Here is a 72,089-nt window from a genome sequence, read left to right on the forward strand (position 1 = left end):
GTAAAGCTCACTTATTCCCTCTCATCTATTTTGTTGTTGCTAACTAGCATGTATGTTGCTTTCCTCATTCTGTTTACTTCATTTTGCAATAGTACATGTAAGTTTTCCATTCTTCTCTGTATTCTTCATAATAATTTTTTCTTACGTTTCAGTAAATCTCATTATGTTCAGGTAACACAGTTTATTTAGTCTTTTCCTAATCAATGGGTATCTACTTTTCTACTCTAATAAGTACTATTATAAATAGTATTTATGGGACCTTTCTATTATAAGGATGAGGTTCCATTACTATCCCAATTAATGTAATCAAAGAAAGCTTGAACACCTAGAATGAGTCAATCAATCAAAAGCACAAACTAAGTGTGAATAAGTATTTAATTAATTTGAAAGGATTATAGTGTTATGGTTATTAGATGAAAGGCAGGAGACACCATGTCCTGAAAGCAAAACATGGTGTCTCCACTGTCAGGTTGAGTCACTACTTGATTGAGTCAATCAAGTTACTGCTCAGGGCTGACTCCTCAGTGGACTCAGTTGCTGCAGCTACTTGCAAGTCACTATGGTTTCCCATTGCTGGATCTTTGGTGACTCTTCCAATATTTTACAAAGCGGTAACCTAGAACATTCCACTTCCTATACTCCTAGAATCAAGAAAAATACAAACAGAAATGGAAGCAGCCCCATATTCTAAGCCACAGAGAGACTAGGTGGGGAGAATAGACAGCTACTGCCGTTATTACTACCTTTCCTACCTGGAGGTTTATAGTATTTCTTTTTGTTCCCCACTCACAAGCTTTGGAGGAAGAAGAAATATTCAAGCTTTTTTATGCACATTCAGTTCCTACTCAATAGCCAATTGAAAGACTTTTTGTCAAAATGGAGTAAACCAAAGGAAGCAGTTAAAGGATATCTACACTTGGTCTGAAGTGGGGAGGGAAAGGTCCCTTCATTATGCATTTCTGGGAAGTAGGCTCACCAAGCTTTGGCTTGAATATTGAAGACAGCTTACCAAGTTGGGAGTGTTCTAAGAACTGTAGTTAGTGCATGCCCAGCCCTTTTATACTTAGCATAATTCCAAATTGTTTCCCAGAATGATTGGACCAATTCACAGCTCCACAAACTATTAACCTGTCCTTCTAGTCAGTCAATCGACAAGCATTTATTGTGTGCTATCTTCTTTCCCATTAGAATGTAAATTCCTTGAAGGCAATAGTGAGCACTTCATCAATGCTATGACTGTCTGTCTATCTATTTTCTAGATACATATGCAGAATAGAGGGAAGGTACTATCAGAAGGGAAGGTACTAGCAGCTGGAAGAATAGGAAAGGTCTCTTCCAGAAGACAGGATTTGATCTAAGTCTTGAAGGAAATCAGAGAATCTGGGGCAGAAGTGAGGAGACAGAATTCCAAGTGTGGGGGACAGCCAATGCAAAAGCTTGAGCAAAGAAATGAAGTAACATATTGGAGGACCAACAAGAAGTGTAGATCTCCCAAAATGCAGTTCCTGGAGGGGAAGTAATATGTACAAAGACCTAAAAGAGAGAAAAGGGACAAGTTATGAAGCAATTTAAATGCCAAATAGAGAATATTATATTTGGTCCTAGAAAAAATAGGGAGTCGCTGGAATTTGTTGAGTAGGGAGGTCAAGATAATCAGATCTATTCATTTAGAAAAATCATTGTGGCAATTAAGTGGAGGATGGTTTGGAGTGAGAAGCTTGAGGTAGAAAGATCAATTAGAAAACTATTGCAATAGCCCAGGAAAGAGATAATAAGAGTCAGAATTAGGGTGGTAGCTATGTGAGTAAAGAGAAGTGGGGAGGGGTATAAAAGAAATGTTGTAGAAATAGAAATTATAAGATTTGGCAATGGATTGACTTTGTGAAATTAGTGGAAGTGAGGAATGAAGGATGACCCTCCAACATTGACTGTACAATTCTTTTGTCATCTTGCAATTTGCTAAATGTTTGGTAAAACCTGAGGTGTTTTTTTTAAAAGTTATTAATCTTGTTATTAGTGACTTGGAACAGGACTACAAGAGCTGGAAGAGATGTGCCCATTTTATGGAGTCCAACCTCCTTTTTTTATAGTTGGAAACATGAAAAGATAAAGTGGTACAATGTCACACAGGGAATTGGTAGTTTGAGTTGACCCAGATCTAAGACCTCCCAGTCCACAGAAGATAGAAAGAACTGAAACATTTTTGATCCCTTCTTCTCCATCCCTCTACCTAAAAATTCTAACTATGCAACTGATTTTGTTCCCTCTTGGTTCTCTTACTTTTTCCTTCATAGCTTTTGTATCTGTGTGCAAAGCACTATTTTTTTAAAGTTTCATTTTCTTCCACCAGGGGTCGGCTTTGTTTCTTTTTTCCTTACTAGTGTGGCTCCCTTGATTAGATTAACCATTCTTCATCAAAAAGAAGAGACCCCACTCCTAAGTATTTACTGAATCAAGGGCAATAGATGGGAGGCCCAGGTGAAATATTTGTTGGGGTCTTTGAGACACTCTCACGACATAAAGGAATACAGAATCTTTCTAAATGTTCCCTACTTGACCAAAAAAAAAAATCCCTTTTGTATAGGAGGGATTGTGTTTCTGAAGATAACTTTGTGCTAGAGTAGAATTTGAAGTTACAGGTGAAGGCTACAGAAAGGTAAGTTAGTAGAGGATGGAGGGAAGGAAGAGTTGAAAACAAAATTAAAATATTTTTGCACAAAAGAAAGATGGCTCTTAGGCTCTTGGCTACCTCCAGAACCTATGTTGCCCTCCTCAGCAAAGTGAACTCCTACCCCATAGGGTATCTGGAAGGGAAAGTCCCTTGAATAACAGATTATGGTTGTCAGTCTGGTAGGGAGTATCCTAACCTTCCCTCTTAACTGCAGAACAGTCTTCCTGGACCAGATCTCACACAAATGGAACACGGAGGTAGGGAATGGAAACTAGGAAGCTCTCAAGCTAACTAGCAAAACAACAATTGTCAGGAAAATGCCTAGTGCCCAGTACTGCACCATCTCCAACTCCCTCTGTTCAAATTGAAGAGGCATCAAACCTCACCTCAGACCCTCTCTCTCCAAGCCCACTTCTCTTCTCAGAAAGCCTTTCCATTTGTTTTTCTTCTTTCTCCTCTTCTGTGTTTCTTTTAAAAAAAAAAATGTAATCATCTGATTGCAAACTGAGTAAGTGTCCAGTTTTTAAGTCAATCCAAATTAAAACCCTTGTGGTTCGTGGGTTCCCTTTCTCCCCTTTTTAAATTGTTGTGTTTCAAAACAACATGGTGACTTTTGGACAAGATTTCTCTGTTTTTCCCCAGGCCACAATAGAGAAGCGATTAATACTGCTGGTGAAATGTTTAGATGTGTCAATTTCATACCTCAGGCTGGCTTGGACCAGCACTAAAACCCAGCTTTTTGCTATTTTTCACCGAGAAGATATTAATTAAAAGAAATACATGATTAAAAAGTAATGAGTTGAATCAAAATTATCTCAGCTCATTTTCTGATTATGTTAATTGTTAAAAACCCTTCAATCACGCCGTGGCAGTCAATGGGCTTTAATGTGAAATTAGTGGTCTCTTGATAACTTAAAGTCCAGAATAATCCTGGCAGTTTAGTCATCATTCCTAATAACAAGTATGTTGCTAAGAAGAGAAATTTTACATGATTTTACTACATTCAGCCCTTCCCCCCAAGTGTCATGAGACGAGAGGAAAAAAAAAGATTTTTGTCTGTTATGCACAACTTCTCTGTCTTCGCATACAGTTCCCACCTTTATCTTTATCTTAACCTTGCTCTGGTTGCAATCCTCTCCTCTCTGTCTCCAGCCTCGCCACTTCCCACCCCTATCATTCCAGTTGTTCCATTTACCAAGGAGTTAATTCTTTTGTTTATTTGACACTCCAGGCGGGGTGGGAGAGTTCTCTGGCCTCAGGGATCCTAACGCTGACTGTACAAAGCAGGTTTCTGGGTCCTTAGGTATAGGTCAGAGATTCCAAAGCCTTGAGAATGTCGCTTACGTTATAGAAGAGAATGTAAGGCCTAGAGTGCCGAAGGTGTTCTATTATTAGGAGACAGGTCTTCATTATTGAGAAAAAGGTCAGGAGAAAAGAGAGACCTAGCTCAATGAGCGTTTCTCTGGAGAAAGAAATATAATATTCTCCACTTTCTGTCATCTCATCCCTCACAAACTCTTGATTCAGGGGCGAGTGCTTTGGGGAGTATTGGTGGTAAGGCACAAAATAGCATTATTGGTTGATTTAGCTGTATTTGAATATACCAGCAATATGCATATCGGCTCCTTATTTTCCTGCAAATCTGTTTGCCCAGAAAATAAGCTGGAAAGCCTTCACATCCCTATGCACAAAAGGCAAGGTGGCTAACTCATTGCCCGATATGGGCTGGCCGGGAGTACGTACTGGGGCAGGGGTTGTTGCACCTCCTCAAGCTTTTTTGACTCTTTTTGATTTATTACAGTTACCTTATATTTTCTCCTCAGGAGCCCCTGATGCTGCAGGTTACACACACGCACGCGCGCACACACACACACACACACACACACACACACACACCTGCTTTGTAGAGCAGAGTGGGATAACTGTGTGTGCAAAAGGGCGTTGAGAGACTGTATAGACCTCTTAGTCTTTTAGACCTCGCACAACACTACCGTCTCATTGCCAAGACACCTAAAAAAGAAAAGCAAAGAAAAGAAATATCTTATACTGCCTTTTCGGCTGCCTTGACCCTGCATTCTGGGCCTTCCTGGAAAGAGGTCTCCAACCACTGGACCTCAACACTTATCCCTTTAAAATGGAAGCCAAGTGCTTTGGGGAAAAGTGCACCAAAAGAGATGTCTGGTTTCTCGGAGTCCACTGACCCATGCCTATCTCAGTAGGTTGAGTAAAGGGTAGAGAGCAGGAAAGCACATTAAGATGCTCTGACAGCTGGCTTAGGGTAGTGTTGTACCTGAGAGAACCCACAGAAATAATCAGACTGGTGGTAGAGGTCGGATCCTGAATGACATTTGTGACTCATTTATTTTATTGGTTAAAATCCTACTTGGGGCTGAAATATTCAATTCAAAGGGGCTTTTACTATACCATCACCCCATTACTCACGTCATCCATGTTTTTCCTCAGAAGGATTTAATGAGGAAAAAGTTGAAACTCATGCATTTGAGTGTTCTAAATACATCTGTGTTTAGGTATGTCTTTGAGTGTATGTTGGGAGGCTTGGAGTTAGGAAGGGGAAACATTTGGTGAGTGAACATCGGTGAGTGTATACCAGTGCATGTCTGTGTGCAACTGTTTCTTGCCCATCCGAAAATCTAATCTGTTGTGCCTGGAAACTTCAAAAATAGATATTTTTAAAAGACTCTAACACTAACACCTGATTGAAGAAGGTCCTATTGTGCCTTAATTTATTTTGTCTTGAGCCTTGCAATGAACGATTTCCTATTAAAAAGCATACATTTTTGCTCACCTCGAGCTCAAACCGAGTGAATCTGCCCCAGGGGAGGCATGATAGGAAAGGGGTATTTGAGGGTATTAGAGAGAAGTCCTGCCTTTAATTTTTCTTATTCATTTCTCTATTTGCATCCGCTGTTAAGCTGAAGATCATTTTAATAAATAACAATGAACAGGAATGGCATCTAGAGGGCTTGTCGGCAGCATTTAAAAGCCAATAGAGTTTATAATTCTACTCTATCATTTCTTATTGATTAGAGTAATCAAGATAAAAAGCTAGCCGGCTCGGGGAACTTCAGCAGCATATCATTAAAGATAAGAGTCAGTTAATTCTGGAGCAGGGGTAATGGTGGCTGAAATGAAGAGTTCATTTGCATGAGATGCTGAGCCCAGTAACAAGGGGACAAAAATCACTAATTAGGATTGCAGAGTGTCGCCATCTCTTCAAGCACCCTTTCAAGATCACGGATGAGGCAGAGATCCTACTTTTATGTAAATCTGGGGCAGGACATCGCGCTCACAATGTTGCTTTATAAGCAGCGATTATCGCACACACACCCCCACCCCCACCCTAATTCTCCCCAGCTTCTGCAGAATGCTACTCTCTCTCCTACCCCCACCCTGTCTAGGACTAGTTTTTGCCCCAGAGGGCCTTCAAAAGGAAGGAGAGGGAAGGCAGGCGAGCATGGAGGGGGTATTGGCCAGGGGTAGGGGTGGGTGACAAGGAGACAGATACATTCCTTTCCCTCCTCAACCAGGTCCCCATGTTACATGGGTAAGTGGGAGAATGTCAAGGACCCGACGTCGGGGAAAGGTGGGAGCAGTTCCCACTCCTTCCTTCTCTGGCAGGCAAGGAAAGACGCTGGAACCTGTGCCTTAGACATTTGAGTCTGTCTTTGCCTTGTTGTCTGACCCCGCTGCAGGAGGCCAGGTTGAGCAAACTCTAGGAGGATCAGAGACAGGATGGAGGACTGGAGAAGGAGGCATGGCAGGTCTTAGGTCCTCCCCACACCCCCGCCATTCCCCTAAATCCTCAGCTATTCTGCTAGCAGCTTCATCTTCCTCTTCCTAATCTGACCTACCTGAGCCTCTTGCATTGTAGAGGTGGGTCACAGATGTCCCAAGGGAGCCCCTGGACTGCGGGGAGTTGGAAGGAGAGGAGAAACTGTAAGGGACACACTAAGAAGGACCTTTTCCCTCTCTGTAGAAAAATCCATCAACGCCGAGGAGTACGGTGGAGAGTTGAGGTGTGCCTCAGACTTACAGGGTAACTGAGACTGCCTTGTTTTTCAGCAACTCTGCCTACCTAGAGCCGAGATGTCCTGGCCTTTGAGATCCGGGAGGCCAGAGATGATGGGATAAGGGTGTGTGTGAAGGGGAACCATGGGCCTTGAAGTGTGGGATGCAGAGGGGTCTTGGACCACATCTGGTTATTGAAGTGAGAAAGGGCTGGGGGGAGCAAGGGTGGAGACTTAAAACCAGCCACCTCTCCCCTGGTCCCTGTGGGAGAAGAGAAAAATAGGGTGAGGGACAAAAACCACAAGAGGAAAAAAGAATAGGTCCCTCAGAGAAAAGAGGATCCTGGATTCTGGCTGCAGTGTCCTATGCGTATGTGAAGGAAGCTGGTTGTCTGCCAGGCTCACTCACCCACCTGCTTGCCCACAGGCCCTTGGTTGGTATCGATCTAAAGTGCCTCTACCTCTCCCCCTGTCGGCTTCACCTTCATCCCTTGACTGCTCAAAGGCAATTCTCTTAACACCCGAGAAATCCCACTATTTTCATCTGAGCCATTTCCTTGGGCTGACTCTCCTTCCCACCTTATTCTCCCAATAAATCAAAAAGAGGAAAGGAAAGGAGCTGTGAACAAAAGTCAATTAACTTCTTATCGTCTACATTTTTTTTCAAAAGTGAGTAAATGCTTTAGGTCAAAAGACAAGAAAGAGTAAGTCATTTCCAGTGTAATAAAGCAATGTTAAATCCATCTTCACCTCTATCCTCTGCACCTCAAGGAATAGGACAAGAGTGTGGTAGCTTCCTACCCCTTTTCCCTCCCTAAATTTTAAGAAAATCACAAACATTAGTCCAGCTGGCCTGAAGAAAATCAGCCACCAGGGCAACGAATGCTGGGAATCCCTCCTCTCCGCCCTCCCCAGGAGTAGGGAGTACAGATTGGCAAAACCCTCTCCAGCCCCCCCACATCCCACCCCCACCCCCACCCCCCCAATCCTGCAAAGACTTCCTTCACCGCGGACCAAAGAAATCTCAACTTCCCCATCCCCACTCCCGCGACACTGTGCCTTTCGAAATGACTCTGCCCTTCTCTTGGCCGCTGTCTAAAAGAGTCCAGGCCCTAATTCAGATCATTGCAAGTGTCAGCGTGGGAAGGAGCGAGGTTTGCATACTCTCCAGAGACTCTCCGCTTCTCCTACTCTTTGGATTCCACTATGTTCTCAGCGCCTCCGGCCTCTCATACTGGCACTGTACAGTAGATTTAATTGGGAGAGAAATCAGGCTGAAGGGAGCAGGCACAAGGAAAAAGTGCAAATACACTGCCACAAAAGCACAAGCTCGCATGTACCAGGAGCCGACGAGTGCACACGTGTGCGGAAACATGTGTGCATACACTGACACACATCTCTGGGCTTCCTTGTTACGGTTCTTAAAAAAAAAGGCTACATACCAACAGCTCCAAGGGTGTAGATGCAAACACACACACACACACACACACACACACACACACACACACACAGGAACTTGTGGAAGGGGAAGGAGATGCGTACCAAGTGTACATTTCTCTAGCACAAACTCCCTATCCCTAGCTCTTTGGACTTTTTTGTCTGGATACGTGGCTTAGGACTGCTCCCCCTCCCCACCCTTCCTTGTTCTCCCCATACAGAATAAAGTCAGTCTGTATTTAATGGTTATGGCGGATGTGAGGGGGATTTGGCAAACGAAGAGGCCTTTTGCTCTCAAATATTGCTCCTTACGTCGTGTGAGTCTACCAACCCACCACGACCCCAGATTCTTGTGCGGGTGTCTGACTCGAATGACAAACGAGCCGATTTTTTCAGGACATAGCTGGGAAATGTAGTGAGTGATAATAGAGATTTCTCTTTCATTTTTTACGCTTGACTTGGTTATTGTTGCTTTTCTTTTCCCGTGATTCCTTCTGAGGATTAGCTCTGACTTCCCCACTATTGGCGGTCAAAGTGGCCCAAACTCTGGATGACAATTGATGGGGATCAAGGGATTGTCCATTCTGCGCCTGTAAGCACTGATTTGTGCCAGAGAAACTCATCAAGTACAGGCGAAGAATAAAAAGCATTCGGGGGTAAATGTATTCATTGAGAAGGGTTCTCCCAAATTGCTTCTAAGTTTTTTTAATGAAAAGTAACGATTGCAGCAATCAGCGGCTTTTTGACGGATTACAAATCTGGATGGAGCTGTGGCGCTGCATTTAAAAGTGCCCCCGCCTTAGCATGGGGGCAGCTGGCTCACAAAAGTAGGGGGAATAGGGTCAGTTCGCAAAATACAAAGCTGCGGTTTGAGGCATGTAGGAGTAATGAAAGGTGCATTAATTTATTAACGTGCGCACACAGGGAAAGTGAAAGAACGGTCCAGTGTACGAGAAAATCATTAACTCCCTACCCCAGGCACACACCCAAAGTTTCCATTTACATTAAAATACTAGTTATTGTGGCCGGGTCGGGAGGCGGCGATTGGGGGGGTGGGGGGGGATAGAAGGGGGAACAATGTAGGAGCCCAGCAAATCCCAAGTGAGGGTTATAAGGTAGCGGGAGGGAGAGGCACACACCAAGAAAGAGGGAAAAGAGGTGAGAGGAGTGCAGAGAGAAAAAGAAAAAGGGAGAGCGAAGACGAGCAGAGACAAGTGGGAGACTTGTTAGTTTTCCTTTTCCCCAAATGAGGATGCATATACTTATTTGCTTACATATTGTACACACACACACACACACACACACACACACACACACACACACACACACACACACTGTAGGCTGTAAGCTCCTCGAGGACAGGGGCTTTTTGTCTTTGAATTCCCAGCACCTAGCCAAATTACAGTTGTATTGGACTGGTTAGACTTAGTTGGATTCGATTCGATTGGGTCGTGTTGGGTTGGATTTTGCGTAGATTTAGGGGGAGAGAGAAATAAAAAATATTTTGAAGAAGACAAGGAAAATCACTACAGTAGACTTTAGAAATCCAAAGCCCTGGGTAGTGTAAGGGACACCCCAGTGACGCCAGTTGGTCACTGTGCGGATTAACAAATCCAAGAGAAAAGAACAGATTCCATTTTAGTCAGCAAGACTTCGGCTATTTCGATCTAGTCCCACCTCACGCAAATAATGAGAACGAGCCCCTGCCACCATTTAGTGGCTGTTTTATTTTTTAGGATCCCCTTCTTTAGCAGTTCAAAGCGGGAAACCTGAAGACACCCGGTCCGGCAGTGTTCGAGAGTGATGCTTCGGTGTGGAATTTATCTATCTTGGTGTCTGTGTGGGATGGAGGTGAGGTGGGGGTGGGGAACCAAAAGACGTTGGATGAAGAGAAATCAAGGATAGTTTCAATAAAATCAATAAATAATTGAAAGGACAGGAGAACAGAATGGAGGAGTGTGACTCCCCTTCTCTTTTCCTTTCCCTTCTCTATTCTTCTCGGCCGCCTATCCCTCTCCCCAAAATGCTAAGTACCCCCGCCACTCACCAACCCCCCTGCCAATCTGGGCCTGGGAAACCGGGAGGCCCTGACCGAGCGGGGCCGGGGTGGAGGGCGGATACTCTGTAATGATTCCGTACGGATCACACTAATCACATTTGTCAGCGAAGGGACTCCGAACCCCCACCCCCACCACTCATTCTCCTGCCTCCAAATCACGCCAAGTTGAGCTTTGCAGTCATTCAAGTTCCCGCTGAATGTCGTCCTCTCAGGCCCCTGAGAGAGTCTGTGTCAAAGCAGAGCAGTCTTCCCACCCCCACAAGCTAGCCCCGGGGGCCCCCAATGCCCACCCCAACCCCGCTAATACATACAAGCACACACGGCACAGCCTGCCCTCGACTCAACCCTTGTTACCCCTTCCCCACCCTTTTCCCAGGGCCACGCGTAGCCCTGACTTTTGGAGATGAAGTTAATTTCAAACATTTAAAAATTGACTGGGGTTCATTTGGAGAAACCCCCGAATAAGTCAGGGAGGGAGAGCAGGAAAAAAAAATATTGGCAGGGGATGAAATGTGCAGAGGGCTGCTGCTTAAAGACTGTTCTGGGAAACCTAGCTCCAATCTCAGGGTTTAGGGTGGCTGGCCCTTCTTTTTCCTAACACAGCACAAGGAAAGCCGAATCCCCAAAGCCCGGAGCCGGGAAGAGGGCGATAAAAGGACTCCCCTAGCCCCAGCTAACAATAACCCCCTCACCCCACCCCACCCCAAACTCCTGAAAGTTTTAACTTTTTTTTCTTTGCAGCTTGTCAATGCTATCATGGCTTTGATGGGAGGGTCCTCAAGGTGGCACATTTCTGAACTTAACCCCCTTTTCAAACTAACTCTCTACCTCCTTGTTAGTGCCCAGCTCTGAACTTCTGAAGAGTATTTTTGTGTGAGTCAGGGCTCATTCACTCAGGCTCTTTTGTGGGACTCTCTTCCTTTCAGGCCTCAGTGTGTTACACCAATTAAAGGGCGACGTGCTGTAAATGTAATGGGCCGAGGAGTGATTGTTTTTGACAAGCAACAAAACACATAGACCCACCCCTTAGATTAGGCCGTTGAAGGGGAGGTTGAGGCCGGTCAGTTTGCTGAATAGTTCATGAACTGTAATTCTGAGGGCTCATGTGAAAAAAAAAAAAAAAACTTCCCCACTCCCTTAGCAGACCCTTTCTCCTAAAATCCCCAAACAAGAAGAAATAACTGGCTTCTTTAGTGATGGTGAGGAGGATGGGGTAACTTAGAGATACAATAGTTAGGAGACACTTACCTTGAGCTAGCCCCTAAAAACCCTTCCATCTCTCCCTGCCCCTCTCCCATTTACCCATATCTCTTAGTTTTCAGCTTTGAAGAAAGGATGCAGTGGTTGTTCTCTGCATTCCTTACCCAAGTTTAGGCCATCATAGGGTATTTGAACAATAAAAGACCTTAGAGATCATATGCCCAACTGCTTTATTAGAGAAATGAGGAAACTGAGACCCAGAAGCTAAATTTACTTGCCCAACGTTACACAAGTTAGAAAGCAACAGAGCTGACTTAGAAATCCAGCCATTTGAATGTGCCTTTCCTTCCAAAGGACTGAAGCCTAGATGAAAAACCTGGTTACATAGGAAGTGAAGGAATTTTGAAGAATGATCTTTTGAAGATTTAATATCATCATCCAGCTCTTCTGGACCAAGAAGAATTAGAGACACATGAGTTAATTTCTCCCAACAAAGGACTGGGACATTCTTTGGTTCAAAGGACTCTTCCATGATTGCTTACCAAGAATCCAGTGAGATTTCTGTCCCTGAAGTAAATGTCACAGTGGGATACCCCCATAGAGCTGGAAGAACACCAAGTTGGGAGTCAAGAGACAGAAGAAAATATATTTCAACAAGTTGTGAGTTCTAGTCAACACTATGCCACTAACCAGTTGTGTGAATTTGAGCACTACTTTTTCCCTTCTGGACCTCTTTCTTCATCTATCAAACAAAGCAAGTTTGGGCTAAATTATCTTTTCTGTCTCCTCTTTAGCATTTTCATCTCACAGTTCTTTTCTTGAGTTCTTACTATCCCAGTCTTTGAAATAGGTTTGTGAGGGCCCCTTCCTTTCCAAACCTAATTCATCCACTCTAATCTAGATCCTCATGTCCTCCTACTGTACTATTGCATTAATCCTCTATCTTGTTGCTCCAATTCTAATCTGTTTCTCCATGTACCATGGCAGCAAGGTATGGAAGTGGATAGAATGCTGGGTGTGGAGTCAGGAAGTCTCATCTTTTTGAGTTCAAATTTGATCTCAGACACCTACTAGTTGTGTGACCTTGAGCAAGTCACATAACCCTGTTTGCCTCAGTTTCCTCATCTGTAAAATGAGCTAGAGAAGGAAAAGGCAAACCACTCCAGTATTTTTACCAAGAAAACCCCAGATGGGGCCATGAAGACTCAAACATGACTGAAAAAGAACTGAAAAACAACTGAAATCCAACTTGTAAATGAATCTCTTCTCTGTTTTTGGAATGAGTCAAGTACATGCCACCTTATCTTATGTCCTCTGCTTCCACATTTTACAACTCAATAAATATTTGTTGATTAAAGAGTAAATTTCATTACTTATGTACCTTGCAGGATGGAGGGCATAGGCACTCCACAATCCGGCACCACACTGCTCTCTTTCACACTTCTCTGTATGTGATGTACTATATGAGCCATCTAGAATAGCCAATTCTCCCTCACATCGTGGTGGTTCTCCTCCGTTTTTTGGTCAGGTTGTTGCATAGCGATACTTGGACTGCCCTCTCCACTTTACTGAATGCCTCTCTCTTTGCCTTTTGAATTTCTTTCCATCCTTCGAAGTCCAATTTAGATGTTCTTCATCCGTGAAACCAGCCCATCCTGGTCAGGAATCTAATTTCCCTCCAGGGTTCATATAACATTTTGTCCCAACTATATTCCACTTAGCACGTATCGCTGAATATTATAACCAGCTGTCTTTTGTTCCCTTACCTGGAAGCCCCTTGAGGGCAGGACATTATCTTAATGCTGTTAATCTCCCCCAGCACCTAAAATGGTGCTTTGTATAAAACAGGTACTTAATAAATGTTTTATTTTTTTGTATTTGTGTGAAGGTGTTGGGGAGGATGTGAAGCATCCACAGTCAAGCTATCGTTGCTTGACACAAGAGACAAATCTCACTAGCCCTTTGTTTCACCCTCAGGAAAGTTATTTCCTTTCCCACTGAATTAATTTCCTCCTGAATTGCATCTACTCTCAGAAAGCTATTCAGAAGTAAACCAGGTAGGAACTTGGATTAGGAACTTAAAATATTTGGGGTTGGAGGGTGTTTTGTTGGATATGAGATGAAGGAAGGGAATAAGTATTTATTAAGCACCCACTATGTGCCAGACACTGTGCTAAGAGCTTTGCAAATATTATCTGATCCTCACAACAATCCTGGGAGGTGGGTGTGATCATTACCCTCATTTTAAAACTGAAGAAACTGAGGCAGACAGAGATTAAGTGACTTGCCCATGGTCACACCTGATGACACCTACTCTTGAGGATGAATTTGAACTCAGATTTTCCTAACTTCAGGTCTAGCATTCTATCTACCATCATACCACCTAGCTTCTAGATAGGATCTAAGAGAAGGGAACTGAATAGGATGAGGGAGACTCAGTTGTGTGACAAGAGAAATTACAAAGATTATATGTAAGCTCTTAGTTCTACACATAATTTATTTTTGGCCCTTGGAAAAATTGTCTTTTTACATACAAATGGATGTCTCTTACATAAATCAATAGTTTCAATCTCTTTAATACAAATTCTGTTCAATATTCTCTACACTGTTGTCTTTTGGCTTTTCTGGCATAAAAACACTCTCTGCTACAGTGGCGCAAAAAATGCTCAATTTTATAGAATTAAAGGTTGATGAAATCTGATAGAGAATCAAGAGGTCATTTAGCCAAATCTCCTCATTTTCAGATAAAGATATTGAGAACAGAGAAATGAAATGATTAGCCCACAGTCACAAGGTTAATGACGAGATGCTAGCCTGGGAATCAAGCCAAGAGCCTCCATGAATCCAGATTGTCCCTGTCAGTGGTCTTTCTGGGGACTTTTACAGAGATGGTTATTTCTTTGGTAAACCCCCAAAGTCAATTTGACAAATATTTATTAAGTGCCTACTGTTATTATTGTTCATCCTTTGAACTCAAAGAAGACCATTGACATCATGATGTTAGGGTCAAGGTACAGTATGTGGCTGAACTTGAAAGACTCTACCACAGTTTGGCCACAAAGAGTCCATTTGAACATTTGAGATGGAGATGTCTCTAAATGTGTGCTTCTCACGCTTCCTTTGCACTACTGCACTTCTGCTTTGCTCATAGAGCGTAGTGCCTTCTTTGATTCAGGTGCACCATGCTGGGCAGTCATGTTCCAATGTCTCCCATGTCTCACAATTGATACTAAAATTCTTCAGAGAGACTTTGAGGGTGTCCTTGCACTGCCTCCATGTGTGCTTGCCTCTGTAAAATAGTCTTTTAAGCAAAAGAGTATGTTTGGCATTCAGGCTACATGGCCAACCCATAGGAGTTTTGTTCTCTGCAGTAGAATTTGAATGCTTTGGCAGTTCTGCCCAAGAACAGATCCACTTGGAAACTGACCTCTTATGGGAATTAGGCTTCTCCTGGGAACCACACAAATGAACAGCAAATACAGTTGTGTTAGTTTCATGGTTTTTTACCAGACTGTATTGCCCAGTGACTCTATTGTCTCACTGAAGGGGGAAGGGAAGAGAAAAAGCACTTATATGGCATCACTTATATAGCCAGATGCTGTGCTAAGTGTTTCACAAATATTACCTCATTCGATCCTCAAAGCAACCCTATGTGATAGGAGCTTTTATCTCTATTTTACAGTTGAGGAAACTGAGGCAAATAGAAGTTAAGTGTCTTATCCAAGGTCACACAGCTAATAAATGTCTGAAGTCAGATTTGAACTAAAGTCTTCCTGACTCCAGGCCCAGCCCTCTATCCACTGTGCCTCCTGCCTATCTGTTTCACCTTAGGTTCCTCGGGTAGATGAGATATAAGCACACAATCACAGAATAACAAAGAACTTTCCACATCAACCCGAATGCATGGGAAAGATCATCTCCAAAGAACTGGAGATGTAGTGGTACTGACATAGCACTGATTTGGGCAGAATGCTTTATTTAGCTTTTAAAAAGAATTGGGGGATTAGAAGACACAAATAGGAGCAAAGGGGCTACACCTTTCATTTGTTTGAGTAGCTTCTAGATAGATATTTTTTTAAACTTTTTATACTGGAGTGTGAAAACTTATAGAGAAGAAAAACCAAGAACTGAGAGTCCAACCCCTCCTCCTCCATCAGCACATACTGGAACCTCATTGGAACAGGTGTAAAACAAATATTTGTAAATAAGTTGGGGGGAAAAGAAGGGCAGCAGGTCAACCAGGCCAACCCACCTGCCCCAACTCAGTGCAAATCTGAAGGGCCTCTCCAGACTGCCTAGACTGTATTTGATTAGCAAATAATGTTGTCGCCTGTGGAGTTAGTCTTCATATATCCACGTTGCAAATATGTCAAAACCAGTGTCTTTGTATTAGATACAGTAGACATGAGAATGCATGAGTGGAGACTGCAAGCAGCTGTTCACTTTAACCTAACGTGTGCTCACCCACAAAGAGTTAGTAATTTATTTATAGGAATGTTATCCAATTATTTTCCCCATACTCCAAATTAAACAAAATTCTATCCTACTTCTAATTATTCATCAATTTTCCAACAACCAGTGGCAGTGGAAATAGTCCTGGATGAGACTCTCTCAGTTATCTCTTTTGTAAAAAAAAAAAAAAAAAAGGGTAGGAACAGGAGGAAAGGAGTTTGAAAAGAAGGAAGGCTGTAATTGTACTAAATCAGGGGGTCTTAACCTGGGGCCTGTGAATTTTTTTTAAACTGATAATTATATTTCAATACGATTGATTTTTCTTTATAATCATGTACATTTTTTTATGCATTTAAAATAGTATTCACAAAAGGAATCCATAGACTCACCAGACTGTCAAAGCAATCTATGACACAAAAATGTTAAGAACCCTGAACTAGATGATCCCTAAAGATCCTTCCAGCTCTAAATCCTGTGATCCCAAGAATGCTTTTTTCCATGTTTGGCAGGGTGATTTGCTTAATCTACAAACAAGACTTATTTAAGGCATGGCTTCTGGTCCTCTTTGACTTCCTCTCCCTCAGACCCTTCCACCATGAAATCAGCACAGAGGGGAATATCCCCAGGCTAACTGAGGGCACCCCCTCAGTGGATGAGTTTTTACTAATAGAACCTTTTTGGGGGGAGGGATAGAGGGATTGTCCTCATAGAAGTTAGATGGGGGTGGTGGAGGGATTGTGGCTATAGCGGGGAGGGGATCAAAGCTTCAGAGATCTCTGAATGATCACTGGCTGAAGAGACACTGAACTGTGGGCTGCTCAGGGAGATTAGTAGCACTCACATAGCCACAGGATGAAAAGGTGGGGGAGGAAGCAACCTAAACAAGGGAATTCAATGACATCCTAAAAAGAGTAGGCTAAATTAGGATTCATCCCTTGGGCTTTTTCCAGGAAATATTTGTGAAAAGTTAGTTGAAGAATACCAGCCATCCAAACCCTAATTTCACTATTATGTAAAAGCCCCTATTTCTCTGCTGTTTTTGATGAGAAAATGCTTCCCCTATTTTGTCTTTGCTGCTGACATGTGACCTCTTAATTTAATTTTGGTTTCTGATTACACTAACCAATTCCCAGGGAAACTTTTTCTTCTGGTGAAGCAAAGGCAGGGCAACTGTGGAATGGCAATAATTATATTCTGTTTACTTAATCCATTTAATTAATATTTGTCAAGTACTTAGATGCTATGTGGCATGCTGAAGCAGTTCAGAAACATGGACCTCAACTTGCCTCAAATAACTTATTACAGCTATGTGTATATATGGTGAGTGTTGTCCTCATTTTATACACCGGAAGAACCGAAGATCCAAAAGTGTGAGTTTCCCAAGTTTGGCCAGAAAGTTAGTAAAGATACATGCTTGATTCTCTAGATATTTTGAGACAGCTAAATCTACTTCTGGATTCCTCCCAAACAAATATATGTGTGGCTACATGATGCCAAAAGTAGTCAGCTTGGTGAATTCAGTCAAACAGTCAGTTCATTGGTTGGGTCAGGGAATTCATCTTCTTTGGAATAATGTCAGGAAAACAAATTTTCTTGACTGAATTTTTCACCTTTCAACTTATTCTGTTGGTACCTTACAGGCATAAACTTAGTTTCTTGCGATGCCTGGTCTTCCTTGGTGTGTAAAGTAGCTTCTAATTATTTGGCATATTCAATTAGTGTCCTCCAAGATTGAGAATCAGTCAATCAGTCAACAAGTAGTTATTAATTATATGCTGTGATCCAGGCACTGTGCCAGCAAAAATAAAACAATGCAAAAACAAAAAAAAAACAATTCCTGCCTTCAAGGAGCTTACCTTTTCTTATAGGCAGTAATGTATACACACGTAAGTGGATACAAATATGTGTAAGATAAATACAAAGCTGTTACTAAAGGAAGAACTTTATTCCCTTTTTAAATTTTTTTTATTGTGAACCTAAATTTCATCCATCAATATAAAGAACAAGATCTTATACAATGGGATTGTGCAAGAAACTGCAAACTTCTATTATATACAGTTTGTTTTTGAAAAGATACATTCATTTTAACAAAGTAGTTTAAAAATTAGTCAATATTTGTCCCCTTCTGCACTTGTGTTTTCTTTTGTACATTTTAAAGTATTTTACTGATGTACTTTTTACTCTCAATAATGTTCAAGCCCTCCCACCATAACCTTTTGGGAACCATGATGTGAAGGTTGTATGAGAAATGAAATTGTCCCGAACTTTTAAAGCTACTGTTTAGAGTGAGACTGAATTCTAGAGCAGTGCTCAAACTGGATGGCTTGGTCAAGATCCCTCAACAAAGTCACAGATGTAGACCAGATCTAATTATATAGAAGCTAAACCTAAATTAGATGAGGACTTGAGAACTCAATATGCCTTTCATATCTTTGTGGTGTGTGTGTATGTGTGTGCCAGTGCGTATAGGCATGCCCAGAGCTGTGATTTCATTGGGAATTCTCATCAAGGAAAATCTATGTAGCCAATGAAGACTAGCAAGTACTCTGCATTTTATTATCCTAGTGAGTTACCTGTGGTAGTAAGAGGTTAAATGACTTTCCCTGAGTCACATAACCAAAATGCGTCTGAGGCAGGATTTGGACCCAGGTCTTCCTTATCACCAGACTGGTTCTCCATCTACTATACCACACTACCTTTTTTTTTTTTTTAATCTATTTCTATTTCAATATCATACTACCTCAGAGGGTTATTGTGAGGATCAGATGAGATGATATGTGAAAAGTGTTTTGCAAATCTTAAAGTGTTATATAAATCTTATCTACTGATATAATTATTAACATTATCGTCATCCATAATATCCATCTACTACTTAGCACAATGTATGGTATATTATGGGCACTTAATAAAAGCTTATTAAATACATACATGATCTTTCTTTCTATGTTATTTACTGATAGATGGAAAGATGCTTTCACTAGCATAGGAACACACAATCCTTCCATCAAAGCCTTTTTCTTAGATAATCTTTAGTTAGGAAACACAGGAAAGTTTTGCTGTGCCTTTTGTTGGTTCATTGCTGTTCAATCATGTCTAACTCTTTGTGACCCCATTTGGTGTTTCTTGGCAGATACTGGAGTGGTTTGTCATTTCCTTCTCTAGCTCATTTGACAGATGAGGAAACTGAGGCAAACAAGGTTAAGTGACTTACCCAGGGTCACATCACTAGTAAGTGTCTAAGGCCAGATTTGAATTCAGGAAGATGACTTTTCCTGAGTCTAGGCCTGACACTGTATCTGTACCTACTGTACCACCTAGCTGCTTTTCTGTTGGCTTACTATATACCATTTAATGAAAGGGTATTCCTTCAGGACAATGTGTTTTTTATCTTGGGTTCAAACCTTAACTCCGCCACTTCCTAATCTTGGTCTTAGGCAAGTCATTTCACTCATATATAGATTCCATTTTCCTCATATGTAAAAATAATACCTGCATTGCTTTCCTCACAGGGTTGTTATAAGGATCCAATGAGATACTTCATAACAATGATTTCTGTTTGTGTCCTAGTCTCCTACTTTACTGTAAATTCTATGAAGGTCAGCACTATATGGTATCTGAACCTTCTGTTTTCACCCTCACCTGGCACAGTTGTCTGCACACAGTAATTCAGTACAGACTCAGCTTCCTTTTTTATTTATCTATAGCATTGTACAGTGAAACCTAATATTCAGAACCTAAATACTCATAGAATCAAGTAACTTAAGGATTGGAAGGTACCTCATCAACTCTTTGATTCAGTCCATAACCAAAAAAGCATCACCTTATCACTTCTCCAACCAGCAATCATCCAGCCAATGCTTGAAGATGCCAAAGAAGGGAGGATCCATCACCTCCTAAAGCAGTTCTTTCACTTTGGGGCAGTTCTAATTGTGAAGAAATTTTCCCTGACATCGAACATAAATTGGTACCTTTGTAACTTTCACCCATGATTCCATGTTTGCTGTTTCTGGTTTCTGGTTCTAAGGCACTGTAAAATCCATAATCATTCAAGAGAGGTAAGATCATGTCCATTTTACTGTATTTACTAATTGAATTCAATTCAGCACATGGCTATGAAGCACCTACTAGGAGAGAGACACAGTTTAGATAATAATAGGTAGCATTCCTATAGGACTTTACGGTTTGCAAAGCACTTTACAAATATCTCATCTGATCTTCACAACACCCCTGGGAAGTAAGTGTTATTATTTCTCCATTTTACAAATAAGGAAATTGAAGCAGACATTTGCTAAGTGACTTATCCAGAGTCACATAGCTAATAAGCATCTGATGAAGGATTTGAATTGAAGTCTTCCCAACAGAGATGTGCTTATAAATGTTTAACAACTAATTCAAAAAAACACTCAAATAAACCCACTTACGAATTACCCTCTTTCAAATTTATTCTCTGTTATTAACATTTCTTCCATCACTTTCTTAATAAACAAAACAATAAATCAAACCCCATTTTGTAGTGTTGGCCAATTCTCACAGTGTAAATGCTCTCACTTGAAATTTAAGTGTAGGCTCTTTTGAACCAGTACATCACTATGAACCTCACCACATACATGCCTAGAGAAAACATAGTTGCTGTCCTCAACAAACTTATGGCTTAATAGGCAAATCACTTAATGAGATGAAAAAAAAAGGATTAAAAGAAAGATTTTCAGATTCAGGCTGTCATGTGTTGTAGGGGAAAGAGCACTAAATCTGGAAGCAAAGGATTTGGATTTGGAGCCTGGCTCTTGTACTTATTCCCTGTGTAATCTTAGTCATTTCCCTTATCTGGACCCTCAATTTCTTCAACTGTAAAACTAACAGACAATAAAATCTATGGCTTGTTGGGTCCCTTCTTCCTGCTTGACATCCTGCGGTACAGAAGTACAATGAACAAAACTATCCTTGTTCCCTAAGCAGTCTAACAAGTCAAAGTTTTACTGTCATTTGATAGAAAAATATCGTAAAATAGGAAAATATCTGTTTTGGGTGATTTCTACAATATGAATAAATACTTCTAACACGGGTTTTTCCAGTAAATGCTTTATGTTTTCTCATCTCATTGTTCAACTGACACTGCTCTCTCCAAAGTTACCAATGCTCTCTTAATTGCAAAATCTTTTCTCACTCTCCATCACAACAGCATTTGACACTTCACCATCTCTCCTTTTGGGTAGTTTCTCTTTTGGGTTGTTTGTTTTTTCTTGGTTCTCCTCCTGTTTGTCAGATTGATCCTTCTCAGATTTCTTTGTTATACCATCATCCATGTCCCACTGTCCTAACTATGAAAGTACCCCCCAAGGCTCTGTCCTAAGCCTTCTTCTTTAAACTCTCATTTGGTGACTTTATTAGCTCCTGTAGGTTTAATTCCTGCACTGGTGCTCTATCCACTGCACCACCTAGCTGCAGGAGTCAGGAGGACCTGAGTTCAAATCTCTCCTCAGACAGTTGACACTCATTAGCTGTGTGACCTTGGGCAAGTCACCTAACCCCAGTTGCCTCATCCTGGGTCATCTCCAGTCATCCTGATGAATACCTGGTCACTGGATTTAGATGGCTGTGGAAGAGAAGTGAGGCTGGTGACCTGCACAGCCCTCCCTCACTCAAAACAAAGTCAAGCGCAAGTCATGCCATTTCTCTGATGGCATGGTCTTCTTTGGCAATGAAGGACGAACACACATAGGTTTAATTATCATCCCTATGGAAATGATCCACAGAGCTATATATTCAGCCTTAGTCTCACTCCTGAGCTACAGCCCCACATTAACAATTGACAATTGGACATTTGGCCCCTCAAACTCAAGGTGCCCAAAGTGGAACATATTGTCTTCTCCTCAAAACTCATTCTTTTATGAACTTCCCTAATTCTGTTAAAGGCACCATTATCCTTCCAGTCACTCAAATTCGAAACCTCGGTATCATCCTCAACTCTTTACTGTCACTCTTTCCACATATCCTGTTTACCAAATACTGTCATTTGTATCCCCACTACATCTCTTACATAAGTCCCTTTTTATCCACTCACACAGTCCCCACCCTAATCACCTTTCTATTGAATTATTAAAATAACTTCCTAATTTCTCTCCCTACTTCAAGTCTCTGTTTTAATCCATCCACCACAAGCTATTGAAGTGATTTTCTAGAAGATCAAGTCTCACCATGTCACACATACACACACACACACACACACACACACACACACATACAACCCAATAAATTCAATGGCTCCTTATTACTTTAAGAGCCAAATAAGAGGGGAGGAGCCAAGATGACAGAGTAGAAAGACACACATATGCTAGCTCCAAACTCTCATAAATTACCTGTAAAGAAGAACTCCCAACAAATTCGGGAGCCGCAGGAGCCACAGAACAACGGAGTGGAGGAGATTACTGTTCCAGAGAGGCCTGAAAAACTGACCCTAAAGGTCCATGGTGCACCAGACCCAGAGCAGAGCCCAGCCCAGCCTTGGCCTCAAAGCACCAAGAGGAGTAGATCTGAGCAGGATTCAGGGACAGAATCTCCAGCAGCTTTGCAGGTCCCTCCACCCACAGGTGACAAAGGTCAGTGAGAGAGACTTTTTGGGTGGCCAAAAGGGGAGTGGGGTGTCCCCATAACTCAGGCCCCCTCAGGAGGCAACAGCAGAGGGGGCAGCAGATAGGGGCTCCCAAAGCAGGCAGAAGCTCAGATCCATTGTTGAAGGTCTCAGCATAAACCCCCTGCCCCAACCTGAGCACCTGAACTTAATCTCACATTGAATAGCAGCCCTGCCCCCACCCAAAGCCCTGAGCCTGGGAAGCAGCATTTGAATCCCAGACCCCAAGCACTGGCTGGGCAGATCTGGAGGCGTGGTGGGTGTGAAGAGGAAGCTCAGAAGTCAAGTCACTGGCTGGGAAAATGCCCAGAAAAGGGAAAAAAAATAAGACCATAGAAGGTTACTTTCTTGGTGAACAGATATCTCCTCCCTTTCTGATGAGGAAGAACAATGCTTACCATCAGGAAAAGACATAGAAATCAAGGCTTCTGTATCCCAAACAGGCAAAATAAATATTCAATGGGCTCAGGCCATGGAAGAGCTCAAAAAGGATTTTGAAAATCAAGTTAGAGAGGTGGAGGAAAAACTGGGAAGAGAAATGAGAGAGATGCAAGAAAAGCATGAAAAGCAGGTCAACACCTTGCTAAAGGAGACCCAAAAAAATGCTGAAGAAAATAACACCTTGAAAAATAGGCTAACTCAATTGGCAAAAGAGGTTCAAAAAGCCAATGAGGAGAAGAATGCTTTCAGAAGCAGAATTAGCCAAATGGAAAAGGAGGTTCAAAAGCTCACTGAAGAAAATAGTTCTTTCAAAATTAGAATGGAACAGATGGAGGCTAATGACTTTATGAGAAACCAAGAAATCACAAAACAAACGAAAAGAATGAGAAAATGGAAGAGAATGTGAAATATCTCATTGGACAAACAACTGACCTGGAAAATAGAACCAGGAGAGACAATTTAAAAATTATGGGACTACCTGAAAGCCATGATCAAAAAAAGAGCCTAGACATCATCTTTCATGAAATTATCAAAGAAAACTGCCCTGAGATTCTAGAACCAGAGGGCAAAATAAGTATTCAAGGAATCCACAGATCACCACCTGAAAGAGATCCAAAAAGAGAAACTCCTAGGAACATTGTGGCCAAATTCCAGAGTTCCCAGGTAAGGAGGAAATATTGCAAGCAGTTAGAAAGAAACAATTCAAGTATTGTGGAAATACAATCAGGATAACACAAGATCTAGCAGCTTCTACATTAAGAGATCGAAGGGCATGGAATATCATATTCCAGAAGTCAAAGGAACTAGGACTAAAACCAAGAATCACCTAGCCAGCAAAACTAAGTATAATACTTCAGGGGGAAAAATGGTCTTTCAATGAAATAGAGAACTTTCAAGCATTCTTGATGAAAAGACCAGAGCTGAAAAGAAAATTTGACTTTTAAACACAAGAATGAAGAGAAGCATGAAAAGGTAAACAGCAAATAGAAGTCATAAGGGACTTAGTAAAGTTGAACTGTTTACATTCCTACATGAAAAGACAATATTTGTAACTCTTGAAACTTTTCAGTATCTGGGTAGTAGGTGGGATTATACACACACACACACACACACACACACACACAGAGGAGAGAGTGAATTGAATAGGATGGGATTATATCTTAAAAAAATGAAATTAGGCAGTGAGAGAGAAATATATTGGGAGGAGAAAGGGAGAAATGGAATGGGGCAAATTATCTCTCGTAAAAGAGGCAAGCATAAGACTTTTTAGTGGAGGGAAAAAGAAGGGAGGTGAGAGAAAAACATGAAGTTTACTCTCATCACATTCCACTAAAGGAAGGAATAAAATGCACACTCATTTTGGTATGAAAAACTATCTTACAATACAGGAAAGTGGGTGAGAAGGGGATAAGCAGGGTAGGGGGGATGAGGGAAGGGAGGACAATGGAAGGAGGGAGCAATTTGAAGTCAACACCCTTGGGGAGGGACAGGATCAAAAGAGAGAATAGAAGCAATGGGGGGCACGATAGGATGGAGGGAAATATAGTTAGTCTTACACAACACGACTATTATGGAAGTCATTTGCAAAACTACACAGATATGGCCTATATTGAATTGCCTACCTTCCAAAGGGAATGGGTGGGGAGGGAGGGAGGAAGAGAAGTTGGAATTCAAAGTTTTAGGAACAACTGTTGAATATTGTTCTTGCATACAACTAGGAAATAAGAAATACAGGTAACGGGGTATAGAAAGTTATCTGGTCCTACAGGGCAAAAGAGAAGATGGGGACAAGGGAAGGGAAGAATGATAGAAGAGAGGGCAGATTGGTGATAGGGGCAATTAGAATGCTCAGTGTTTTGGGGTGGGGGGAGGGGACAAATGGGGAGAAAATTTGGAACCCAAAATTTTGTTAAAATGAATGTTAAAAGTTAAATAAATAAATTTTTTAAAAAAGAGTCAAATAAAAATATTTGTGTCATTCAAGAGTCTTCCAAACCTGCCCCTAACCTTGCCTCTCCTGCTTTACTGAGCATTATTGTCCACCAAACACTCTACAGTCTATCTATGCTGCCCTTCTTGCTTTTCCACAGAGGACATTGAATCTTCTATCTCTATGCTTTTGCACAGACTGTCTCCCAAGTGTGAAATACATTCCCTCCTCACCACTACTTCTTGGAATCCTTCAAGACCCAATTCTAACACCATTTCCTGTAGAAGACTTATTCTAGTCTCTACAGTTGCTAGTAGTTCCTCCCCTCCAATACTACTTTGTGTCTATTTTGTGTGTGTGTGTGTGTATACACATTATGAATATGTATATAGTAATACATATATGCAAATTTGTGCATATGTGTGATATATGTGCATGTTGTTAATTTCCTCCATTCCATTAGAATGTAAGTTCCTTGAAGGTAGAGATTACTTTACTTTTGTCTTTATATTCAAAGACTAGTACAATGTCTGTGCAAAACCTTTTTAATTTTATGTAATCAATTATCTATTTTACTTCCTGAAATCCTCTCTATCTCTTGTTTGATCATAATTTCTTCTCCTATCCATAGATCTTACAGACAGAAGTTTTTCATGCTCCCCTAATTTGCAGTTGCTATTACCCTTTATGTCTAAATCATGTACCCATCTTACGTTGGTATATAGTGTGAGATGTTGATTTATATCTAGTTTCTGCCAAACTGTTTTCCAGTTTTTCCAGAAATTTTTGAGATCTTGCCCCCAAAACCTGGATCTTTGAGTATCAAACACTAGAACACTGTAGTTATTTCCTACTGTATGCTGTGTATCTAGTCTATTCCATTGATCTAGCACTCTGTTTCTTAGCCAGCACCAGATTGTTTTCATGACCACTACTTTGTAATACAGTTTGAGATCTGGTACTGACAGCCTAGCACAATGTCTGCCATGTAGTGAGGCATTTAAAATAAGTTCCACCAGGACTGTGGGTAGAATTTCAAAGAAGCAAGAATCAAAATGCCCTTTCTTCTATACTACGCTGCTTCCCTAATCTAAAAATATATATTTTTTAATCCTTCTTGAAAGTATTTCTAAAGTGTCTATTTTTTGTCTTGCTAAGTGACTTGCCTATTAGGCTATAAGCTCATTGAAGGCAAGGAATATACTTGATTAATTGATACGACTCATTCTCTCTTCATGGTGTGTGATGTCATTGAACTTTGGAGCTAGAAAGAACCTAGGCCAAGTCCTTTATTTTATATATGAGAATTTTAATTCTCTTTTTCTCAGTGTGAAAAGGTATTTTAAAATTATCCAGTAAAAGTAATTGACACTGAAGTATACATGATTAGTAAGTTAAACTTCTTGTTAACACGAATACAATTATAATTAATAAAATCGAAGGGAAAATCACCTCATCTCTTGGCTAGTTTTCTCATCTGTTAAATGGGGATAATAATACCTACAATAACTGTTTTATAGCATCATTGTGACAATCAAAGAAGGTAATGAATAAATCTGTGATTTCATTGGTACAGAGGACGTATAGATGAGGAAACTCCCTCTATCAATTAGCACCTCCTTTGCAGCTCATAATCTCAGGTGTTTAGGGCACTGAGAGTTTAAATGATCTGTCCAAGCTCTCACAGCTAGTATCTGTTAGAAGTAGAACTTGAACTTTTGCCTCTATGGCCAGCTTTCTTTCCATCACACTATACTGCCTCCTGTGTATGTAAGATGCTTTATAAACCTTAAAATCTTTATATATGTCAGCAATTATCAACATCCCCATTGCTATTACTACTAGCTATGTGACCCTTGGGCAAGTTTTTTTAACTGCCTTGAGTCTCCCTGTTTATAAGAAGGGGTCAATGTATCTACCTCAAGGACTTTTGTAAAGAAAATATTTTATGAACTTCAAATATCACCAGTGTTTGACTTGGGAGGAGAGGTGGAGTGATAAATAAGGGGGAGAAATAGCCGCTGACCTCAAGAAGTTCACATCTTAGTTAGAGACAACATTCATATATGAATGGATGGGAGCAACACAGGAGTATAGCTTCAGAGACAGAAGGCACCATAGAAGTAAGTCATTGAGTCCTGACTCTTCATTTTACAATGGGCACACTCAGGCCTAGGGAGGAGAAGGGACTTCCCAAAGGGCCATTGAGAGTAAGTGGTACATTTGGTATTTGAGCATAGTTTCTATGACTCCAGAAGCAGCACCCTTTTCATTGTGGATGACTAATGACATCTCAGCAGGGAAAGAATAAATTTAAGAGTGCTCAGAAGACCAAGAATAAAGCTATGAAGAGATAGGTAGAGTTCATCAAGGAAAGCTGCCTGGAAGGGCTGGGGGGGATAGCCTGGAAAGGAGAAAGTGCACATAGACTGACCTTTAGAGGGCTAAAATAAAACCATAAAACACATTCAAGATAACACATGTAAACAACATTCTCAAATCAGTAAATTCATTCAGTGGGAGGACCTCAGACCTAGGACACATGAAACTGATACTGGGGAGTCTGTGGCCAATAAAGAGAGAAGGGCAAGACCATGGCAAGGAGGAACTCACCTGGAGTAGATAGACTCTGGAGAGAGAAAGCAAACCATCTGTTGGTTTTCTATTTTAACTAATTATTGCTGCCCAGATGCTAAATGCAGTTGTTTCTGCCTACTAAAAGACTATAAGTGCTACCAGCATTCACTTAATTTTGGTAATCTGGAACAAAGCTCCAATTGCCTTCTCCTAGTTTTGGCTATAACTGACAGAGGGCTGGAGGTGATACAGTCATGGCCTCGGCTGCAAATTCTTCCCCCTTCTAAAGCCAGACTGGCTCATGGGTTTCCTGCTTTTGGGGCTGCAGCTGGGTAAGGAGGAAGTTGTGGGACAGGATTGGATGATGGCAGATGGAGACACTGTTTTGTGGCAGGGCTGAAATGGCATATATGAAAGTGGCATGAAAGATATCTTTGAGTTTGCCTATCCAAATCCTGAGGAAATAGAGCAAAGTCACTTCTGGCCAAACCTAGGTTTGCTCTTATTCCTAGCTCATGTAGGGGTAAGAACACAGCTCCATTTAGGATCATAGAATTTGGAATCGGTGGGGACCTCAGATGTCAACTAGTCTGGGTCCTCTCATTTGACAGACCTCTGCTCCAACTGCAGTACTAACAGAGCAGCTCGAAGGGCCGAATTTTTCCCAACTTTGGAAAATACCAAGTATGTGGTGCTTCAATGTGTCCCTGAGGTCATTGCCTGTCACCACTGCCCCAGGGATTACTATCACCATTCCCTTTTCTCCCCTTCCCCAACTCCTCCATCACCCCACCTCATGAATTGGCTTTTCCTTCTCATCCACCCACACAGAAACTGGAGCTGTGGGTGGGCTGGAGCTCAGAGCAGAGATAAAGCATAGAGAAGCCCCTCTGGTTACTGGGAGACATGGGACAAACAGAAGTACAAAATGCAGGATGTCATGGATGGTATATAAATAAAATAACCAGTCTAAAGAAATTGAGGGGGATACCTGCTACCCAGCTGTAGGAAAGCTCTCATGATGGGAATAAAACCAAGATCCTGAAATAGTTCTTTAATTTTTACATGCAGCTTACCAAAACAACATCAATTACCTTACTTTAGAAATCTTTTCAAAATAAAACAGTTTCATTTTTCTGGCTCTTGCCATGGACAGAGGGGAAATATACACAAACTCTTGACACATCAAAAGATGCCAGTTCATTAGGGAGGAATTCATGAGAACACAAGACCCATGGAGCCAATTTACAGCTCCACAATGTAGTTTCAGAAATAAATTCGACATTTCAGCAATAAAAACTGGCGAAGAACCTATTACAAAAATCAAGTGAGACTTTCTAGTTGATAGAATGCAGAAATGGAAGCTCTAGAGACATTCCTAGAAGGGTTTTTGGGAACCCAAAATTCATGAAATTGCCTGGGGGTTAGGAGAGGGAGGGGAGGAGGAAGGGGAGGGGATGGCAGCTACACTGGGTCTAAAAACACCAAAACAAAAAAGTTGAAAAGTTTAAAATGTAGTCAAGTTGTTTGGTTTCCACAATAGCTAACAACCAGTTTGGTTCCTTTTTGGAGTGAATTGACTGGTTGTCTTGGTGTCAGAGAAAGGAGTTGGAGGGAAGGGGTAGATGAGAAGGGGGAGAAGGGGAAGACAGACAGAGACAGAAAGACAGAGACACAGAGAGAAAACTTTCCCTTCTGTATTCATTAAATATTCATTCTTAAAGGCGCTGGGCTTTAGCACCTAAGCTTTCAAGCATCCCTACAAGTCAAAAAGCCCCAGCCCTCCTGAACAGACCGTAGGTCACAGACTGCACCGCACTGCCTCCAGTTCCTTCCTTTCTCCAGCCAGTGGGTGAGGGTAGAGGACAAACACCTATTTGTGAAGCTAGTTTAGCAGTAGGAAAGGGGCATGTGTGTGTGTGCTGGGGAGCAGGGCGGGGTATCAGGTAGCACTCTGCCGGTGCAGCCTGCCCAAGATCCCTTTGATAAGTAACTCCCAGGGCCTCCTGTGGCCAAGAGGCAGTAAGAGCAGCTTCAGCCCCTCTTTCCCTTTCCTTTTCTCTCTTCCCCTCTCTCTCCCTCTCTCTCTCCCCCTTGCTCCTTCTCTCTCAGCTTCCAGGTTCAATAAAGATTACATCATGGAGAAAGTATGCCCTGTAGCCTGAGAATCAAAGCCGTCACAATTGGCGGCTGTTTAACTGTAATGTTGCTGAAACAAATCCTTCCCACCCCCAATGCTCCCCCCCACCCCCACCCCAAGCCCTCTGCTTTTCGTACTATTAAGGATAGCATTATTGGGGAGAAAATCTGATCAAAACTGTCGACCGCCAACGGCAGATTTTCTATGGATTCAATAAAGGCCACCTTAACGATTTCCCTAATTAATGGATGACATCTTTGGCTGAAGGAGAGGCGATGTATTCTACTCTGCCTTAGTCTTTGTTAACCTTCTAATTAACTTTCGTAGGTCACCCAGGTCTCCCAAACCTAAAAGTGAAGAGGGCCATTGTGCAAGGAGCAGTAAACTTACTTTTTCTGCTGGGGTACTTAAAAGGGAGAATGATTATAGGCCGAGAAAAATAACTCCATTTAAAGTCTTTGTGGCCCCAGAGAATGCATAGGTCCCTGCCTTAGAAAATAATTGAAACACCTTTTATACCAATATTTCTATGCATAATAAAACAAATTAGCAAAATGCATCTAAATTCAGCTGCACATTCAAATTACCTTTTTGGGAGGGAATGTAAGCCTCTGCAGGTCCACAAAAGGCATTGGGCTTTATAGAAAAAAAAATTGCAACTGCATCAGCCATCAGCCTTTATGCTGAACGACTCCAGGGCAACCGGAGGAGCAAGCAGTTCCAATGGCCCCAAGTTACCGCCACTCTGATGAAATACTCCAAATATGCCACCTTTTGTGGGCTTGAGGAGGAACTGCAATGAGGCCCCAAAGCCATCAAAAATCATTAGCATTTCTTCTCCTGCAAGTAGCAGCTACAAGCCCAATGAGACAGGCGGGAGGTGGGCCCACTGGACTGGGTGGCCTTTTTCTGTCTGGAAATATTCTAATGGTCTTAGCAGTGAACTGAAATCAGCAGAGAAAGCAAGGCTTTGGAAACAACAGCAGAATGCAAAACCGATGTGTCCAAGCCATTTGCTAAAAGGAATTAATCTGACTGCCTGGTTTTTGTGTGTTTTTGATGGACTTGCCACACAGGCTTCCCTTCTCTGGGCCTCAGTTTCCTCATCTGTAAAATAAAGGGGGTGGTAAATTAGTCATTGCAGTCTTTCTGGTTTTAAAATTATAGAAAAAAATTGTAGAAAAAATATAGACTATTTCTATTTCTACATGTAGAATGTAGAGAAAATTAGAGCAAGGTTTTCCTATGGAAAATGTTATCTAAATTCCATCAGCTTTCAAATTTCCTTCACAAATAAACATTTAAAACAAGCTTGCCACTTCAGAGGAAAATGGGCATAGTGGACACAAAATTCTGTTCAAGTCCTCCATTGGATGGAGTACTAGCTGTACACCACAGACTTGTCACAGAACCTCTGAGAGCCCTCGTTCTTGAAGGTGTTAGTTGTGCTGCCTATCTTTAGTGACGGAGAAAGCTTCCACGAGAGAAATCACAGGGCTGGACCAAGAAACAAAACCAATCACCAACAAAAAAAAAGTGCCCAGACTTTAAAAAGAGGCTTTAGTTAAGAATCTGACTTCCTTGCTAAGTTGCCCAAGAGATATCCATACAAAAAAAAAGCACAAGAGACAAGCTTTGTTCTGGGCAATTTGTGTGTTCTCATTTGCTTAATGTTACATGATAATGTAACATGCCCCCCTCAAGAACTCCAAAGCACTATCCACAATGTGGATAGGATAGTGAAAGTATTATTGTTGAGTTATCTGTAGTAGTAGGGAGATTTCTAATAATATTCCTTTACACAATATCTACATACATGCGTAGGTACATACAACTGTTTACTGGCAACTCGTAGCAAGCACCTACCATTGCCTAGACCAAATTAATACCATTTAGGAATTTTCATTAGGGAATGTGTCTGCTCTAGGATTTCGATGATATAACTGAGTTGAATCTGAACATTTCCATTTAAGATATCCTTAGGACTTCTTGTCTGTGAAGAGACACATGTAAAATCAGAAGTGTTTAATAGACATTAGCTTTGGCATTTAACTTCTCAAAAAAGAATCCAGTGGACACACAATTGTATGCTAAGGTGACAGATGGTTTTGTCTCAGCTAGCCTGAGAAGAGTGCTAATGAGGCTATCATGCAATCTATCTTTCCTAGCTTTAAAAAAAAAAAAGTAAATCTCTAATCTAGACAGACTGAACCCCTAACTCAGTAAGCCACCTTGCAGATAGGGACTTTGGCCACTTTGGGGACCAAGTAAGGGAGTGTGGTTGGATAAGCACAATTTCATCCTCACTGTTATAGTCAACAAGTCAACATATATACTGATGATGACGGGTAAAGATGGGCAAACCAGTCTATTAGATCTAAAGTTCAAAGAGACCTCAATAGTCATCCCTCTTATATACAATCTCTCCATGTTAGAATGTGAGCTTCTTGAAGTCAGGGACTGTCTCACTTTTCTGTCTGTATTCACAGATCCTAGCACAGCATTTAACACATAGTAAGGGGGAAGCTAGGTGGCAAAGTAGATAGCATCAGGAAAACTCAGCTTCCTGAATTCAAATCTGGCCACAGACACTAGCTATAAGACCCTAGGCAAGTCACTTAACCCTGTTTGCCTCAGTTTCCTTATCTGTAAAATGAGTTGAAGAAGGAAATGGCACACCATTCCAGTGCCTTTGCCAAGAAAACTCCAAAATGGGGTCACAAAGAGTTGGACATAACTGAACAAAGTGCTTAATAAATTCTATATCATTCATTTAGTCTAACTATTTTATAAATATGTAGAGCCATATTACTGAGACCCAGGAGGGTTAAGTGACTTGCTGAAGGTCACACAGGTAATAATTGTCAACAACAAATTTATTTATGTTATCACTAGTCCATAGTGATTCTAATGGAATATGTGGATTTGCTGATAGAACAACTGGGATTGAATCCTGCTCTGCGACTTATACCTGTGTGACTTTGAACAAGTTTCTTAATCTCCCTGGTTCTTATCTGTAAATGTGGGTATTGAAATAGGTGACTTCTAGGGACCCTTCTAGCACTAAATCTACTATGATCTTATGAGCCAAGGGATTTCCAGGTCTGAAAGGAGTTTGGGCTGGAAAATGCTTTCAGAGAATTCTTTATATCTCTATCCTGATGCTTCTTGCTAGCTCTGTATTCAAACAAATGTTCATTTCACCCCACTATTTCAAACAGTAGCTGGCCTCATGAGGTCCAGTGCCTTGTCTGCTTCTGGAAGAGGGATGTTCTGAAATGAGAGCTTCCTAGGCACCATGTCAACCTCTCTTTTGAATGCCTTGAAATCTTTAAATGTCTTTAATAAAAAAAAAAGAATAATGTATTCTGTGCTTTAATTGTTCAAGATTCCAATTCAACACACTGTTAAGACTGAATAAATAAGACATTCACAGGCTTCATCAGCACGTGTATCAGGACAAATGCTGTTGGTCTCTGGATTGTGAAAATATTTCCTAACGTTTGAGATGTGCCAAGAAAGAGAAAAAGAAATCAACTAACATCTTGTAATATGTAAATTGTTCTGTGCTCACAAGAGTCTGATTTACTTTTATCAATCAATTTAGCTAATTCACATTTCATGAGCCATATTAAATGAGAAAGCAGAAACTTAGTGCCAATGTTTTCTCCCCAATCTGTCACAATTTTATGGAAAATTACTTTTCACCATATGATGTTACAAACCTTTTCCACAAATACTAACACTGAGTTGTCATTTGAAGATGTCTCCAAATAGGAAAAGATATTTGTTTCTCTCACAACTAGAATTGTTTCAGATGAAACTAGATTCCCATGCTTAGCAGTGATTACTTATAGGCATCAAGTGGGAGCCCACATTCAATAAAAACTGACCAGTTTATGAAGCAAAACCACTTGGGGTTTTTTCTCTAATGTGATTTATAAAGAGTTGAAAATACTGACGTTTTAGTCCAAGTCAATGAAGGTTCCATCTTGATAACTGTAGTCATGGAGTTGTTGTAAAAGTGGACACTATTAGCTAGTGAGGGAAAAAGATGGTATTACCAAGACCTTCCATCTGCTCATCAAAGGTCAAAAATTTCCATGTTTGTAAACATGGACAACTTTTGAGAGATAAAAGAATGGATTTTTTTCCCCCAAACCTGTGATGATTTCATTGGTAGAAGAAATTCCAGGTGATGAATCCTCTTCCATCAATACATATCAATAACTAATCAGTCACTTGTATTTTTAGAAACTTGTATCTATGTCTTCCTGAATCTGAAGACAGCTCTCTTTCTTTCTCCTTTGGCACAGTGTCTTATAGTTACTATTATTTTTCATCTAATTCTCTTCTTTTTCAACTGAATTTGGATGAATATCTGGTCACTGGACCCAGATGGCTCTGGAGGAGAAGTGAGGCTGGTGACCTGCACAGCCCTCCCTCACTCAAAGCAAAGTCAAGTGCAAGTCACGTCATCATTCTCTGATGGCATGGTCTTCTTTGGCAACGAAGGATGAACACAATACAGAATATTGTTACTATCATTATTCATCTAATTCTTCTCTTCTTTTTCAATCGAATTTGGATAGAAATGGTCCTGGGACAAGATGTTATTTTACCTACTATTATTATTTTATATTTAATATTCTACAGACTATTGCACAAGTGGGTAAAGAATGTACTTGTAAATGAATCAAAGTATTTGATTGTAAGTTCATCTTCTATATGTTCATTCAAAACATTTTTGAAATAAGTCCAATGGCAGACAGGATAACAAGGATATGTTCCTTATCCTAATCCCACATGATTTTCTTATTTCTTCTCGCAGGTCTCTATATTTTAAAATGTTTTCGTTCATTGGAATTTATGACGATTGCATGACATGATGTCTATTAAAAGCATTGTTCGTAAATCAAGGTTATGTCTAGACAAATGTAAATAATGGTTCTGTATAAGAATGGCCTACTTCCGATTCAGTTTCCTTGTTGAATTCTCAAGGATATTTTGAGGGTTATTTTATTTTTGTATAAAGGTATTTGTTTTCTCTTAGTTTATGAAATACAGTAAGCTTCTGTTGAATAATTCAAGTCAACATTTTGTGTCCTTGTTAGAGTTCTACTCTTTTCTATCTTATTCTAAATTGATCAGTAAGTCAAGCTCTTTATAGATGAGCCAATTATTATTATTTTTATTATTGTCATTGTTGCTGTTCTTTGATCAATTTTTTTCTTAACAGAATTCAGAAAGAAATGGTCCTAGGACAATTCTCTATCCTGATGTTATATTTTATAATTATTATCATCACCATCATCACTACTACTGCTACTACAAAATGAAAGAAAAATAGGTCAACAAATTTGTTGACTCCCTATTCTGATTTTCAAATAAGTAGGAATAGAAATTTGGATTTTTAAAATTCTTAAATTGAATAGTCTGTAAGTATGATAACTCCAGAGATGGCATTTATTGAAAATCTTTTAAGCCTAAATTTCCTTAGAGGAATGTAATCTAGAACAGCATTTTGCCTGAATAACTATTGTTTGTTTCTCCCTTGGCAATACAGTCCTCATTCTCCATGCAGCTCCAAATATTAGGTGAGGTTAAAAGGAAGCATTTCCTTAGTGAAAAATTTCATTTTTGGAGCTACTAGCATTGACACTTTAAAAAGGCATCATTCCTGGACAGCACAATTACTTAGAACCAACATGCTTAGTATAGCGCCTTTTCTTTCATAAATGCAAATGCATTCAAGCAAATGCTATTTCAGTAAGATAAGAATTTGGTTTATCAACTAACTTTTATTGACCATCTGCCAGCCTTGCGTATGTCAGTGCAGTGAACTAAGTTTAATATTTTTTCCCCGAATTTTTATTTTATTTTCCTGCATTTTACACTGGAAGAAACTAAGATTAAGCAATTTTATCCAGCCACACAGTTTGTTGATAGAGCTTTGGAAGGGAAGTCATGAGCTACTGATGACTACAGCTAATAGAATACATGACCCTTGCATAGAAAAAAGACAGAAGCATAGTGAAAGCCAGGGGACACAAGTGCTACCTCAGAATATTTCCCATTAGCCGTGACCTCACACATTTTGAGAAAGGGAGTAATTGGGGAAGGGATGGGGGAAGGGGAAGCAAAGCAGTGTCTTCCCCATACATTCTTTAGGATTTCACTGCTGTTACTGATCAATTTATATGGTCACAGGTTTCCAGAAGATCTGTCTGCTTCAGCAGTCTTTCTGTTTGCCCTTGTGGAAAACACAATGCAGCAATTTGCACAAGGATGAGTGGGGAGGAGATGAGCAAGCGAGTGATTTGCTAGTGAGATTAGAGAACTCTCCATTGGAATGGAACCCAAGTTGTCCACATCTTGAACAACAAAAAAAAAAGAAAAGAAAGAAAGAAAGAAAGAAAGGAAAAGAAAAGAAAAGAAAAAAGAGGGGAAAAGATAAAGAAAGGCATTTTATAATCCCAGTTGTTAATCAGTAGGGTTAGATATCACCAATGAGAGCTGGGAATAATGGACTGTAATAGTACGGTCACCCTTGCACATTATCCCTGGCATCTGTTCTTTCCTCTTTGTGCTCAATATCTGTGGGATCCGACCCACAAGGAGGAAGACTTCCTCCCGGTGTGAAGAGACTTCCTAATACATAAGAAAGTTGGATGTTGTCTCTACTGAAAGGTTACATCTTGTTTAAGGGTTGGGTTATCGATTTTAAAGAGTTTGTGGGGAGAGGGGCCCTGTGGAGATGTATTCTTCTCCTTGGCATTATTTAATCCCCTCATTCCAGTCCTTACTGGTATTCTCTTCCTTTATCCTTTCTTTTAACCTTTTGTTTCCTGTGATTTTCCTTCCCTCACTTTCCTCCAACCCTTCTCCATATCATTCCTCTCACTTCTCTTTCTCATTTCTTTTTGTCTCTTCATCTTTGGATATACATTTAATAGTCCTGATACAAATCCTACTCTATCTGCTCAGATGAGCTCTTGACTCCTAGATTCTGACTGCTACATTCTGACCAAGGTTAGCTTAGTACTAGGAGAGAGAAACTGGCCAGCATCCTCCACTATGAATAAACATTCAACATCCATCAATTAGACAATGGGAACCATACAAGGAAGCTCCCTAGCAAGTTTATCCAGAAATTTATCCAGAAACAATTTGTAGTACTTAGTTGTAGGTATTCCTATATAGATATACATGCATAATATATACTCATATATATACATAGATGTGCATATATATTAAAGATGTTTCTGGATTTCTTTCTTTCTTTGATGTTTAGGCTGCATGTTAATTTCAGTACTAATCCAGATGCCACTATTCTTTGTAATGTTTCTGAAGGGTCAGTAAACACCCATCCTGATAACCCACCAGGGATAAACAGTGGAATAGCAATACCAAAAAAAATTTTATTTACTAATTTTTTTAGTACATGTTTTGCTGTCATCCTGTCATCACCATCGCTTCCACTGTCCCCCCTCCCCCCACTTTCACCTCTAGGAAAAGCTAGTCAAATTCTAAGGAGATCTTGTATCTAAAACATTAATTTTCCCCTGTTTCATTCAGTGATCAAGTGTCTATAGGAACAATTTTGAGTTTATCTGTATTAGTAAAGGTAGATTCTGTGAAAGGGAATCTACCAGGAAGATCCATTTTGAACCCTCCCTTATCTAAACTACTCATTTTGGCATTTCTTTGATGGTGTGGTTCAAAAATTACAAATTTAACAAAGGACTTTACCTAACAATTTGGAATTTTAATAGCTCCACATGCAATGGCAGCCTACAAACTAATGGCATGTATCTGAAACCTGTTACATATATTACCAAGTAGAATTTTCCATTTGGTATGTGCACTGGATAGAGCACCAGGCCTGGAGTCAGAAAGATCTGAGTTCAAATCCAGCCTCAGATGCTTACTAGCTATGTGGCCCTGGGCAACTCATTTAACTTTGTTTACCTCAGTTTCCTCATCTATAAAATGAGCTGGGGAAGAAACGGCAAATCACTCCAGTATCTTTACCAAGAAAACCTCAAATGGGGTCAACAAAGAGTCAGACATGACTGAACAACTAATAAAAATCAGGTACAACTAAGTTTATGAGAGACCTGGGAAAAGGTTTCATTGGTAGCACAAATCAGTTGTAGATGAACTGTTTTTGAGTTATTCACTTATATCTCCAACTGTCTAAAGAACATCTATACTAATATGACCTTAAATTCAGCATGTCCAAAGCTGAGCTTATTTTTAAGTCATCTCTTTCCTTTTCATCAATGCTGTTATCAAATCCTGTAAATTCTAACTCCACATCTTTTGTTTGGATTTCTTCTTTATTTCCACTGTTACCACTTTAGTATACAAGTCTTCATTACCATCCTACTGGACTATCAAGGTAACATTCATCCCATGACTCTGAATTTTACATAAAATAACTAAAGTAAGAAGATATTTCAGGATGCCCTAAGGTAAGTGGTAGGCAAATCGATACCTTTATTTACTTCATTATTTGTCATTTTTTGAATTTATATAGACTGCACTTCAAAGTCCCAGCAGTGTGTAGAGTGACAGAACTTGCTAACCAGTGGTAGCTTTCTTGGAAGACCCAATACTCTGCCCTCTCCAGAGATAGAATCCTCCCTAATGTACTATTATTGCCTGGCCTTAAATAAGCTTCTTCCTTTCTGAAGGAGGGTTTTAGTTTTACTTTCAGCTGTGAGTAATTTCCCATTGTGATTGGCTGACTTATAGTCAATTTAGTATAATTAATGCCAAATTACATTGTAATTCACATAGAATTACAAATTAAAAGCTATATTAAGAGCAAATGAATTAATCAAAATTAATGACATTATTCTCCCATGTTTTAAAGTGTTAATAAGATAGATCCTCCTAAAACATTTAAACTTTAGGGCACTATCCGTCACTCCCTGCCTTAATTACCCGACTTTCTGGGTAGTTCTCAATAATAAGAAGAAACCATAGGAAGATTATGAGCATTTAGTGTCCAGTCTGAAAGGCTTCTGCTTGTTTCTAAAGGGTCTACAGGCAGTACCTGCGAAAAGCACTACACAGCCAGTTCTTAATGATTCATGTTAAATTTGGTGAGCACTAGATTTGAAAAATCCCAGTCAAAGGATAATAATAGACATGAGATCTCACACTAAATAAGTGTTATAAGGTTAGCAGAGCACTTTGTATACATTATTTAATTTGATCAACTCATGTGATATAGTTGCTATTATTTTATAGATTCAGGGAACCGCGGCTTGAGAGCTTATGTTTAAGATAATATTTTAATTCAGAATTTCTTAAGTCAAAATCCAGTGCTCTATCCAACATTACCATACTTAGAAACCTAGTCATCTCATTTGAAAAATGAGAACACTGAAACCCTGAGTTGCAAAGTGCCCTGCCAAACATCTAGTAAGTAGCAATTTGTACTCATAACCAGGTCTCACCTCAGACACTTGACACTCACTAGCTGTGTGACCTTGGGCAAGTCACCTAACCCCAATTGCCTCATCCTGGGTCATCTCCAGTCATCCTGACGAATATCTGGTCACTGGATTCAGATGGCTCTGAAGGAAAGTGAGGCTGGTGACCTGCATAGCCCTCCCTCACTCAAAACAAAGTCAAGTGCAAGTCATGTCATTATTTCTCTGATGGTGTGGTCTTCTTTGGCAACGAAAGATGAACACACACACTGGACTATCAGCATAGCCACCTAACAGGTTTTCCTGACTTCATTCTCTTCCCCTTCCAATTCATCCTTCATTTTACTACCCCTTGGCATATTGGAAAGAATACTAATTTTAGTGCCAGAGATCTAGGATGGAATACAGGAGCTACTGAGTGGCTGAGTGACTAACTATAGGTGAATCACTTTGCTCAGCCTGTTTTCTATAGGAAGAAAGTTGGACTAGGTTGTCTTTCAGTGTCTTCCAAATTTAAATCTTAGATCCTTTTTCCTGACAAGAAAAATCTTTTTTTGCCTAGTCCTCAAGGACTTTGGTGGTCTGACATGGCCTTGCCTTTTCAGCCTCATCTCGTATTATGTTCCTCTGCCTACTTTAGTTGCACCAAACTGTACTATTCAAATATCCCCAAACATACTTTGTTCTTTCCCACCCTCTATGCCTTTATTTATGCAGTCCCTGTTTGTCCCTTTCTAAAATCATCTATTTCCTACCTGTCCTCTGAAACTTCCACCTTTTCCATGAAGGCTTCCTCGACTGCTATTGTTGTCAAGTCATTCCAGTTGTGTCTGACTCTTTGTGGCCCCATTTGGAATTTTCTTGGCAAAGATACTGGAGTGATTTGTCATTTCCCTCTCTAGTTCATTTTACATGTGAGAAAACTGAGGCAAACAAGGTTAAGTGACTTGCCCAGGGTTGCACAGCTAGTAAGTGTCTGAAGCCAGGTATGAATTCCAGAAGATGAGTTCCTGATTCCAAGGCCAGTGCTCTATCCCCTGTGCCACCTAGCTGCCCCATCTCAACTGCCATTCCCTCTACTCAATTTTATAAAGACCATTCCCCTCTAGGACCTTATAGATTATACTTTCACTCCTTTATATTTATTAAGTACATTACAATACAGGAAAATGTCAACTTCTCAGGTCCAAGATTTACTGTAGAGTAAGCAGTAAATTGCCATAACTCTCCCTTATTCATCTCCAAGCAACCATAAAATAGCACCCCAAAACAAATCCTGTAATAGCAGAACCACTAAAAAGATGGAGTGAAACAATCATTTAGCCCAAGAAACTCAGATCTGTCCCAAGAAAGATCTGTCTCACTTGAATAAACGGGGAGCACAGTTCAGGACAGGAACCACCCCAGCAAGCCAGCAGCAAGCTCTACCTCAGCAAACCAGCAGGAGATCCTGAGCCCTAATGTGTTCGAACAGATGAACCAATGACCAGAACCCCTCACCAGCATAGCCAGGGGAATGGGCAGACTTTGACTTCAGCATAACCCCAGGCAAACAGGCAACCTCCTGCCACCAGACCTCTACACACTTCAGCATGGCCTTAGGCAAACAAGTAGATACCAATCCTGTAGGGGTCTGAGCAAACAGGCAACCACCAGGGGCCCCTACCACATGCTTCAGCATCACCCTGGACAAACTGGCAGCCTCTAGTAGCCAGATTGTCATGTGCTTCAGTGTAGCCCTGGAGAAACACAGAAAAACTTCACTGGCCCCACCACACACCAGACATCAGCACTAGGACCCTGGTTTAGCACCAGGTAAACTGCCAGACCCCTATGCCCTCCAGTAGCACCAGTCATCCCCCACCCCACCCCCTCAGCTCAGCACCAGATGTGAGAGTCCCCTGTGGACCTCAAGGCAACATCAGTGCAGCACCAGGCTAAGGACTGTAGCCCCTGGCATAAGAAATCTGAGACAGTGCTCCTTTCACCTCAAGGCAAAGCTCAAATTTAAAAGAAAGGGAAAAGGTAAAAAAGATGAGCAAAAAACAAACAAAAAAAAGGAATTGATCACAGAAAATTATTATGGTGACAGGAAAGATCAAGACACAAATCCAGAAGAATTGTCCTCTTCTGGGGTTTTATGAGTAAAATTTATAAGTAAAACCCCAAAGAAAAATAGGTCATCTCAAACCCAGAAAGAACTCATGGAAGAGCCCAAAAAGGAGCTTTAAAATCATATAAGAGAAGTAGAAGAAAAATTGAGAAAAGAAATGAGAATTATGCAAGAGAATTATGAATAAAGAGTCAATAGCTTGAAAAAAGAAAACAACTGCTTAAAAGTAAAATTGGCCAAATGGAAAAGGAGATAAAAATTCGCTGAAGAAAACAATTACTTAAAATGTACACATGACTAAATGGAAAAGGAAGAACAAAAGCTAAAGAACAGAAGAATACAACTCCTCAAAAGTTAGAATTGGGCAAGTGGAAGCTAATGACTCCATGAGACATCAAGAATCAATCAAACAAATTCAAAAGTATGAAAAATAGAAGAAAATATAAAATACCTCATTGGAAAAACTGACCTGGAAAATAGATGCAAGAAAGACAATACCAGAATTATTGGACTACCTGAAAGCCATACCCAAAAGGAGGACCTGGACAGCATCTTTCAAGAAATTATCAAGGAAAACTGCCCCAATGTCCTGGAACTAGAAGCAAAATAGGCATTGAAAGAATATACCAATTACCTCCAGAAAGAGATCGAAAAATAAAAACTCCAAGGGCCATTGTAGCCAAATTCCAAAACTATCAGGTCAAGGAAAAAATATTGCAAGTGACCAGAAAGTAACAATTCAAATATTGAGAAGCCACAACAGGATTACACAGGACTTAGCAGCTGCAACATTAATGGATCAGACGTCGTTGAACGTGATATTCTGGAAGGCAAAGGAGTTAGAACTATCATCAAGAATCACCCACCTAGAAAAATTACGCATAGTACTTCAAGGGAAAAAATGGTCATTCAATGAAATAGAAGGATTTCAAGCTTTCATAAGAAGGCGAGAACTGAAAAAAAAATTTGACCTCCAACATCAAGACCCAATAGAAACCTAAAAAAGGGAAAAGGGGAAAGAAAATAAAAATTCAATGGAGCTGAACTGTTTACACCCCTACAAGGGAAGATGATACTTGTAATTCTTAAAAATGGTATGAGTAACAGTACAGCTAGAAGGGAATATACATAGACAGAGGGTATAGCATAAGGTAAATTTGAGGAAATGACATAAAAAATTAAGGGATCACAAAGAAGGGTACACTGGGTGCAGAAGGAAAGGAGAGGTAGAATGGGGTAAATTATTTCACATGAAGAGGTTCAAAAGATCTATTACAATGGAAGGAAAGATGGGAGGGTGGGCAATGGGTATTGCTTGAACCTTACTTTCATCAGTATTATCTCAAAGAGGAAACAATATACACAATCAGTTGAATATAGAAATCTATCTTACTCAACAGGAAAATAGGAGGGAAGGAGATTAAGTAAAGGGGGACCAGGGGGAACTGACAGAGAGGGCAAAACTGAGGAGGTGGTAGACAGAAGCAAAACTCTGTTGAAGAGAGAAAAGTGAAAGGAGAAGATAAATGGGAGGAAAAATAGAATGGAGGGAAATATACAGTTAGTCATCATAACTGTGAATGTTGGTGGGATGAACTCTCTCATAAAATGGAAGTGGAGAGCAGAGTAGATCAAAAGCTGGACTCCTACAATATGTTGTTTACAAGAAACACACTTGTAGCAGAGAGACACACACACAGAGTAAAGATAAGGGACTAGAGCAGAATTTATTATGCTTCAGCTAAAGTGAAAAAGAAAAACAGGGGTAGCAATTCTGGTCTCAGATTTAGCAAAAGCAAAAATAGACCTAATTAAAAAAGATAAGGAAGGATACTACATTTTGCTAAAAAGGACATTAATCAATGAAGTAATATCAATACTAAACATATATTCACTAACTGGTAGAGTATCCAAATTCTTAAAGGAGAAATTAAGTGAATTATAGGAAGAAATAGACAGCACAACACACAGTAATAAATTACTATAGTTACCTAGCGTCTGATAAACCCAAAGACCCAAGCCTTTGGCATAACAGCTCTGTTTGAAAAAAAAACTGCTGAGAAAACTGGAAAATAATAGGGGACAAACTAGGTATAAACCAACATCTCCCACCATCTGACCAAGATAAGGTCAAAAAGGGTACACGGTTGGGTGACACCATAAGCAAATTAGAAGAGCAAGGAGTAATCTACCTGTTAGCCATATAGAGAAGGGAAGAACTCATGACCAAACAAAAAAAGCATTATGAAATGAAAAAGAGATAATTTTGATTGTATTATAGTGAAAAGATTTTACACAAATAAAAACAATGCAACCAAGATTAGAAGGAAAGTAGAAAGCTGGGAAACAATCTTCATAACAAATGTCTCTCATAAAGTCCTCATTTCTAAAATATATAGAGAACTGAATCAAATTTACAAGAATACAAGCCATTCCTCAATTGATAAGTGGTCAAAAGATATGAACAGGTAGTTTTCAGATGAAGAAATCAAAACTATCTGTAAACATATGAAGAAGTACTCTAAATCACCCTTGTTAAGAGAAATGCAAATTAAACAACTTTGAGGTACCACATCCCACCTATCAGATTGACTAATACAACAAAAAAGGAAACTGAAGAATATTGGAGGGGATGTGGGAAAACTGGGACACTAATGCACTGTTGTTGAAGTTGTGAACTGATTCAAATATTCTGGAGAGCAATCTGGAGAGACTATGCCCAAAAGGCTATAAAACTTGCATACTCTTTGATCCAACAACATCTCTGCTAGGTTTGTGTCCTAGAGAGATCATAAAAAAGGGGAAAGGACCTACATGTGTAAAAATATTTATAGCAGCCCTTTTTGTGGTGGCAAAACATTGGAAATTGAGGGGATACCCATCAACTGGGGAATGGCTGAACAAGTTGTGGCATATGAATGTAATGGAACCCTATTGTTTAGTAAGAAATGAAGAGGCAGATTTAAAAAAAAAACCTGGAAAGACTTGTACAAACTGATTCAAACTAAAATGAGCAGAACCAGGAAAACATTGTACACAGTATCAACAGCATTGTGTGATGATCAGCTGTGAATGACTCAGTTCTTCTCAGAAACACAGCGAGCCAAGACAAGCACAAAGGATTCATGGAAAATACTATCCATATCCAGATAAAGAATTAATGGATTCTGAATGTAGATGGAAGTATATTTTTTGCACTTAATTTTTCTTCATGGATTTTTTTTCTTTTGCTATGTTTCTTCTTTCACAACTGTGACTAACATGGAAATATTTTTTACATGATAGCACATGTATAACCTATATCAAATTGTCTACCACTTAAGAAAGAGAAGAAGTGAGAGAGAAAAATTTAATCTTGTAAAAATGAATGCTAAAAATTGTTTACATGTAATTGGGGAAAATGCTATTAAAATAATACATTATAATCAATCAATCAATAAACATTTATTAAGTGCCTATAATATGTCAGATATTTAAACTCTATGTACCCTATCTCCTTACAAGGCTGAAAGCTCTATCAGGGAGAGGAGAGAATTATTTAGCACCCAGTGCCTGCTCAGTATATAGTACTTAGTGCTTAGAGTATGTATATATATATATATATATAGTGCTCAGTGTATATAGTAGGTACTTAAACATTTGTTGAATGAATGAATAATTCTCAAGTATCAAAAGCAGCTTACTTATTCAGATGTTCCTTGCAACAATGCCGACCATAATCCATTCATGCCAGTCCATCTTATGCAACTAAGATTTTATGTCTTCCCAAAAGTCAACCACAGAGAGTTCACCCAATATGCTCAAGGTCTTCCTCCATTTCTCCTGATATTGTAAGGGTACCAATGGAGAACTTTGGCTGGTTACCTGCCTACCCTTATTCATGCCTCATGACCAGCCATCTATTTTTCCACTGTAAAGGTCCTTGAAGACACTTTCATTTCCATTCTTCTTTGAAGTTCCTCATTGGTTATATGTTACATTCAGTCAGGACCACCTTCCTGCCCGCCCCGCCCCATCCCCGGCCCATATAGCTCTCTAATACCCTCAGTGTGATACTCATTTTTAGTTCTTCAGAGTTAATTGAGCTCCATATCTTGATATCAGCAACGCTGATAAAATGTTAATATTGAAAATATGTCTTAAGTTTCATAAAAAACTTAGGGTTAATAAATGAGTTTTGAAGTTTCCTGAAAGTAATCCAGCCTATTTTCCTCCTTTTGTTCAATTCTGGGACCTACTCTTTGTCTATCTAAAAAGGGGTTGATTTTGCTTATCTCTCCCTATATAAGCTAAAGAATGTTATGAATTCTGTCTGTGGACTCCTTTTACTCGCCAGAAAGTATTGCTTACACGGAAGTGTCCACTTCGCTGTATGCCTGCAAAAGAAGTGTTTATTTATAGCAGCTCTTTTTGTATTATCAAGAACACAGAACTAAATTAGTGCCTAAAGTTGGGGAATGACTGAACAAATTATGGAATACACATACAATGAAATACTGTTGTGCTGTGAGAAATGATGAAAGAGGGTTTCAGAGAAATTTAGGAAGACTTATGTGAATGGGTGCAGAGTGAAGTAAGTAGAACCAGAACAATTTATACAATAAATTTATGCAATTTATACAAATATATATTTGTACAAATTTATACAACAAATGTAAAGACAAACAATTTTGAAAGACTTAAAAATTCTGCTTTACATCAATCACAATTATTGAAGACATGATGAAATATGCTATCCATCTTCTAATGAATACAAAATGAGATATTTTGGGGGCATGACCAATAAAGAAATTTGTTTTGCTTGACCATACATATCTGTTACAAGGGTTTTATTTTTCTTTTTTCAGTGGAAGAAGAAGGCTAGAGAGAAATAAAACAGATTTTTAATTATTTTAACTTAAATTTTAAAACAGGGCTCAGTACTGCTTCCTATTTATGTGTTTTTCTGCTTAAGACATAGGATTTGGAGATAGAATAAGCCTTAGCAATCATTTACAATTCATGCTACAGATGAGGAAGTGGATATCAGGGGAAAAAAAGTGATTTACCCAAGGTCATATAGGTAGTAAGCATCCAAAACCCATGTTTCAACCCAGATTTCCTGACTCCATATCCAGTGCTGCCTCTTCTTCTGAGTAAGCCTTAAAGAAGTTCCATGAGGATAAGGACCATTTATTTCTTGTCTATACTTAGCACAGTGCTCTGAATTTAGGATTTCTTTTTTAGATTGAACTGAATGGATAATAACACTCACTTAAGAGTTTAAAAATGTGGTCCTCAGATAACTGGGGATGCCTGAAAACCTTTCAAGGAGCCCATAAGTTCACAATTATTTTGATTATTCTAAGATTTTATTTGTCCATGAAAATACTCCTTACTTTTCCAGCTACATATTTTTGTGAGGCCAGTTTTTCTTCATATATTTCAGTCAAAACAACAGAATGAAATAGACTGAATGCAGAAACAGATTTGAGTATCCTGCTGTCTTCTATTAAGTCCAGTATTAGATTTGTAAAAATATGTAAAACAATAACACTTGTCTTGCTAATTTTTTTTTTTGCTTAGGAAAACAGTTATTTTTCATTGAAATTGTTATTTATTTTTAGCATGTAATAGGTTTGTTATTTTTAAGTAAAGTACTATTTTTAAAATTATCCTAATAAAATTATCCTAATAAAGTAAATATCAACCAATATATCCCACATAAGCAAATGCTCTTGGGGGGGAGGTCTTCAATAATTATTTTAATTTAATTAATTTGTTTTCAGTTTTCAACAATCCCTTCCATAAGTCTTACATTTTCTCCATCTCTCCCTCCCCTCCCTTCCTAACATGGCTTTGAATTTTATATGGGTTCTACACATACATTCTTATTAAACACATTTTCACATTAGTCATGTTGCACAGAAAAATTAAAACAAATGGGAGAAACCATGAGGAAAAACAAAATAAAACATAACATAACACAAGAGAAAATAGTCTGCTTCATTCTATGTTCCAATTCCATTGTTCTTTCTCTGGACGTGGATGGCATTTTGCCTCAAGAGTCCTTTGGGAATGTTTTAGGTCCTTGCATTGCTGTGAAGGGCTTAGTCTATTAGAAACAGTCCTCACACATTGTAGCTGTTACTGTGTATAATGTTCTCCTGGTTCTGCTCATTTCACTCAGCATCAGTTCATATAAGTCTTCCCAGGTTTTTCTGAAGTCTGACTTCGTTATTTCTTATGGCACAGTAGTATTCCATTACATTCATATACCACAACTTGTTCAGTCATTCCCCAATTGATGGGCATTCCCTCAATTTCCAGTTCTTGTCCACCACAAAAAGAGCTGTTATAAATATTATTGAACATGTGGGACCTTTTCCCATTTTTATGATCTCTTTGGGATACAGCCCTAGAAGTAATATTGCTGGATCAAATGGTATGCACATTTTATAGCCCTTTGGGCATAGTTTATCTTCAATAATATTTAAGAGTATAAAGATGTTCTGAGACCAAAAAGTTTGAAAATCACTGCAACAGAGGTATCTAAAATTTTCTTGCTGCTATTTGATATTAAAATCACCTCGGTTTCCAAAGCATGTTGGTACTATAAAGGTAGACATTATGTAATCTAAGCCTTCTGTTATCATCTTAAATTTACTTCCTGTCTCCTTTGTTAGTATACTTATATTTGTAGTTGTATGTATGTTTTAAATGAAACTGATGAAAACTGACAGGATATTTCTTATGTCCCTTTATAGCAAGTATTGTAGAATACAATCCTCTTGAGAGTAAGAACTTTTGAAGCCTTACTTTTTGTCTCCAGAACCTGGCAGAGTGTCTAGCGTATAGTAGACAGTTCATAAACAATTATTTTTTTTTGTGATTGTGAGGAAAGTGCTCTAGGAACTACAAAAACACCATAGAAATGTGACTTGATAATATGATTCTTAAATTGACCTTAGCCATGACTTGTTCCTAGTATTTTGGTTCATAGACTGTTCCTCTGCCTAGGAGAAAACTATTGACTGTTTTCATGTCCTAGACGTTGGAAAATGCCAATCTCTTTTTAATCTAAATCCAACTGTACAATGTATATGGGTTTTTGCACACTTTTTTCCTCAGAAAAGAAAAACCCTATTCTAGAATATCCTTCTCATTAGATAGGCCAGAAATAGTTGGGTAGATTGTTGCATGTGTCAGATGAAGTCACTGTATCAGTCGATTTTGCTTCCCTGTTTTTACTTTTTAAAGTTTTATTGCTGTCTTTTGGGTTAACATCACAATTCTTTCCAGATGTGTTCCTCCTGGCCTCCTCCCCCAACTCCCCCTGCCCCAGTATCTAGTCCTTTGTCCTTGTGACAAAGAAAACTGATTGGACCCCCAAAAAATTGACAAAAGGGCCACATCTGACAGCATATGCAACATTACCATGCCCATATAGTCCTCCCCTTTGAAACAAAAGGAGAAAGGTGGTTTCTTTAGTTCTTCTCTTGGATCAAGAATGTTCGTTACAATTACCATGGTCAGTTTCATTCTGTTATTCTTTTACATTGTTGCACTCTTTGTGTATGTTGTTCTCCTGGTTCTGCTTACTTTTCCTTTTGTCAGTTCATAAAATTTTCCCATGTCTCTCTGAAATCCTCATGTTTGTCATGTCTTATGCTACAATAATATTCTACTGCTTTCAAAGACCACAGTTTTTTCAGCTATTTCCAATCTGTGATCACCCACTTTGTTTCTATCTTTTTTATACTACCACAAAAATACTTAACTGCTTCTTTTTGTTACAAAAGAGGGTTCAATTCTAGATCCAAAATTGATGTGATATAAAAACAAAAGACATCAATAAAAGATTTTTTAAAAAACAGAAATATTCCATTTTTAATTGGTGAATATAGTCTTCCTTATCTTCTGTTACCATAAAAATCACGTTTCTATATTTGTCTTTCATTCTATTACGACATACCTCAAGATTCCCATATTCCTTCCACAGAAATGTTTGCTCAATTGAGTGCCAGGGAAAATTAAGTTTAATTATAATCATACTTCCAATGCCTTTTTTTCCTCTGATGATTTCAATAGCAAGTAAAAAAACCCTAACTCACTACATCTCCCTAAAAGGAACAGCAATTCCAGGGTCTGGATGGCAAACCAGATAGTCAGAACTGGAGAATTCTACTTCCAAATTTACCACTCTTTGAATATCTTCAACTATAAAATAACAATTCATATTTAAATAGCACTTTAAGATTTGCAAAGCACTTCACTCATAAAATTTTATAAAATAAGCTAACCATTATTGTACATAGTATTACTATATATTAAATGATAATAATACTATATATTTAAGTATCCCTCATTTTGAAGAGACTGGTTCAAGGTCACATGGTCTGTAATTTGAACATAGATCTCTGACTATATGTAAATCATCCTTTTCACTTCTATAAAACTGTTTCTTTTTTTAAAATCTGCATCTCTTTTCAATTTTTAAAAATTTATTTGTGGCATTCTTTTAAAAAAATTTTGAGCTTTAAATTTTCTCCCTCCCCCCAGCCCTTCTTCCACCCACTGAAAAGGCAAGCAATATGATATCAATTAGACATTTGAAATCATGCAAAACATATTTTCCTATTAGCCATATTTCAAAGAGAAGCAAGAAAAATAAAGTGAAAAAAATTATACTTCAGTTTGCACTCAGAGTTCATCAGTTCTCTATCTGGAGAAGGATAGCATTTTTATGAAACTGCTTCTTGAAATGAGATGACAAGGTTCTTTTCTTGGCTAAAATAGAGGTTATGATCATAAGCATAGATAAACAAACAGGAATCTTCAATCACTTAACTCCTTGTCTCTCTCCAGCCCAATCCCCAACCCAACCTAAACATTTCTACGTTTGTCAGCTTTTAAAATTGAAGATGTTTTTACTCTATGAGATTCAAATTTTCCTTTTCTAGAAATTGTGTTATCTCAGTTTTTGTGTCCTTACTCCATTTTTTTTTTTTACTGACCTTAATATCTAGCAAATTCATCCCACACCTGTTAAGGTCAAAGATCACCTTGTTCTGCAGACTTCATGAGCTTTGAATAATATGCAAAAGATTTCTAGCTTTCCTGCTTTTTCTTCTCCCTTCCTCCCTTTTTCTTTCTCTTTATTCCTCCTTTTCTTTCTTCCTTCCTTTTCCCCTCCTTCCTTTCTCTTTTTTTCCTTTTGATTTAAACATTCAGATAACTTAATAACACTCCATCTCCTGACCCCATGCATTTTCACTGATTATCTCCCATGCCTGAAATATTCTCCCTCCATGTCCCCGCCTCCTGGCTTCCATCAAATCTCAGCTAAATCCACTTTCTGCAAGAAGCCTTTTCCTATTCCCCTTAATCCTACTGTCTTCCCTCCAAAATTATCTCCATGTATCCTGTATAGAGCTTGTTTGTGCATAAGTGTTTGTATGTTGTTTCCCCTTTCATTAGACTCTGAGCTCCTAGAGAGCAGAAATGGGTTTTGCCTTTCTTTGTACACACAGAATTTAGCATAGTGCCAGGTACATAGCAGGTGCTTCATAAATGCTTGTTGACTTAAAATGGAAATAATCACACCCAGAGAACCACTGGAATAAAAATACTAACATTCCCCAAATTAACTTCAGGGATTCCAAAAGGTTCAGTCAGGAGGAGCTGTTCTGAGAGTTTCCTCAGAAACCAGTAGATAAATTATTAGAGTTACAGGTCTTTAGGGTTGAAAGAAACCTTTTCTAGTCCAACCCCCTCACCTTACAGATGAGGAAAGTGAGATGAATAACAAATGTTCATTCCTTTCTAGTATTTTAAAGTTTATAATATATTTTCCTCACAACAAACTCTTGTTTGCAGATTGCCTCCCACATTCGATGATGAGCTCCTCAAGAGCCGGGACTGTCATCTACCTCTCTTTGGATCCCCAGCATGTAGTACGCACTTAAATATTTGATGATTGATAGGTTATGAAAATACTACTATTCCCAATTTACAGACGAGGAAGATGAGGATAGAGGTTGATTGACTTGCCCAAGGTCTAACAAAGAGTGGATGTCATTTATTTTTAAACCTAGTCTCTGCTGTGTCCAGATCTTGTCCCTTTATCCCGTATCACATTGCCTCTTATCCACTCCATAGCATGTCATTATTTAAATACTAAAGTCAAGCTACATTTCGACAACGATTTGGTACTCAGCTTTCAGATTCTGTGAATGAATGGTTGTTCTGAAAGCCCCACAACTAAGAATCTTTTTTTTTTTTTATTTTCAGCTTTAATACTTTGTTGAAAAGAAGTCTTTGCTGGACCTTGCCAGCAGGGTCTGTCTGTTGCTATTGCTTCCTAGCTATCAAACTCAAGGTTACAGGGCCTCAAATTGTGCTTCAACGCGTCCTTGAAGTGTTTCTTTCCCCTTCCCATTCAATTTGCCATAGATTAAGTACCTGGCATCATAGCACTCTCTTCCTGGTGCCAGCCCAACACAGCTGGGTGGCCATACAATGGCTTTTGATGCCTTTGGAGTGACTTCACTTCAGCGTCTTGCTGTTAAAGTCTTTACCCCAGTTATCAGTCACTTAGCCTCCTTTGGGACCTTCCCCTATTAGGAGGAGTCCTGAGTGCTTTTGGTCTGCATATCAGCCATGTTGCTATCTTTTCATTTCACCTTAACAGTACACATCATGTACAATCCTGGCAGGACCTTCAAAGAAAGATGTGTTGAGGGAGAGGATTTGGCCTGTGGAAATACACAACAACCAAAGAAAATCATCCTGCCCTTTCTACATTGGGTCAAAGAAGTGGAGAGCTTACCCTCTAGAGTGGATGGGCATTAACTATTATTTTCAAAGGAAGCCTTTCCCTTGTAAGTTTGAGGAATGGCTCTCCATACTTTCTCATCCATGAGGATCTGGAGTAGTGATGAGATCTTCCGGACCTCATCACCTTTGGACTGATCTCACTGTTGAGAATGATAAAATCCACTTTACTTTTCTTACACTTCTCTGCTGTGAGTTCGTGGTGGGGATCTTTCAGATAAGGAGACAGATTTGTAGGAACAACTTACTCCCACCCCAAATCCAGTACCGAGCTTTATAGTCCCACCTTCCTGGTAAAGCACCGCCAAGTGATGAGCTCCCCAAACCTCCTCCTGAGTTAAACTGCTGGCTCTCTTCACCTCCCCCCAAACAGCAAGACCCTTCAACCTTAACTGCTAGCACTTTCTGGCTCCCTTCACCTCCCCTCAATTTAGTCAGTCAATAGACATGTATTAAACTCCTATGTTCATCTGAGGAAAGCAAACTTGGGGAAGAAGATGAGGACCAAGGGCTTGAGGATATTGTGTGACAACATAGCCCACTCTCTGGCCACCTTTTATTCCATGCCCTCCACCACACACACACACACACACACACACACACACACACACACACACACACACACACACACACACACACACACCCTGTCCTCTCATGTCAGCTCCCCAGTCCCTGCTTGCCCCTCGGTGCCTCCCCCTCCCAGATTGCAACGAGGAGAGCAGGCTCTTGCTGGCCATACCCCCCTCCCCCGCCTTATAAAAAAGAAATTGACTTTTGTTTGGAGTTTGTGAAAAGTGGGACTCGGGGCCCAGTCAATGGGGCGCCCCGCAGCGCGGGCTGAGTGGAGCCAACGCGAATCACTCAGCCGCGGCACCAATTAATCCGCTCTTTGTGGCGGGCCGGGCCCCGGCCGCCCCGGCGGCCCCCGCCGCAGCAGCACCAGCGGCCCATTGTTCGGCCTCTCCAGGCCGCGGGATTTACCCTTTTCAAACAGCCCGTTTTGTCCGGGCCAGTTCGAGCGGAAGTTTCTCACTGACAATTTGCCCCAAATAGATAGATTTGTCAGCAGCGACCTTCGGGAAGGAAGCAAAAAGCCAATGGCCGGAAAGGTGCGTTCAGAGGCAGGGGACACTGACAACAGGCTACCTCGGCCTGGCCTGAAGGGCTCCTCCGCTGCCCTTCTCCCGAGTCCCAGTCCCAGTTCCCCGGGCCTACGGGAGTCAAGTACGGGGACTTCAGCGCGCACTGGCCCCAGTGGCTGTGCGCATTCATCGCGCACATCTGCCCCACACCAGAGCACATCTGCACCCCAGCTATTCCAAGGCCCTTGGCCCAAAGCTCGGACTCTCCTCCTTTCCTACCTTAAAGTCCGAACTATCCTGACCCTGGTCATACCCCATGATTAAGGCACTCAGTCCTCCAGCCCAGCCTTTGCTTATCCTTTCTGTGAAATGGCGTTGCTTGGGGTTTACCAGTTGATATTGGCAAGAACAAATTGGGTTGTTCGGGAGGGAAGAGAACACCCAAAGAATGACAAAAACCTCAACCCGAGAAACTGGCAGAACCATGGTGTCTATTTGAAACAGTCTTGAAGCTCGGTAACAGGTGAAGGAAGAGACATGCACGTGCTTGGTGTGCTCAGCTCTGGGAGCCCCTCCTTAACAAAGATGTCAATTGTGCTAGATCTTCACAGGTGGTGCCTTTGTAAGTCAAGCCATTGTCCCCTTCATAAGTCAAGGCAGAAAACACACTCCACCGAACACCCACTCCCTGATCAATTGCTCCCAACCTGGGCGTTAGACTGTTAAATAATTTTTTTTTCCTACTCACTAAAGCCACTCTTCTCCCAAGTGACCTCACTTAATATGCAAAATTAAAATGGGGGAAGGGGAGGGAGGAGAATAAAAGCCCTAGTGCCGTTGATGAAAAGAATAGTTACTGATTTCTTCACACTTAATGGCAAATATGAGCCTTTTAAAATACAGTCTCATACCAAACAGAGCTATGAATTTTAAGCAGAACTGAATTGTATTAATCAGTTGATGGGTTTGTGCATTTTCCTGTAACTAGACTGGAAATCCAAAGATTTCATGGCAGAAGCTGTTTCCACTGTAGATAAGCAGCCAGTTTCTTTAGGCTGCAAAAATGTCCTGCAAGTTGCACAAGAAAGAAAATGAAAACAAAAAACCTGCGCTTTGTTTATCCATCAGGTGAATAGACACTTAAACACCATAGAGGGGAAAACCCTAGGTGGTCTTTAACAAGATTTCAGTAGTTAAGAGCTACAATTTACTGAAGATGACAATACATACACAGTGTCAACAATATTTAAACAAACATCCCAGACAACAGAATAATGGTTATTAACTATGGCACTTTGGGCTTCTGACTAATTTCCCATGTACATCTGCAGCCAAACAGCTGCAGAATTTTTCTCCTTTTAAACCCTTTGGTGAAAATCATTATTTTTAATGCCACTCCTTTGAACTAGGAAATGAACTATGGAAATAAACTCCACAGTTGGGGCATCAGTGGCAGCAGATATGCTTCATGCCAAAGAGGACTCTTTTGTAACCACACAACCAAAAATCAGCTCGTTCTCATGGCCACACATCCCTCTGTAACTTGCACATCTGTCTGTAAGAACCATTCTTTCTGGGAGAATGTTGCGTCCAAGGTGCTGCTTTTGTATTGGACCATAAAGTCCAAAAGAGAAAATGAATCTCTGCAACGGTCTGAATACTTGTACAAAATTGTTTTCTAAATTGATTAACACCATCTAAAAATGTCTTCACTGTGCTCAAGTATACTACTTAGTTCTGACAGGCTGGAATGCTTTATTCCTTGGGGATGGAAAATGCCTAAGGGAATAGAGAGAAGGAAAGCAAGATTGTCTTGGATCATTCTTTGAGCTCTCACTTTCCCAAACAAAGGTCTGGTTTCTTAAGTGACCCCACTGAACAATTTGGATATTTTAATAGACATATTGTCCTGAACACCTAAAATATGCACTTTCAATCATATTCACTTCCAATTAATTTAGCTAATTCAAGTGGAAGCACATACATTTGGATATCCAAATAGGTGCAGTTATGAATACTTGGGTGATTATACATTCAATTTATCTAATCATGGATGCATGTACTGATGTTGCATTATCACCCACGGGTATTTTTGTGGTTATCTGGCATTCATTAAGCACCCACTTTGTACATGGAAGTGTACAAAACACAGAAAAGGAGGAATCTTCCTGCCTTCAAAATAAGGGTGTGTCTGTGTATGAGAAAAAATCAAAGCTAAAGGAGAAATTTCATTTCTCAGACATTTTTTCCCTATCATATAGACAATATACATACTGTTTTAGCAGTCTGTCTATAACATAAAGTTGACATTTTGGTCCACATTTCTGAATAAAATATTTTGAAGATGTGATAAAACTCACTTTGGTTTGTGAGTCTCCCTAGTTTAGACAATACATATAGACAGGGATATGCAAACCTGCACACACATGGCCTCTCCAAGTTTAAAGTCTTGATTTCAAATCTCTGATTGCTCTACTCTGAATTGATGGTGGCTGCATTAGCCAGTATCTGAAATTTCAGAGACCAAGAAGACTGAGAAAGAAATAAAAGACCTCCAACCCACCTCCTGAGTCCAGAGCTGCTGATGTACCTGAAGGGGCAACTTCTTCCTGATCCCAGCAGGCAATCATCTTATGCCCTGAAGCATGAGATCTGCTTACCCCTATCATTCTCTTGGCTTGCATAGATACAGATGTTATTAACGGTTGTAGTTTATCCAATCTTTTTAAAAAACCCAGCTGCAGCAGTTGACTTGAGGACCCCCTACAAATTCCACCAGTTGACTCTACCCTGCACAAAGCAGTTGGAATTTGGAGGAGTGGGAGTTTTGTTATGTTTTGTTTTTCCTTCTAATCACCTCCCCCGCCCTAGAAATCTGTGACTCTGGTGGTTGGTGGCAGTGCTGAGGAGTCTGGAATTATCTATTGGAAAAGGGCAGAAAACCACAGTGGGAAAGCCAGATCAGCCTGAAATAAAACATATTTAGAAAAAATCTGTTCTTCTTTTTCTTCCTTGCTTTACGATAGACCGGATAGTCAAGTCATTGACTTGACTTTACTAATTTTGTGAGGAATTGTAAAATGGATTCAGAGATGGCAGGCACACATAAATAAGGTCAGGCATTTTCATTTAAGGACCATATATACAAAAGCAAAGTTAGAAGCAATGTTGTAGCCATGATCTGGGTCCAAACCTACTGCTATGAAAAAAATTATTGTTTTAATAGGAATGACTCCAATTGATGTGCTACTGGCAGTGTGTGTGTGTGTGTGTGTGTGTGTGTGTGTGCGTGTGTGTGTGTGTGTAGTTGTTTTTCCTTTGTTCTTGAAGAGGACATGGCATCAGGAAGATGATGCCATGACTTGCAAGTAAATTGGAGTTAAGTAAGGGAGGGCTATGCAAAGTCACCAGCTTCACTTTCTCCTCTGGAGCCATCTGGTTCCAGTGGCAAGATATAAATTAAGATAATTGAAGATGGCCCCAGATGCAGTAGGAGACCTTGGCTCTTGTAAGTTAAGATCTATATGTGGGTAAGAAGCATCTTTAAGTGCAAAATTTTATTAGAACTTCATAGCAGCCTTAGAATAGGCCAAGTGCTATTTTATTATCACTTCTGTGTTATAGATGAGAAAACTAATATGGAAAAACTAAATGACAGGCTCAAGGTTATACAACTAGCAAGTGGCAGATAGGATGAGAACAAATAGGTTTCACAAGACAAAATGCAAGCTATAAACAATTACATGAAAACATGTTTCAAATCACTAATGGTAAGAGAAAAGCAAATTCAAACAATGCTGAGGTTTTCCTTGAACACTCAAAGAGTAGGCAAAGGGAGCAAAACAAAGGAACACATAAAGTGAGAGACATTCTGAGAAAACCACCACTATTAAACTAGATGTGAGCTGTGAATCTGGGCAGCTAGGTGGTGCAGGGGATCAAGGACTGAAGCTGGAGGTCAGGAAGACTCATTTTAGTGTATAAATCTGACCTCAGACACTTAACTAGATGTGTGACCTTGGGTAAGTCACTGAACCCTGTTTTTGCCTCAGTTTTCTCCTTTGTAAAATGAACTAGAGAAGGAAATGAAAAACCACTCCAGCATCTTTGCCAAGAAAATCTCAAAAAGGGTCATGGAGAGTTGGACATAACTGAAAATGGCTAAACAATAGCTACAAAGCTGTACCTTGGTCTAACTGTTAAAAGTGACTACTAAACTATTCTTGTCCTTTGACTCAAAAATTACACTATTAGGAAGATCAAAGACAAAAACAAACGTCGGGCAAGAAGTGGGAACAAGAAGTCAGACTAAATGAGCGTAGACTTAGAGTTGGAAGGCACAAAGAGATGACATGGCTTACAAAGGTCATATCATTCACATCATATCACTGGACCAGGGTCTAATCCACTATGGCACAAAAAGCTTATCTTTTTTAAGCCTTCTTCACTGCATCAGACTGACTCTACATTAGGTTGATTCATGGGCAAAATGTTGTGGTTTCCATTTGCCTACATGGGGTTAGGTTCTAAAAAGTTTCTATTGCATCTACCCTCAGTCCTCTTTTAGATACAGATTAAGATTCTTTATCCAAAGGTGATTCTTACCTACATGTATGTAAACTGTGCCAGTAGCACAACTGGAGGCATTCTCATTGAAACAACAGTTTTTCCATAGATGTAGGTCTGGATCCTCATTATGGCTATAACATTGCCCTAACTTTACTTCTGTATATACAGTTCTCATTTACCTGTCTGCCATTTCTGAATCCATTTTGCAATTTGTCACAAAATTAGCAGAGGAATGACCTCCAGTTACAGAGAGAGACAGACAGACAGACACACACACACACACACGGAGATAGGAATGAAAGAGACAGAGATAGAGACCCACAGATAGGAATGAAAGAGACAGAGATAGAGACCCACAACTATGGCAAAGTAGCTGGTCTTAAAAAGGAATACAAAAAAAGTTCTAGAAGGTGGAAAAGGATAGAGTTAATGAAATAAAAATCACTTAATATGCTACCAAATTAACTTTTCCTAACCTTCAGCTAATTTAATAGCAGAGTAATTAAATCAGCGGGCTCTATGATTTTGTCAGGTGTTCTTGTTTAGAAAAGATTGGATATAGATACTCCAACAAGTTTGCTTCTTAAACCTCTAGTTTCAGAAATCAATGTTCAATGTTCTTTTATTCCTGGGCCTGAAACTATCCTATTACTTATCTTCAAGTTTTAATGAGATTGGAAGACAAATTCCAATTTATGGCCTTAGCAAATCAATTAACTCAACAAATATTCATTCAATGTAGAATATCTGCAGAGCACTGTGCTAGACCCCTGGTAAAACATCAATTTTAGATCAACATGATCCTTTCCTTCACAGAGCTTCCAGAGGGGATATGATATATACACAGATAACTACAGGACAAATTATGTAGCATCCAGGTCATCTCCTTTTCACTTCAGAATATATATTCCAGATTCAAGATATTCCTTGAACCCACATACACTCCAAAACCATAGTTCAAGAGCACAAATATTTTTCCTTTTTTCTAGTCAGCCAAAGGGTACAGTTCAAAGCAAAGGCATTTAATGCAATAGCAGAACAAGAAAAATTCAATACAACATTACTCCCATTAACACATCATCACTGGGGAGTGTAAACCTGCATCAGGATCGCTCAGAGGAAGAATGCATGTAGCCAGGGTAGCCATGTGTCAAGGTAACATACTTTCCGCATTTCTAGACCAGTGTTATCTTCTGGTGCTGTCATCATGATGATCTTATTGGTCCTAATAACTGATAAATGTGACTTTTTTCCATTGGACATAATGCTGTGTTGGTCCTCTATCAGTGGCTACTGGGAACTTACTTCACTGGTCCCTTGGTTTGGGGGTGAGATAAACTCTGCTGGAAATTACTCCTTGTTACTATCTTCTAGGCTTCATCTTTTCAGGGCCACTTGTTAATCAACTCATCTCCGGTTCACCAGAGCACAGAGGATAAAACCTCTTCCCAGTCTGGAAAGGCTGATAGCTCTTTAGTATATACTATACCTAGTATAGTCGAGAGACAGAGACAGAGACAGAGACAGACAGACAGAGACACAGAGAGAGAGAGACAGACAGAGACACAGAGAGACAGACAGACAGAAAGACAGAGAGACAGAGAGAGAGAGAAGTTATGCACACTGTAACCAGAATAAAATTAAATCTTTTCAATCCCTATATTTGTGCAGATATCACATCAAACCATCTCAGTTAGTGGCAAAATTACTAAGACCCTCTCTTGACTACAGCAAAGTAATCAAGGTCATCATTGTTCTCTACCCATCTAGCCAGAATTTTCTACCTTTTTTATGTGTTACTTTCAGAAAAAAAAAAAAATCCATTGATTTGCAGAAAAATTATTTCGCTGCTTTGGTCTTGTTCTTTGGCCAGCAGAAAAGTCTTTCTTGGTCCCTACAAATATATGATAAGTGCATAAGGAAAGTAAATTAAAAAGCAAAATAAAATAAAGTAACAAATAAGGTAACAGATTTTTTTCTCCAAGTAAAGATGTTTATTGGGGATAACACACAACACAATACAACACAACACAACACACCAATCATGCTCCCTTGCCTCTTAAGGGCTGGTAAGAAAATATAACTCCTTTTCAGATCTCAGGTATTCAAATGTAAATAACCCTAAGAAACCTCATGCTAATATTTTTTGCTTTGAACATGAACACCAGCAGGCAGATAAGAGGCTATCTCCCCTCATCTGCCACCAATGGCCTGCCAAGTTCCCCCAGCTATTAAACAAACAGAGAAAAGGTAGCCTTTCCTTTATATCTCTTTTTTGGCTCTTTCCTTACTCCTTTTACCCCTTAGCATGTCACTATGGCTTGTTGTTGTCTTAAAATCAAATAGGTTAATCTTGAAAGTATATATTTAAAGCACTTTGTAACGATAAAACAGCATAAATATCAATGGACATCATGGTCATCATTATCAAAGAGTCCACTTGCCCTGATGCAGAGAATTCCAGCCTTGGACATAGGGAAACTTGGGTTCAAGCTTTATCTTTGACACTTAATAGTTGTATGAAAATAGGCAAGTCACTAATAGGCAATATTGTACCTCCTACACTTGAGTTTAGACAAGTCTAGAAAAGCCCTGGGTTTAAATTTTGCTTCCGATGCTACCTCTAAGGCAGTGAAAATCATTTAACTTTTCTGAGTCTCCATCCTCACTCATGGGGAACAAAAAGGGACCATAATAGCATACATATCTTATAAGGTTGTTGAGAGGATCACAGGATCGGAGAGCTAGAATTGAAAGGGACTTCAAAGGCTGTTTAGCTGAACCCTTTCATTTTATGAATGAGGGAACTCAGACCCAAGGCAAAACTGGCAAAATTATGAAATAGGTAAAGTTGGCCCATCTCCTTCCTAGAAGCATCCCAGTACCATTCCCTAGCCTTTACCTGATAGCCTTAGCCAATACCAATGTGGTAGGCAGGTGGTGCAAATAGCAGTTAAGTGACTTCCCCAAGGTCACACAGATAGCAAGTATCTGAGGTCAAGTTTGAACTCAGGTCTTCCTGACTCCAAACCCATCACTCTATCCCCTAGCTGCCTCTATCTAGAAGAGGGACTCAATATTCTCTGTTTGTCTCCAGAGGGTAGAACTAAAAACAATGAGTGGAAGTCAAAAAGAATTGGATTTAAGCTTAATGTCAGGAAAAGCCTCCTAAAAATTAGACTTATCCGAAAGTTGAATGGACTACACCAGCAGATAGTGGGTTCTTCATCACTGGAAACGAGGAAGTTATATCTTCAAATATAACCTTTATATGGCATTGCTGGTATGTAAAGGTGATGCATATAGGACATGGTTGGATTAGATGCCCTCTAAGAACTCTCTAAGATTATAGGATCAGTTTGTTGGTCCCCATATCACACTGTTAACTCATATGAAGTTTATACTCTTTTGGAGCTTTCACATCATTTTCAGATAACTTGCTATCAACGCTTGCTCTTTATGTCTTGCATTTATGAAGTGTTTTTTTAACCCAAGTCTTTACATGTCACCTTATTAGCTTTAGCACATTTTTCAAATCTGTAAATAATTTTTGGAATACTAAATAGATAGATAGAGATACACAGCCAGATAGACACATAAAGCAGCTAATAACCTACTAAATTCTAGGCATTGAACTAAATGCTGGGAATATAAATACAAGCTAAGATAAAATACAGTTTTTACCCTCAGGGGACTTACAATAATACACAAAAGGGAGTTAAAAATTGGCAGTGGGGAGGGATGTCCAAGCAAGGCCAAGATGGGGAAATGAAACCAATCAAGTGAGGGGTGGAGCTGGGAGAGAAGTAATCATGGATGATGGCCTGTGGACTTCCCTAGATGGAGCAGGCTGGAACCTTAAGGACAGAGGCATCTCTTGGGTGAGAAAGCTGCTGTGGGCAGAGGTGAGAAATTTCTGAAAGTCAGGAACTGAGAGAGTCACACTTGAAATACTGCAGTATGTGAGAGGACTTGTAATCTTATCCATGTGTGCATTGCCTTTATCAGTTCAGATTACAATCTATTCAAACCTTCTCATTTTGTGTAATTGTTATTCCATAGACTCTCCTAATCATCCTGGAGATCTTCTAGGAATTTTTATACTTCACAGGCAACAATGGAATATTCTGATTGTCTATGTATTTTTCCTTGCTCCAACCATCTGACCAGAGCATTTTCTTTTCAGATCATACATTTCCTAGATGATGTCCTTCATGCTCCTTCCTATACATAGTAAATCATTTAGACATTTCTGTCCATCTTGCATCTCAGTGATAGCTCTGATGTCAAATCTATCTTCTTGTATTATTATTTCTCATTCACTTTGCTTATTATCCATAATTAGTGCATATGTGCATAGACATCTAAGGCCATAGATTTTATTGTTGGTTCCTTTCTGAGAATTTACGTTCTATGGATTTTTGAATATGTACTGCTAGTCTTTTTTTCTTGTATCAAAGCTACTCTCTGTTATATCTAACTTGATGGATAGGTATTTTTATCTTACTCTGTTCTTTTCAATCTAAAGCCCTTTTGATATCTAGACACATACACACACACACACACACACACACTCATTCACTCACACTACTCTGCTTACTAGGATATAAACTCCATGAGGTGAGAAACTGTCATACCTAAACTTGACACATCCCCCAGGGTCTAGGATAGTGCCTAAACTATTTCTAGTCGGACTCTGCCTCAAGTTTCTTGCTACTATGGTACAACTTCCACTCAGCTGTCAAATTCGTCTTCCTAAAATACAGATCTGATCATGTCACCAGTCTGCCTTCTTTCAACAAATTCCATCAGCTTCCTATCACCTCCAGAATCAAATATAAAATTCTGTTTGACCTTCAAAGCCCTTTATAACCTAGCCCCTTCCCTACTTTTTCAGTGGTTTCCCACCTTGTTCCTCTCCCCTATTTTGCAGTGGCCTCATTTCTGTACCTGGAACAAGATACTCCATCTTCAGAGTCCCAGCATTTTCTCTTTCTGTCCCACATGCCTGGAATGTTCTCCCTCCTCATTTCTGTCTCTTAACTTGCCTGGCTTCCTTTAAATTGCAGCTAAAATCTCCTCTTCTACAAGAAGCCTTTCTTGAGTCCCCTCAATGCCATTGCCTTCCCTCTGTTCATTGTCTCTAATTCATCCTATATAAGGTTATCCCTTCCATGTCTGGGGGTGGGGGTGGTTTAGGTGTGCAGTGCCCCTTTGACCTCTAAAACCCAAGTAAAATTTTTTAGCCAGAGAAGAAGTCTAAATTATTATGATATTAAAAGATAAAATTTGTTGATATTAGACAATATTATATATATATTTAATGCATTTGAGTTTCTAACTTTTTCTGTCATCTGATGGCCTTTGCATGTCATCTATGACTTCTGCAAAACTGCCCCAAAATTCCCAGTTTATTTCCTATGCCAACCTGAGATATATCCAGAGGGAGACAGAGAAAGTCAAGATGTGGAAGGGATATCTGTATATCCTGTTTGTATGTTGTCTCCAGTATTAGCCTGTGAGCTTCTTGAGAGCAGGACTTATTCTTGCCTTTCTTTGTATCCACAGTACTTATCTCTAGTTTGGGTTCTTTCTAGCTATATGACAGCAGGCAGGGCAGGTAACCTCTCAGTGCCTCAGCTTTCTCAGTTTGTAAAATGATAAGGAAATTGAAATAATAATGCCTGAAGTATCTGCCTTAGGCAGGTCGTGAAGAAAGTACCTCGCAAATCTATAGTTTTGGTCAACTTTATAAGGTACAAGCTCATCTGCGGTTAAGGGGTATTTGCATTTTAATAGGAGAATATAAATAAATTTCTGTGGCACATTCCCCTTGTGACAGTTCCATTAATGACCTATGTGATATAGAGCAAGTTCATTTGCCTCTCTTGACCTAGATATTCTCATCTGTAAAAAGAAAGGCTCTAGATCTTTTTAGTCCCTTCTAGTCTATAAATCCATGATTCTTGAAGATTAAAGAGTTCCAAAGAGCCAAAAGGGATGGGATGTCACCTAAAAATGGAATGTCAGGCAATGAGGTTGGTAGTTTTGGGCAGGATACCCTGCCCAGTCCCCCTTTCAAATTCCATCTTTAGTAGCCACTTATTCCACTTATTTCATTGAGCCTTTCTTGCAGGTACTAGAGACAGTTTTTTTTAACAGGGGGTGGGATAGGGGAGAAGAAGGGAAAGAGTAAAGGAAGAATTTTGGAAGAAAGTGACTATTTTATCAGAATAGCTAAATGGCACAATAGATTGGAAAGTCGGCCTGGAGTTGGGAAGACCTAAATTCTTAGGAAAGTCACTTAACCTCTGTTTACCTCAGTTTCCTCAACTGTAAAATGGAGAAAATAGTAGCACCTATCTCTCAGGGTTGCTGTGAGAATCAAATGAGCCTCAGGTCCCTCTTAGCTAAAAATCTGTGAGACAATAAAGTTATAAGGACCTTGTGACTCAAAGTCCTCTGTTTTGTTTTGTTTGTTTGCTTGTTTGTTTCACTTGTCCTTGTTGTACACTGAATAGGGCTCAGAGTCTTTAGTCTGGTCTTCAAGATCCTATACAACCTGGTATCATCTCCCTTTCCAGCTTCATTTCATTCTACTTCTCTCCATGTACCACATGTGTGTTTGTGTTCATCCTTCGTTGCCAAAGAAGACCATGCCATCAGAGAAATGATGACATGATTTGCACTTGACTTTGTTTTGAGTGAGGGAGAGCTGTGCAGGTCACCAACCTCACTTCTCCTCCAAAGCCATCTGAATCCAGTGACCAGATATTCATCAGGATGACTGGAGATGACCCAGGATGACACAATTGGGGTTAAGTGACTTGCCCAAGGTCACACAGCTAGTGAGTGTCAAGTGCCTGAGGTGAGATTTGAACTCAGGTCCTCCTGACTCCTGCACTGGTGCTCTATCCACTCACTGCACCACCGAGCTGCCCAAACTGAGGCAAACAGGGTGAAGTGATTTGCCCAGGGTCACACAACTAGTACATGTCTTCAAACAGATTTGAACTCAGGTCATCCTGACTCAAGGCCTGTGCTCTATCCACTACACCACCTAGCTGCCCTTCCATGTACCATATGCCACAGTCAAATAGGACTGCTTGTCACAATTCCTCATACATATTTCCCTGCTCTCTCACCTCTGTACCACTCTTTGAGCTCTGGAATACAGCCCCCACCAAAAACCCTTTCCATCTCTACCTGTTAAATTACTACCCATTCTTTAAGACCCAGCTGAAAAGCCATTATCACCTTCATGAAGTTTTCTCTAGTTTCCCCAGTTAGAAATGACTTCCCTTCTCATTCCTCATGCAACATTTAGTTGACACCTCTCTTATTCCTTAGCCCTCTTCTAATTTATATCATAATTAAGGTTGTCCTAGACAGTAAGCGCATTATAAGTAAGAACCATGTCTTATTCAATCCTTGGATTTCCTAAGGTTCATAGCACAGAGCTCCACAGGTATATAGAAAGTACTTGACAGAGTCTGGTGAAGTTGAAAGTGAGAGTTAGAGAGTCAGGCTGTAGGTCAGGGGACCTTAAACTTTTTTTGGGTCATGGACCTTTCATCTAATCTACTTAGGGGTGACTTCTCAGAATAATATTTCTAAAGGCATAAAATAAAATGCATAGATAGTAGAGGAATCAATTATATGGAAATATAATTAACAAATTGGGGGTGGGGGGAAGGTCACAGGCCCCTGATTAAAAACTGCAAAGTTAATATTGGGTTGTGGACAGAATGATATCTCTAGCTGCATGGCATAACTAAATCTCACCAGCCTGTAGCCAGTGCCTAAAATTCACCACTACAGATTCATCCCATTGATTGAAGGCTGGAAATTTTGTGTTAAAAAAACAAATAATACTGGGGGGATTAGCAGATATTTTTCTTTTTGGTATGATTTAGGGCCAGAAATTTAACTGTTGCCCTCTATGCTTTAATCTGATGTACTTCAGATGGAAAAGTGACATAAGATTGGTAAAGGTGACAAAAAATTTGAAAGGGCTATAGGAAGACAGGCACACAGACTTACCACTGGTAGAGCTGTGAATTGGTCCATTTGTTTGGGGAAAGAATATGAAATTATACTTTCAAAAGTTGACAAATTGCACATGACCTTTGATCTAGCAATGACACTTTTAAGTATATATTCCTAGGAGACCAAAGAGAGGGAAAGCTCCCATATGTATAAAAATATTTATAGCAGCATTTTTTGGTAACAACAAAGAATTGGAAAGAAAGTGGTAGTCATTGAATGGAGAATGACCAAATGAATTGTGGTATCCAGGTGTATAATGTTACATTAAAATATCATATTTTTCCTATTATATATTGTCATATGATATTATATCCCATATTACATGATACTATATAATATGTCATTACATTAAATATATACTAATATATAATATAACAATACCAAAGAATTATAAATTATATTGTTTTGTAATCATATGATTAATATATATTTAATATCAATAAGCCATATAATATTATCATAAGAAATAGATCATATAAAGACTACAGAGAAACTTGAGTAGTCCTATACAAACTGATTGCTATAGAATGTAATAAGCAGAACTAGAACAATTTACATGATGGTCACAGTAACATAATATATCTTAAGGAAAGCCATGTTGAGGAACTTCAGAACTCTGATTAATGCAACAGCCAATGGTGAATCATGCTTCCTGCTAAAGGGCAGAATAGGGGATAGGTGCAGAATGAAGCATACATTTTCAAACATGGCCCACGTATTGATTTGTTTTGATTAACTATACTTATTTGTTATAAGGGATGGGTCTATAGGAGAGAAGGGTAGTGTCAATGGGAAGTGATAGTGATATTCAAAATAAAAGAAAGGAACATCAATAAAAACTATTTTTTTTTAGGAAGAAAGGGGCTCCCATTGTTTGAAATTGAACTAACCAGGGGGCGGAGCCAAGATGGCGAAGTAGGAAGACGCACATACACATAGCTTCGAACCCACAGCCCATAGAACATCTGTAAAAAAGAACACCCAGCGAATTCTGGAGCAGCAGAGGCCACAGAACAGTGGAGCGGAGGAGATTTCTGTTCCAGAGAGCCCTGCAAACCCCTCGCAAAAGGTCCATCGCTCTGCGGACATGGAGCCGAGCACAGCCCTGCCATGGCCACGCCGCACCGAGAGGAGCAGATCAGATCAGGCTTCAGGGACAGAATCTACAGAGGCCGCGTGGGTCCCTCCACCCACAGGTGACAGGGGTCAGTGAGAGGGTCTCTTTGGCGGGTTGAGAGGGGAGTGGGGTACCCCCATAACTCAGGCCCCCTCGGGAGGCAGCAGTGGAGGCAGGGGCAGACCAGGGCTCCCCAAGCAGGCAGGAGCCTGGATCCATTGTTGAAGGTTTCTGCATAAACCCCCTGAGGGAACTGAGCCCGTGAGGTGGACCTGGCCCCACCTGAGAACCTGAACTTAATCTCACACTGAATAGCAGCCCTGCCCCCGCCAAAGCCCTGAGGCTGGGAAGGAGCATTTGAATCTCAAACCCCAAGCTCTGGCTGGGAGGATCCGGAGGTGAAGTGGGTGTGAAGAGAATATTCAGAAGTCAAGTCACTGGCTGGGAAAATGCCCAGAAAAGGGAAAAGAAATAAGGCCATAGAAGGTTACTTTCTTGGTGAACAGGCATTTCCTCCCTTCCTTTCAGATGAGGAAGAACAATGCTTACCATCAGGGAAAGACATAGAAGTCAAGGTTTCTGTGTCTCAGCCCACTCAATGGGCTCAGGCCATGGAAGAGCTCGAAAAGGAATTTGAAAATCAAGTTAGAAAGGTGGAGGAAAAGCTAGGAAGAGAAATGAGAGACATGCAGTCAAAGCATGAACAGCAGGTCAGCACCCTGCTAAAGGAGACTGAATACTGAAGAAAATAACACCTTGAAAAATAAGCTAACTCAATTGGCAAAAGAGGTTCAAAAAGCCAATGAGGAGAAGAATGCTTTCAAAAAGCAGAATTAGCCAAATGGAAAAGGAGGTTCAAAAGCTCACTGAAGAAAATAGTTCTTTCAAAACCAGAATGGAACAGATGGAGGCTAATGACTTTATGAGAAACCAAGAGATCACAAAACAAAACCAAAAGAATGAGAAAATGGAAGAGAATGTGAAATGTGTCATTGCACAAACAACTGACCTGGAAAATAGATCCAGGAGAGACAATTTAAAAATTATGGGACTACCTGAAAGCCTTGATCAAAAAAAGAGCCTAGATATCATCTTTCATGAAATTATCAAGGAAAACTGCCCTGAGATTCTAGAACCAGAGGGCAAAATAAGTCTTCAAGGAATCCACAGAACACCACCTGAAAGAGATCCAAAAAGAGAAACTCCTAGGAACATTGTGGCCAAATTCCAGAGTTCCCTGGTCAAGGAGAAAATATTGCAAGCAGCTAGAAAGAAACAATTCAAGTATTGTGGAAATACAATCAGGATAACACAAGATCTAGCAGCTTCTACATTAAGGGATCAAAGGACATGGAATATCATATTCCAGAAGTCAAAAGAACTAGGACTAAAACCAAGAACCACCTACCCAGCAAAACTAAGTATAATACTTCAGGGGAAAAACTGGTCTTTCAATGAAATAGAGGACTTTCAAGCATTCTTGATGAAAAGACCAGAGCTGAATAGAAAATTTGACTTTCAAACACAAGAATGAAGAGAAGCATGAAAAGGTAAACAGCAAAGAGAAGTCATAAGGGACTTACTAAAGTTGAACTGTTTACATTCCTACATGAAAAGACAATATTTGTAACTCTTGAAACTTTTCAGTATCTGGGTACTGGGTGGGATTACACACACACACAGAAACAGAATGCACAGAGTGAATCGAAGAGGATGGGATCATATCTTTAAAAAATGAAATTAAGTAGTGAGAGAGAAATATATTGGGAGGAGAAAGGGAGAAATTATCTCTCATAAAAGAGGCAAGCAAAAGACTTTTTAGTGGAGGGAAAAAGAGGGGAGGTGAGAGAAAAACATGAAGTTTACTCTCATCACATTCCACTAAAGGAAGGAATAAAATGCACACTCATTTTGGTATGAAAACCTATCTTACAATACAGGAAAGTGGGGGATAAGGGGATAAGCAGGGTGGGGGGGATGATGGAAGGGAGGACAATGGAAGGAGGGAGCAATTTGAAGTCAACACTCATGGGGAGGGACAGGATCAAAAGAGAGAATAGAAGCAATAGGGGGCAGGATAGGATGGAGGGAAATATAATTAGTCTTATACAACACAACTATTATGGAAGTCATTTGCAAAACTACACAGATATGGCCTATATTTAATTGCTTGCCTTCCCAAAAGGAATGGGTGGGGAGGGAGGAATGAAGAGAAGCTGGAACTCAAAGTTTTAAGATCAACTGTTGAGTATTGTTCTTCCAACTAGGAAATAAGAAATACAGGTAATGGGGTATAGAAATTCATCTTGCCCTTCAGGACCAAAGAGAAGAAGGGGACAAGGGCAGAGAGGGATGACAGAAGAGAGGGCAGATTGGTGATAGGGGAAATTAGAATGCTTGGTGTTTTGGGGTGGGGGGAGGGGACAAATGGGGAGAAAATTTGGAACCCAAAATTTTGTGAAAATGAATGCTAATAGTTAAATAAATAAATTTAAAAAAGAAAAAAAAGGAAATACACCAAAGAAGCATTATTAACATTATCTTTGCCGCTTTACAATACGGATCATGGGACCTTTCTATTTGCAGCAGAAACCTTGCATATGTGTTTGTTTCCCCATAGAAATTCCTTGACAGCAGGAACTGTTTTACTTTTCTTTGTATTTGTATCCCCAGCATTTAGTAAAGTGCTTTGCACATAAGTTGGTGCTTAATAAATGATTTATTGACTCATTCAATAAATGCTTCAGACTGATTTTTAATTGAGTTGATTCTTTTTAAAAGATGAGTATTTGTTTAGAGAAAGTTTGAAGTCATCAAAAATATTTTGAAATCCCCTCAAGACAATGTAGCCTACTCTCCTTTTAAATTCTGGATCTAACTTATTGTCTGTTTGGAGTCCACATTGAAGGTGTATGCCTTATGGATGAATTCTTTGGGTTGTCCATCTAACTGCATATCATAGTCTAAGAAAAGGCCATCTTCATCCACATGAGTCTTCCTTTGTGGATTGTTAGAACTCTTTTGAGTGACTATGGCTCACTTTCATGAGGTGCTTCAGTTTTCAAGAATTCGATACAATCAGCACAATGTCATCTGCAAACAGGATAGTCTGGTGGAATTCACCAACTAAAGGTAGTGGAGTCTAGTGGCCTCATAGTACAAAGGTAAGAATCTCTTTTGGACTATTTGGACTACGTGCTGGTTATGTTCCATGACAATGATGAACACCCTTGGTGAACACCTGTTTTCTGTATCCATTGGTGCTAATAATCAGAAAGTCTCTAACACAGTTAGGGCAGGACTGTCTTTTGCATCTTTTTGTATCTTTAGTGCTTAACCCAGTGCTTGACACATAGTGGGTCACAACAAATAATAGTTGTTTATTGATTGAGTGATGCTCCTTACTGACTTAGTTTAATAGATATGACAGCCACTCAGATGACCAAATGAATCCTGTAGCTACTTAATTGTTTTTCTGTCTAGTTCTTGCCTTTTAATGGAACTGGTATAAGTATGTGTTGGGACAGGGTTAGAGGTGAGGAGGTAGTGGCAGGTGGTTAAAATCAACTTGGTAAAAACAAAAACCTTGGATCTCCTTGGCCTAGGAAAACTGTGCAGGAACCTAGTAAATGTTCCTACTTGGGGGTACCAGGATTTATTTTCTCTGAACCTGCAGGTTGAGGAGGTGGGAAATAGAGATTTGACCAACCCCAGACTTGAATGTGGCAGCGCCTTTTACAGCTTCCCAGGATTTCCTCTAGAGAGGGATTGATAGGTCTCCTCTCTATCCAAATTGGGCACACCTAAATCTGGACACTTTCCTCTATCCTCTGATATTACTCCCACCCCCCACCCCCAGCACATACACATAAACACCCTTTTCTTTTTAGTGGTCTGACTCTCTGTGCCTCCCGAGGGTCCTCAAAAATTTTTTACCATAGATCAAATAGCTGCTCTTCCTGTTTCCTAAAGGCTAATCTCTTCAACTTAGTGGATGCACCTAAAGATACAGGAACAAGTTTACCCTCCACCTACCCCGACCTCTGATTACTCTATATTATTGTTGATTTTTTGTTGCTGTTGAAACGCTTTCTACCTTCCCCCTCCCCTTCCCCAGCCCATTCTTCTTCCCCAACCAGGACTAAAGTCTGGGGTTGCAAGGTCTTGTAAGTCTGAAGCCTTTAACCGTCGGAACAACTGTGGGCTGCGGAGGTTCCTTTGGCTTGCGCCCCCTGCCCGCCTGTCATCCCCGCATTCCCCCTCCCCGTTCCTCCTGTTCAAGGCGCTTTCTCTGCTGTTGCCACCGTACCAATCACGCCAGAAAGTCATCACGATGATTTCAGAGAGGCATTGTGATTTATGCAAAGCACGCGGATAATTACAGCCGGGCGCTAAGAGAGAGAGGAACACAAGGACGCACAGGGCGGAGGGAGTAAAAGAGGAGGGGGAGGGGAAAGGAAGATCGATGGACAGACCGAGACAGAGAGAGAGAAAGGAAACAGCGACAGAAAAAGAGGGAGAGGAAAAGAAGACAGATCGAGAGAAACAAACGGAGAAACAGACTGACACCTAGACACACAGAGGGAGAGAAAGAGCAACAAGGGTCTAGAGTAGACAGAGAGCTACAGGAACACCCGGAGCACTTGTCTTGCCTGGGGTGATTTTTCTTCTGTGGAGTTTCCCTAGACGTCCTGGTGGATTTGGGGTTAACTGGAGCGGGACAGGGGCGTCAATACTCCCATCTAGAAGTTGAGATAGCTTGTGACCACCGCCCAAAATATTCTTGAAATCGAGCCATTGAGGCTAGGCCAGGAAGAATCTCCTACCCAGAAGAATAATGATTCTCCCAGGGTGCAGTTGAAATCATTTCACTCAGAACCTCTGAGAAGAGCTAGAGCTACGCAGGCTCGGGGGTGGGGGTGGGGAGACCCTTACCCCTGTGCTTCTTAGGGCTGGTTAGGTACCAAGAATGCGAAAATTCTTCCTTCAGATTACCCAGAGGGGAAAAAAAATTCTGTCTCAGCGCCTATGATTTTTATTTTCCGACCTCGAGAGTCAGCTGCCCAAAGGTCCTAGGGCATAGTGAGGGTGAGAATAGTGTTGCTGACCACAGGCGAGAAAGGGAACGAGTAATGTGTAGTAATGTTTTCTGCTGCAGCCTCTGTGTAGAACGCATGTCACCGATTTAAAGCTGGGAGAGCCCTCAGAAGTCATTTGGTCCAGTCCCCTTAAACAAGAACCAGGGTTTTCACACTAAACTCTGACATGAAACTGGCATTCCTTAGCCCCAGATGCTCTAGATTTCGAGCTCCATGGCTTGCTTTAAAGCTTCAGT

Source organism: Notamacropus eugenii, chromosome 2, assembly GCF_028372415.1.
Source record: "Notamacropus eugenii isolate mMacEug1 chromosome 2, mMacEug1.pri_v2, whole genome shotgun sequence".
NCBI classification, from domain to species: Eukaryota; Metazoa; Chordata; class Mammalia; order Diprotodontia; family Macropodidae; genus Notamacropus; species Notamacropus eugenii.